The 72,089-nt window shown below is 41.0% G+C and overlaps 2 protein-coding genes across 4 annotated transcripts; both read right to left on the minus strand.

Moving 5' to 3' along the window:
* Positions 1–30,749: 30,749 nt before the first annotated feature.
* Positions 30,750–31,214, minus strand: LOC147453572 (uncharacterized). The gene has a single exon (XM_086517165.1). The coding sequence runs from the start codon at positions 31,212–31,214 to the stop codon at positions 30,981–30,983; it is 234 nt and encodes a 77-aa protein (XP_086373291.1). The 3' UTR covers positions 30,750–30,980.
* A 4,057-nt stretch (positions 31,215–35,271) lies between these two features.
* LOC147453573 (chaperone protein dnaJ GFA2, mitochondrial-like) lies at positions 35,272–42,609 on the minus strand. 3 transcript variants are annotated; one of them, XM_086515732.1, is made up of 18 exons: positions 42,425–42,609; positions 41,344–41,428; positions 41,165–41,263; positions 40,956–41,044; positions 40,788–40,871; positions 40,662–40,700; positions 40,328–40,453; positions 38,169–38,225; positions 38,003–38,090; positions 37,860–37,924; positions 37,498–37,575; positions 37,350–37,422; positions 36,853–36,944; positions 36,701–36,772; positions 36,561–36,617; positions 36,233–36,281; positions 36,082–36,148; positions 35,272–35,989 (listed from the first exon to the last, which is right to left on the minus strand). In XM_086515732.1, the coding sequence occupies exons 1-18, from the start codon at positions 42,482–42,484 to the stop codon at positions 35,887–35,889; spliced, it is 1,383 nt and encodes a 460-aa protein (XP_086371858.1). In that variant the 5' UTR covers positions 42,485–42,609; the 3' UTR covers positions 35,272–35,886. The 3 variants fall into 3 exon arrangements, with proteins under 3 accessions (XP_086371858.1, XP_086371860.1, XP_086371861.1); XM_086515734.1 differs by lacking the exon at positions 42,425–42,609 and having other exon boundaries at positions 40,956–41,079; XM_086515735.1 differs by lacking the exons at positions 41,344–41,428; positions 42,425–42,609 and having other exon boundaries at positions 40,956–41,094.
* Positions 42,610–72,089: the final 29,480 nt, after the last annotated feature.

Consider the following 72,089-nt stretch of genomic DNA (forward strand, 5'->3'; position numbering starts at 1 on the left):
TATGAATGCCAAATGTAGTAGGCCAGAAAGCCCTGGGCTATTGTCAATAGATGCGAGTGAGGGCATCTCTCCAAATGCAATCACCTCTACTTTAGTTTTGAAGGCATGTGGCACTACACAAGATGCTAATAAGGGCAATAAATTTCAAGGGCTAGTGAAAAAAAAATTTGTGATTGGCATTGCCTCAATCGACATGATGTCTAATATGGTGTACTTCAAAAAGCACAAAAACTACTTGAGGAGATTCTTGTATGAAATGTCAACTCTTGGAACGCATTGATTGCAGGATATGCAAAATGGGGAAGGGCCAAGAAACTCTAGGATCTTGTACAAAATGTCGACTCTTGGAACACACTAATTGTAGGATATGAAAAATAGGAGAAGGACCAAGAAGCTATGGGCTATTTTTAGCAAATGCAAAGTGAGGGCGTCTCTCCGGATGAAATCACCTATGCTTTGGTCTTGAAGGCTATGCTTATATCTTGAATGCATGTGGCATTATGCAAGATGCAAAAATGATGATGGAGATCAAGGTAGACATGATTGACATGAGAGAAGCATGAAAGTTGAAGAGATCATGACAAACAAGATGAAATTTGATATACAAGGGATTGTATCCACCACAAGGATGCAGTGGACAAATGATTTGCAGAGAGCATGCTAATTGCAAGGATAGATATAATGGATACAATCATAGTGACAATGATGATGAATGCCGAGATAGAAGTAGAAGGGATTGAGATGATAGAAATCCTAACTCTTCAAAAGGGCATCAACCACACAAGCTAAACTTGGTTTAATGCTTTTCTTTGGGGCTTTTGATGGTGTTGTTGTTAAAGATTTTCCTTGTGGTTGAAAGATGTTCCTTCAGCTTTCTGTAAGAATCAAACTCTCTTTGATATGATGGGAGTAAATTATGCAAAAAGTATCCTTGTAGTCCCAGTACTCAACTTGAGTACAGCTTCTGCCATGCCAAAGCTAGAAATCTACATTTTTGAACTTGTATACACTATCTCCTCTAGCTCGGTGACTAGCAGCTTTCCCATTATTATCCACGTGCCATAAGACATTAGATTCTTTGTCGCTTATGGATCTATCACAGCTAAATATGTGATTTTGAGTCCTATATCTTTGCATATGCTGAATTTGATTGTCGTAGAAGACAATTGATCTTCTTCCTTATCCCTATTCTTCTCTTGATCTTGTGTTTGTTGAACATTTCACGTTGAACTTGGGAACTTTGATTCTTCATATGCTTTCATTTGTGCTTTTTCTGTAGTCGGCTTCTTTGAAACAGATTTTGTCGATTCTTCTGGTATGTCAATGATAACATATTCTCGTGGTTGCTCTGCTTCCTTTGTTTGCATTTTGGTATCATACTCCATGACATAGCTATTTTTTTGACATTTTTTGCTTTCACACTCACAAACCTCGTTAGCTTCCTTCAACACCTTTATCGTAAATAAGGGAGTTAAATCATAGCCATCTTCATCAAAAAATTTGGTGTTGGTTGCCTCATTTACGCATACATCAAGAGTCGTCAGTATCTGCTCCCATCCAAAAGGTTCAAACAAATCCTTTGGAAATGGTTCCTTAATATAAGCTTCATCTTCTACTGAACGCTATAGGAAGCAATCTTCCTTTTTAAGACTCCCGCATTCTAATGCTCCACACATCCAAATATGCACTTTGCTTTGCAACCAAGCATGTACCTCATTTACTTGTTCAATTGTGGAGTGTAATTCTTCTCCCGGGGTTCGCTCTAAATCTCTATAACTATGATCTTTGACACTAATTTTTGCAGTGTCTCTTTGTGTCTAAAGTAGATATAGTCATAGTCCCAGTCTTGTACCATTTTGAGTTGACGCATGAATGGTCTGCCCAATATGATATTAAAGTTACTGCTCTTGTCAAAATTCATTATGACAAAGGTGTGCTCTTACTGAATGCCACACAAGGATACAATGATTTGTTCTAACATTCCTATCGATCTCTCCACGTATCCATCCGCTAATTGCAATTTCATTTGAGTTTTCCTAAGAGTAGGCTTTCTCAATTTTTTCCACATCCCTTTGGTTGCAATGGAAATTCCTACCCCACTATCTAATATCGCACCCTTCTTTACTCCTTTTTACTCAAGTGGTAAGGTGGTGTTTCCTTCATTGCCTTCACAGTAATCACCCACCTTATTTACTGGAACCGACTTTGTCTGTAATTTCTTACGCAAGGTGTCATCCATGTTTTCATATGAAAGTTGGTCATGTGAAGGGATTTTCAACCCCATCGTTTTTAGGTGTTTGTCTATTTGGCCCCATAGATATGGCTTAATTTTTAGAAACTCTAAGAGAGAAAGTGTGCATGGTATAGGAAAAGACATCAATTTGTGCAACCTCTTAGTATCCATCATTTTTGGTGTGGCTTTCCATTGAGAAGGTGCCACTCTAACCTTCGATTTTGTTTTGAGTTCTCTTATGAAATATGGCAAAGTCTGTAGAGAGCGTGGTTTGCTCTCTTCAGATGCTACGGACACAAAATCTATGTATACAGATCTTATATCCCCTGGGAAAAATTTGTGCTCCATGTTTATCTCAGGGATAGATGCTGACTGTAAAGTAGCACTACCATCTTTTTGGTTTCAATCGATTTCCATAAGGATTGTGGTTACTGTTCTTCTACCTTTGGAATTGGCATCACTACTTGTGAGCCCACTCCATCTATGGTATTGGTTACTTCCCTCGTATCTAAAGGTGCCTCAACTCTTGGCTCTTCCTAATCTCTTTTTACAACACCTTGGCTCTCCATTTCCTGGAACCTTTTGCGGATTAGCACCTCCATTTCTGGAGCATCTGGAACATGTGGTTCCATAAGAGCTTGGGCCGCCTAGATGAGCTCCTTGTACATTTTCAACCTCTCTTTTTTATACCCTAGATGAGGATATATCAGCCATGTATGCACTTGGGTTTGATTGGGGTTTAGCCTAGCTTCATAGGCCTTCATAATTGCATCTAAGGGTTCAAAGACTTTGTCGACCAAGATTGAACCTCCCGAGTTAGTCTTTGACTCTTTAGGTCCTTTGCATTTTTCTTGCTTTCTTGCTGTCAACTAAACTATTCCTTTGTTTGATTCAATTCAATTTGCAAATCAGCTTTCTCATGCAGCCTCTTCGCTTTTATTTTGTCTCATTTGGCTTTCCATGATTTTCTTCTTGTTCTCGCGGATATGTTTTTGGTTTTTGTTTGACGTGGCAATGTAGGTTCCCCAACAACTGTGTTTTTGACAGGTTCTTGAGCTTGAGCTCTAGTCATTACCTTTAAAGGATTTTTGGGTTCTACCTTGGATCCGCTTGAAGAGGGCATCACGCCTTTAGCATTCATTGTTGCTTTCCCCTTGTAGTCTGGAATTTTAGGACAATTTTGGAGTAGATGGTCTCTCCCACAACCGTCACAGAATATAAATATTTATATTTTTGGACCCTTGTTTGAATAGCCTCGTGCCCAATGGTCACCTCCACATTCATAGCATGGACCTTCTTGTTTCATAGCTAGTAATCCAGCCAATGGTTGTCCTTGCCTGGTAAGAATGTTCTTCAACCCATACTCCTAATTGGCTATGAACATGAGCGTATTCGCATCCATGGAGTACTAATTTCTTGCGAGTTGTGGTAGTTGTTGCCCTAGAATTTGTTGCCCTAGAAGAAATAGTTATTACCCTAGAATTTGTTGCGTCTTTGGTTGAGTGCTACACCATGGAGTGGGGTGATCCCCTCCACAAGTATTACATCTCCTCAAATGTGGTTGTCATACATTCGGGTTCTGTATGTAGACTTGATTAACTCTTCTAATCACCTCCTCGACTATTTGATCAAAACTCTGCACCATAGGAGGTTGAACATCTTGCTTTGTTGTGGGTTCGCTCTTTGGGAATGAGGTGCTACTAGTCGTGTTGTTTATCCCTTCAATCCCTTTCTTTAAGCCCTCAATGAAGAGAACTAATAATCTCTCATCTTGCGATAGCTCTCTCATAGGACATCTGTCTATGTACTGTTTGAAGCAAACCAGAGTTTTCTTCACTTTTTCGTCCTTTTTCTATTTGAAAGCATAGAATTGTGAAACCGTGTTGTGCTTGATTTCCCTTTTCAAGAACTCCTCTACAAATTCATGTAAGAGTTGTTCTATGTTGGAAAAATCATCTTTGTTCAATGGTTGGAACCACGTCAAAGCCGTTCCTTCTAATGTCAACCCGAATCCCTCATACTGTATATGGAAATTTGCATTCGTTTCAACCCTCAAAACTCGTTTGAAGAGTGAGACAAGAGCATATGGATCCCCTAACCCATTGTACTTTATCTTAGTACATTAAGCCACTTGATACGATCTTAAGTATTGTGGCCCAGTCACCACTCTGACCAATTTGTGGTCTCTTGGAAAGACCTCTCTCGTGCTCTTCTCTTGTCTTGGACAAAATCCATTAGGGAAAATTTGGACTCACAAAGGGGCCTTATAAGGAGTTTGACATCCTCTCTCATGTCCAAAACGGGCGTGCGGTAAAATTTTTGCAAATCAACTCTAAACTTGGCAAAGATTTGGCAGTTAGAATCTCCTATTCAAGCTCTTTCTATTGATATGTAGCATGCCATGAGATTCCTCATATTTTGAAAGATTCTATTTTTTATTCTCTAGATTCTAAACGAAGTTGTCACATCACAAGAGAATCAAAAATAGAATCTTTCAAAATATGAGGAATCTCATGGCGTGCTATACATCAAAAGAAAGAGCTTGAAGAGTAGGTTTTAACTATCAAATCTCCGCCAAGTTTAGAGTTGATTTGCAAAAAATTTACCGCACACCCATTTTGGACACAAGAGAGGAAATCAAACTCCTTATAGGGCCCCTTTGTGAGTCCAAATTTTCCCTAATGCCCAGTGGAATCCTCTCTGATGTGTACTTTGGCATCATTTTTGGCTGAAAGTAAGTAGAGATCGGAGTACCCTTGTATGTGTATCGTTCTAGGTCAATTGGATCGACAAGTTTGTACTCTCTCCCATACTTAGCTACCATCAAAACTTGCACTTCATGGGCATCTATATATGTGAATGCATAGAGGTTCTTATGGGTGGTCAACTCTCTAGCATTGGGTTCTACAAACTTGTAGAAGATATATGGATCTCAATTTGTGAACCTATACAAGCCCTCATGAGAATAATCCGTTAGAACTCTCATGGATTCATTGGTTTTGATGAATCTCACGTTTAATTTTTTTATCAAAGGATGACTCTCTCTCTAGTCACCTGTACGTTAACATTAGCCGATTTGCTCATAATAAGACCAAACATGTGAACTACTGTGGGAAAATGCTTAGAGAAATTTGGCGTAAAAAACCCAATGACTCAAATTGAGGGCGGGATCAAAGAGCTTAAAATGCCTTAGTTAAACATAAGACCAATACCTCTGAACAAAGTAGGGGAGTACTATGAGGGAGAAGATGGGAACACCACTCTTCCTATGGAATTCCAAGGTGTAAAAACCATTGAAATCCTTGACAGTGGAGATGGTGTTTCCATCACAACAAAAGAGATTTGGAATCAATGGGAAAACCAGCACTGAGGACTACCAAGTTGAAACTGCAGCTTGCAGATGGACACATGGAAAAACCCATAGGACTTCTAGAAAAAATAGTTGTTACTTCTTGTGGCATTGAATATGAGCATACCTTTGCTATTGTTGACTTTGAGCTAGTGTAGTGATACTCTATGTAAATCCTAATTCAAGAGTAGCTGTCAATTCCCTAAGCTGTAATTTTGTCATTATATTTGTAAAGCTCCATGTGAACTGGCCACTGGCCATGTAACATTTACTGGCCAAGTAACTTGTGTGTAGCGAAAAATAGCATAAACATAGTGAGCATTTCATTAGAATAGATTCCTAACGAGCATAGCAAGAGTGCTCGGATGGAGAGAGAGAGAGAGAGAGAGAGAGAGAGAGAGAGAGAGAGAGAGAGAGAGAGAGAGAGAGAGAGAGAGAGAAACAAAAATCATAACACCTAGTTAGATAGGCATGAACAATACTTCAAAAGAGAGAGAAATTAAGCTATTGACAACAGTTGAGGACCGGATTTACATGGAGCCCAGTCCCCCTTCCAAAAGGATTTGTATTAGAGTTTTCCCCCATCAAGGGAGACCTTTTACAATACAATACTTTGTGTTCCTTCAATAACTTTCTGGTGCAATGAAGATGGAAGCTTCAACCACCATGTACACACTTATAAAACACAACATCAAGTCCCTTACGGTCTCAGACCCAAGACCTCACACGCCTTCAAAGATGGTGAGAGCTAGCGGGGTATGAGAGTAGATTGAGAGGAAGAAGGAGTATTCTTACGAGAAATAAGTATACCTCCTCACATAATAACTCATAAACGCTTAGCATAGCTTAGTAATTAGCATGGTAGAGGAGATGAGCATGTATTGGAGCTTGGCTCTTGGTTGGATTTACATCACAAAGCCAAGAGTTGTTGGTGTAGACCTCCCTTCTCACAAGCTTGGAGTAGATGATGAGCTTTCCATTAAAGCTTGAGAAGGAGAGAGAGTCTTCTTTGCTTTACACATGAGATTGTGTGAGTGTGTGTGATAATGCCTTGCCAAAATCAACCCCCTCTCTCTCTTGGTCGACCCCTCTTGCATTTTACTCATGTTGGCACCCCATTGGACCCTGCAAAGCTTAGCCAATGATAATTAAGAAGCATAAGTGATAGCCTTGTGACATGTGTCCCCCTTTTCCCTTTTGTGAGAGCTTTAGGTAATTAAATAATGCGATTAAACTCTCATTGGATCCCTTATTCTTCTCGCCAATAGGAATCAGGCAAGCCATTGGGCTGTTGAATGCTCATTGGACCCCTTGATGGGAGACTGTCCAATAGTCTTCTAGAGAGCTTAATTTATATTGGTTCTTTTATCAAGTGTTTTAAAATGAATTAAACTAAATGTACTCTAGTCTAATTCTCATTTGTCCACCTCTATGGCCATCCAATAGGAATTGAATGCATCTTGGGGGCAACTTGCCTAGGGAGCTAACATGTGTCCCCTATTCCCTTTGTGTAAAGGAAGCCTGCTAGGGTGTGTGTGTGTGTTTCTCTCTCATCCCCTACTAAAAGGGCTTTCCCCCTCCAAGATACAGATGTGGGAAGACTTTTGAGTCTTCCCACAAGCATCCAATTTGCCCTAGGTTTTGACTATTGGACCTAACCTTTGAATTTTGGAACCTTAGCATTTTGGAAGTCTTAATGGGCTTAACCTTAGGGTCTTTGAAGTCCATTGTTTGCATATTGCTCTTTTGCATATGGCCTCCCCTTTGGATCCCTATTTTCCTCCTAAAAATCCCTATTGTGACCGGTCTGCCAGCTTAACCAATATTCTAGCTTTTTCTCCCCTGGTACTTCCCCATATTAAATGATCACTTTAACATGAGAAAATCATTTAGGAGAATTAGATATTAGCTATTATGACATTACCTCTCTCTTGAAATCGTAGTCGTCCTCGACTATGGGGTAGATAAGATAAAGCCTATTCATTAGTCCTTTTTCTAGCGGGTAGAGGATCCCTATCTTACCCTACGACATCGTTCCAAAATAGATGACTAATCCATTTGGTGCTTGAGAGCCTAAGTTTCTGCAAGCATGTCTGCACATTAGTCCTATCAATCTTCCATAGTAGAGTGACAAGCTCTACTTGGTGTTTGGGAGGCGTTATCTCCGCAAACTTGATCCTAAGCATGCATACTTCTTAACATTTGTGAACAATAAAGAAAAAAAGAGAGTCTTATAAGACAAAAACTTTGTTCATTTTAAACATTTGTACATTTGCTTACTCTAGGGAAGCATTGTAAGCATTGACAAGGTTTAGGTTATCCTTTAATTGTATGCCTTGCATCCATCTAGCATCTTCAAAAGGATAGTTCTTAAACTTAATAAGGTACCGTCAGATAATCTTACCGCCTCTTAATACCTTTATTCATGTCGGAGAATGGACTCGGGCTGCAGCACCTCTTCTTGGTCCTTGATCTCCGGTGGATCTTCAATAGTTGGTTCTTGAGGTGGCTCTCCTTTGTAAGGCTTTAGTAGGCTCACATGAAAAGCATTGTGTATGAGCCAATGACTGGGCAACTTGAGTTGATAGGCCATATCATTGATTGGTCTAAGAATCTGGAAGGGACCATAGTACCTTTTTGCTAACTTAGCATAGTACTTTTGGTGTCCCGTAGGATTCTTGCCCGTCGTGTGCCTTAATCAAGCCTTGGGAAATTTAAGCAAGACCCAATCGTTTCCTTCAAAGGCGTGGGCTCTTTTGTGCTTATCAACAGCAGTCTTTTGCCTTTGCTGTGAGATAGAGATAACATTCTTAATCTTTTGGAAAGATTATTGTAGGTCTCGGCTATACTCATCTGCAGCGAGGATCTTCCCGTGTCCTTTAAGTAGCAGGGGACTTTTAGATCTTCCCTCAATTACCTCACAAGGTGCTTTTTGCATGGAGGTATGTACAGTATTATTGTAGGCATACTCCACTAAGGGTAAGTACTTCTCCCATTGGGACCTTTGATCTACTTTCATTACGTAGACTTTTAGTAGATCAAGAATTGTTAAGTTATCTATTTCACTTTGGCCATCCGTTTGCGGGTGATAGGTCGAAGAGAAGTTTAGCCTTGTCCCTAAATTCTCAAAGAGACCCTTCCAAAAATTACTGGTCATTCTAAGATATCTATCCGACGCTATGGACATCGGCAAGCCATGGTACTTGAAGATTTGTGATATGAAGAGGTTGCCATTTGATGGGCTTTGATAGTCTTTTTGACAAGTATAAAATGAGCTTGTTTGTTGAACCTGTCTACTATCGTCCATATTCCCGTATTCCCATGGATAGACTTGGGCAATCCAAAGATAAAATCCATGGATATGCTCTCCCATGGTGAATTAGGTATTGGCAAAGGTTGAAGCAATCCAGGTTGCTTCCCTCTATCAAACTTCATCTTTTGGCATACCACACATTTAGAAACATACTCTTGTATGTTTGCTTTCATGGGAGGCTAATAGAAATATGTTTCTATCCCTTTTAGGGTAGACTGAATCCCTCTATGTCCCGCATAAGGAGGAGCATGAGATCCATACATTACTTTCTCACGTAGTGAGTTAGTAACGCATAGTCTATTTCCATAGAGAAGATAACATCTAAAAGGAGTCCCCAATAAATAGTGCTTCCACGAGTCTATGTAGAACTGCAAGGAGTTCCTTTTCATATATACCTAGAGCTTGCTCTACAGAGTCGAGCCTTGGACTTTCGTAGGCTATGGTGTGTCCTTCTTGGAGCAAAATAGCTCCAAGGCAATCACCACAAGCATCACATTGGACATCAAATGGCTTTGAGAGATCCCGGACAGTGTAAGCACAGGTTGAGAGATAATCTTTTCTTTTAACTTTTCAAAAGCATTGTTCTCCTTGGCAAACCATGTATACCTAATGTTTTTCTTTGTTAGGTCATATAATGGTCCCGCGATTTGTGAGAACTTTTCTATGAAGCGTCTATAGTATGCACACATACCTATAAAGCTTCTTAGTTCATGAAGATTCCTTGGATTAGGTCATCCTTTTATTACCTCTAGCTTTGATGGATCCATTTGGATGCCATCTTGAGAGAATATGTGACCTAAATACTGAATCTCTTTGTAAGAAAAACTCACTTTTCTTTCGATTAATATAAAGTTTATTCTCCCGTAAGACTTGAAATATTACCTGGAGGTGTTGCTTGTGTTCGTCTAGTGAATTAGAGTAGATGATGATATCATCAAAGAACACTCCAGTAAAGGTTCGGTGAGGCCTACATAGCTTCTCCATCAAGCGGTTAAATGTGGCTCGTGCATTGATCAAACCAAAAGGCATGACAATGTATTCGTAAAGACCAAACGTAGTGCAGAATGCAGTCTTTACAATGTCTTGACCAACTATCCTTATTTGATGGTAGCCACTTTTTAGGTCAATCTTACTGAAGTAGGTCGATCTTGGAAGCTTATCAAATAGGTCTTCTACCCGAGGAATAGGAGACCTATTTTTTATAGTGATCCTATTTAGTGCTCTATAGCCGACACACATATGATATGTGCCATTTTTCTTTTGCACTAATAACACGGGTGAACAAAATTGAGATAAGCTAGGCCTAACCATGCCCTTCTCAACTAACTCATGCACTTGCTGCATAATCTCCTCTTGTTGAGCTTGAGAAACTCTATAAGGAGGTTTATTAGGCGGTGAACTTCCTAGAAGATTTTCAATTGCATGGTCATCATTGCCTCGCTTAGGAGGTAGTTCACAAGGGATGTCGTCAATAAAAAGATCTTGAAACTCCTTGAGAAAATTGGATAACTATAATTCCTTGTGGTTATGTATATTTTATTTTGCTAATGCATTAGGTTCATTTTAAGAATCAAAAATCATGTACACCAAAATAGAGCTCTTTATTGACTTGTTAAAAGCTTGTGTATGTACAATGGGTATGGTGTTACCCAATTCCTTAGCATCTATATGCATATCTTTTTCCCTGAACCTAAAGTAGAATTTAACATTCGCAGCCATGCAATCAAACCACGGTGCCCCTAGGATTACATCCTTGTGCTTGAGAGGAGAGATAAAGAAGTTCTCTTTGTCCACATAGCTTTGGACATAAAGCCTCAATTTCCCAATTAAGGGAGTGAATGAAGCTTCTTGCCCCTTGAAAGCACCATCGGTGGGTCGGACATCTCCCATCTCATAGGCTTGGATGCCTAGCTTGGTGGCCAACTCTGTGGATATAAAAGCATCATGTTCTCTTACCTTTCCCCAAGCATGGCATAGAGGAGATCCTTTGTGGTGAGCATCCTCTTCTTGGATTTTGACCAAGGTAGCTCTAGGAGGCTCATTTTGTGTATTCTTGTGGGGGCAAGCACGATAAGCATGCCCTTGCTCCCCGCACTTGAAATAGCGGTTATCTTTACGATAACGCTCAAGCTCTTTAGGAGAGAATTTATTTTTGCCTTTATAAACTCCCTTCTTAGCTTTGTTGTTGTTGGCATTGCCTTTAGGAGACTTTTGGACATTGTCCTTCCCCTTAGGCTCATTGTTACGGTCCTTGTTCTACATGGGCTTAAGATTTCTCTTAGTACCCAGTTGGAAATTGATTCGTGAAGCCACCATGGTATGGTATATGACCGCAGATATAGTGTGTGGCCTTTGGGAGTTGACATACTCCGCCATATCTTCAGTTAAGCCCGCACAAAATTCTTGTTTTTGCTCTCCAAAATCCATCTTTTTGAAGACAGTGGCTTTGAGATGTAAGTCTCTGTTGACCGCTGGGGCAACAACACAACATAACTCAAGTTTTGTACCAAGGTCTTATCTTTTGTGAGTTATGAAATGCTGCGGATTATGGCTATAAATGTCATTTGTAATGAGTAGTTATTCTAGTTTCAGAAGCCGAGGTGCAATGGCACTTCCAGATTGTAAATACAAAGCCATTTGACCCTTTCAACCCCATTTTTGGTTAAACCTAAGGTAGCCTTAATATATAAGGTACCTAGGTCATTTTGTAAAAGGACTTTTTATCATAATCAAACTTAGCGCTGCCGTCTACTGTGTGTGAGAGATAAAGAGAGTGAGCGTGAGCTTCATCCTCCCGCTACGCCCGGCTCACTCAACACATTGGATATCCGACTGCACCATTGTTGTAGGCTCGAGGAGAGCTACGCGACGACGCCAAGCATTCTATGCGAGAAGAAGCGCACACGCCGACGCATCTACGAGCTATTTGTGGCCGTAAGTGTATCAAACGATGTCTGTTTTCTACGTGCTAGTAGTCTATAGAATCGTGGCGACATAAGCTACGCATAGGTACTCATAAATTTTAGTTTCGGGCACTTTCAAAATTCTGTTCTGTCATCCTACGCGTTTTCCGTAGATAGGTTTTGAGTGTAAAATCTTAGGGGTAGGTGTATCCTAGTGAGGGGATGGTGTTCCTTAAGTTTCGTACGAATCTGGCATGATTAGGCGAGTTACCTTTAGTATGTGTGTATGTGGCTAGGTGGTGTAGTTGAGAGCAGTGAGGTTCTTGATTGTGGTTTAGTTGGCCTTCCAGAGTGTTGTATGTGTAGGATGGTCTCAGCCTGACAAGCTTAAGAGATTACCTCTGTGTGCCTATCGTGTCATCTGTGTCCTCGATTGACATTATGTTGATCTAGGTAGTGTTTGCATGCACTTCATGGGTGTGTGAGTCGCTTCCCGTCCAACATTGGCGCCGTTACCGGGGACACAAGGACCTAAGTAGGTTTCCTACTAACACTCGTGTGATGGTTGCTTGATTTAGTTTCGGCTAAAGAAATCCTTTTCTTAAGTGGATCCAGAAGAGGATATTCCGCGATCAAGTGGATAGCCAGGAAGCGTGTGTCTTGTCAAGGGTCTGCGACTAGATAGGTTTAGTTAGGATCTGTGGATTAGAGTAGTTGTTGGTGGTCGAGTGATTTGTGAGGTGATAAAAGCGTTTACTAGTCCGTGTGTGGCAGTGAAGCGTTTTTCTATTCATAGATGCAAAACCCCATATGATTTGTAGGAGTAGCTTTAGGTAAGTGATCCGATTCTGATCTAGAGCTATTCATCACTGAATTATTTGCTAAAGTGCTTCATTGCATTTGAAATCACGAAAAAGTGTGCTTTTGAGGGTAAAAATGCATTAAACAAGCTTTTGTGGATATTTTTGTATGACTGACTGATGTTGTGTATATAAAAGAGCATTTGCAAGGGTTCTGTGAAGAAAACCTGCAATTCTGTAAACATAGACATCCTACGCGTAGGATGTCTCAAGGGGGTTCTGGAGACCAAATTTGAAAATTCTGACTGCACCAGTGGGTTCAGAGGGTAGGTTTTACCCTAGTAACATATTGACTTGGGTGTTTTTCCCTAATTTTGTTGACCAAAAGCCAAAAGGCGGAGTCAGAAAACGTAAAAATTCAAAAAAGGCTTAAATTGAGTGATTTTTGCATGTTTTTGCAATTGTGAAGCATACTTGCACTTGCTGAGAGCATAAGGAAGCATCAGGGACACTTCAGTCTCAAAAAATCAACAGTAGACATCCTACGCGTAGGATGTCTACAGGGTGATCTGGGCATTTTTTTGAAAATCTGAGGTTACCAGTGTGTTCAGAAGGTAGGTTTTACCCTATTTTCACCTGGAAAGTGGAAATTTGACCAAATTTTGACAGATCAAAGCCAAAAGACGAGAATTGCCAGACATCCTATCCAAATTGTGCCCAAGGCACAATTTTAGAGACCAAACCATAGGATGACTTCATGTGCATGTTATACATGATGTTTTGAGTGCATGTGGGAGTTTTCAGCTCATTTGGGTGAGAAAATTGGGTTCAAAGCGGACTTTAGCACTTCTGACTGACAAAAGGCAAGAACAGCTAAAATTTGGGACTTTTGAAATCCAAACCAAAATCTGAGCATACCACTGGGTTGCTGACATCAAGGGGAAGCTGTGGGACAAGTCTGGGGTCAAACAGGCCAAAAAGACATCCTACGCATAGGATGTCTTCTGTGTGATTTAAGACGCTAAACACATTTCTGAGCATACCACAGTGATCAGCACCTTAAGGAGAGTCTGTGGTTCAAATTTGGGTCAATTTTGAGCAGTTAGACATCCTACGCGTGGGATGTCTAAGGCATGATTTAGAGGCCAAATTCAAAATGTGGACATAGCAGGGTGTTGTATAGCCTTAGGCAAGCCTCCTAGTCAAATTTGGTCCAATTTGGAGTTGATTTGACTTGGGAATTCATCAGAACAGACATCAGGCTTCTAGAACAGATTCTTGATCATTTGACCAGCCTATAGGTGTCAGAATCAAAAAGTAAAAATAGCTGTGAGTTTAGCACATCAAGGGGAAGCTACAGTGCAAGTTTGAGCTGAAACAGAGCAAAAAGACATCCTACGCGTAGGATGTCTCCAGCTTGATTTAGGACTCCAAACCAACCTATGAGCACACCATTGTGATCAGCACATCAAGGAGAAGCTGGGGTGAACATTTCAAGTCATTCTGAGCAAAAATACATCCTACGCGTAGTATGTCTCAAGGCCATTTTTAGGTCCAAATGAAATTCTGAGCATACCATTGTGTTGCTGGACTTAAGGGGAGTCTATGGACCAAATTTTGTTCAATTCTGAGCATATAGACATCCTATGCGTAGCATGTCTCCAGGCCAGTTTTAGGGTCCAACTGTGCTTTTGACCACACAGAAGTGTTCACAATGTCACAGAGATCCCAAATCTTTTTTCAAAATTGAATTTGGACTCATTTTGACCAGTCTAAATTACATTTCACTGTTTTGGCCATAAATTTCACAAATGGTATCGGATCGGAAAAGTTTTTATATCAAAACGTAGCCTGAGAGCGGCTCTACAGATCTTAAAGCAAAACTTGAACTAAATGTATGCCTATGGAAACCATTTAGTTCAACTTTGAAAAAAACATCGTTTGAGGCCTCAAAATTCATCCAGAAGTTAGGGGTGTCTAAAAGCGACAATTTGCGAGAATTGTGATGAAACGGTTGCGGTTTTGGACATAGTTTCGACTTTTCCCTAACCAAAGCACTTGAACACAGTGGACTAAGTCTACTTGAACCAAGAAAAAGCTCTTAAGCCCAGAAATCATGTCTACCTTAGATTCAAACGCAGCTTACACAAGCTTGGAGATCCCGACGATAGAGGAATATCCTCCACAATGGATCTTCCAAACTTGCAATTGATAAAGACCCATCTTTTTGAGAGAGTTTGGATGATTGTTCATGAGAGTGAAGGACTATATAGATACATTGACGACAATGAGGTCAATCTTTATAGGTGCTCAGATCCATACCTAGAAGAGATAACGGATTACAAGCTCTTATATGTCTACACATACGGAGTCGACTGTCAATGGAGATCTATAGTTGTCGACAAGTATGGACGAGAATACAGAGTTGTAGAAAGCACAAATCCACATACTGTACTAGAAAGAGGTGGATATTTGGTCAATGAAGGACCACAAATGCCTCCACCAAACACGAGAATTCCTATAGGAGTTCCAAGAAGAGAGCCACCAGGATTCCCTTCAAGAGCGATAACGAGAGAAGGATTGGGAGAGTCTCTGGTTAGACTTGTAGACAATAGACGAGTTAGACCATCCCAAGTCCAGAAATGGGTAAACAGAAAATACTCCGGAGATGAAGATCCGAGAGATCACGTAGCGGCTTTTAGAAGAGTGATTAGAGCAGATGAAGTTTCAGATTTTGCGACACAGTTTGCAGGATTTGGATTGACTCTAGAAGATGATGCAGCTACTTGGTTCGACTCGGTGGAAATATGTGATTTTGAGACCCTAGATGAGCTGTTTGAGGAGTTTATTGAAGAATTCTCGCCAAAAGGCATTGCTCACAACACGGTCTCGCAAATCCATAGATTCAAACAGAAAGAGGATGAATCAGTACGCAAAGCATCATTACGGCTCAAGAGATATGTTAAGCTCTGTCCGAGAGCGGAATTACCTACGCAAGCTCGACTGATGCTGATCTTTATCCAGGGAATGAGACATGCGGGCCTTCAGAAGGATCTGCATATGATAAGGAGGATGACTCTAAACGAGTTGATCAAATAGCTCTTTATCCGGTGGATAACTGTGAGGCATACAAAGAAAAGGACTTAAAGAGTGAAGGAGATGACACATCCTCTCAGCACAGTGTTTCACAGATAAGTGAGTCCATTGCCAAGCCAACGGCACCTATTGATCAAGAAAAGCTTATCGACGACTTGGTCAAGAGGTTGATTCCTCTTGTAAGGTCTGATTCGGGAGAGCCGAAGTGGTGTGAAATTGAGAGAAAATGGACGAACCTTATGGAGGAAGAGTGCTATTATAGCATGGAAAATGCTAGGGAGAGGTATGTACAACCTGTTCCAGAAGCACCTACTCCACCTAGATACATTACGGGGAATGCGCCAGGACCAATAGGAGTTTTAAGGCTACAGCTTATCTTAGGACAACAACCTCCGCTGCCAGGTGCTAGAATGCAGGTAGACATGAGATACATGCCAATGATGGAAGCATCAAATAAACCAACGCCAGTACCAGCTACAATGTGGTATAGCAACCAACGTAAGTACTACCCTTCGGAGAAACAAAATGTGAAAGAAACACATGGAGTGGTGAGGCCGGTATAACCTCCACCTCCTGGGTTTCAGGAGAAAGAAAGAAGGTATGAAATGGATGAAAGGACATTGCGATTCATTGCAAATAGCGGCTTATCTAGGTCAAAGCTTGCTTATAGCCAAGAGGAAATGCTAAAAGAATCTCCTCAACCACAGACAGATTGTCACAAAAGTCGTGACAACCACTTGCATTTACTTCACTGATCTCCTCATACGGAGATCAGTGAAGTAAATGCCTATTGTCTTGAGTGTGGCATCACTCACTTGATCCCCGTTTGCCCAAAAAAACCAAACCAAATAAGGAAAATCACGACAAATGTATTAGGGATTGTTCAGCTCCCTAGTAGCTCAGAAAATGAAAATGTTGTACCAGTTCAAGTGGTTACGAGAGCACAAGCCCAAAAGAAAGCTGATGAGAATCGAGAGACAAAGAACACGGAAGGTGACATGAGTCCAGAGACAAATGATGGACCAAAGACAGACGCACCTAGTCAAAAAACCAAGAGCAAATGAAATAGTTGGAAAGCTAGAAAGACTAGGATGAAAGCACGCAGGGAACGAGAGCAAAAATCCCTAGCTGAGAAGCTTACCGAATCTAAGGAGAAGATAAAACAACACGAGGAAAAGGAGGCACCTTCTCTTACACAGATGGTTAAACCTCTAGAAGAACCATCCACGGATGAGAAACCGAGAAGTGCTAGTTTAGGAGGATCTGTGTTGGCAGAGAAGGTTAATGAGACATTAGATGCCCTCTTGAAAGCCTATGATGCGAGGCTCAAAAACAACCAAACCCAAGAACAGAGGTGGATGACATATCCCTATGCGGAACTAGAAAAGCAAAGGTTTGAAATGTGCCAGAAAATGATTCAAACAGCCCAAGCTTTACTAGAACCACCAGTTGCAAAACCTGAGGATATGATCCGTGTCATGCCTACACAAGCAATGCCACCAAACCGAGAACTAAAAGAGCTAGATTCTAGTCATGAGCACAGACCAAAACTCAAAGACCCAGCATTAGAACCAAGGATAGTACTGAATACCACAAATAACTCTTCCGAGGGATTTCACCAAGCTATACCTGAGAATTGTAAAGAGATAGATGGTCTTGAGGAATTGTGGAAACAAGTCAGAGAGGCCAATGAAGCCAATGACCTAAGAAGACGAGTAGACAAGATTGGTGATGAACGAGGAGTGTTTCTACCACCAATAGAGGAATTTGAGACTGGATCTCAAATGAATCTAGACGTGCAATCGTGTTGGGGCGACAAAGGATCTGTACAATCTACAGATAGTCAACCCCATTCGCTAAGAACACTACCGTCCTACATGGGAGAGTACGAGACCAAGTCAGATGTGGTTGCAGTCCCATCACAGAGACTGTCTCCCAACAAGGCCATCGATTCAAAGGGGCTAGTAGATATTCTATCTACCCCAGTCACCTGTACAATAATGTTAGCCGAGTTGCTCAGAATAAGACCAAACATGTGGGCTAATGTGGGTAAATGTCTAGAGAAATTTGGTGTAAAAACCCCAATGACTCGAATTGAGGAAGGCATCAAAGAGCTTGAAATGCCTCAACTAAATACTAGGCCAGTGCCATTAAACAAGGTAGGCGAGTATTACGAGGGAGAAGATGGAAACACCACCCTTCCTGTGGAATTCAATGGTGTACAAACCATGGCAATCCTTGACAGTGGAGCTGGTGTGGCCATTGCAACCAAAGAGGTTTGGAAAAAATGGGGAAAACCTGCCTTGAGATCCATACGAATGACCCTGCAGCTTGCAGACGGACACAAGGAAAAGCCCCTAGGACTACTAGAAAAAGTAATTGTTACTTCTTGTGGCATTGAATATGAACACACTTTTGTTGTTGTTGACTTTGGCAAGAAGAACAACTATGAAATCATTCTGGGAAGACCATTCATGCGACAATTGAAAATGGTCCAAGATTGGGGTTATGACCATATATACCTGAGACATATGGAAACCATAACAAAAATAAACTTGAGGGACCATAGCTACAAGGATGTGACGAGAACACCGGTTGAGGATTTTGATTCCGCCACCGTAGCAGGATCAGAACTTCTAGCTTGGTTAGGTAAGCCTAAAGAACTGTGGATGTGTGGAGCTTCACAATGTGGTAGCTTGAAACGTGAGGAATGTATCCTAGAGCGTGTTATAGAGGATATGGACTATAGACTCTGTGGTCTAAGCGTCTTAGCTATTCTAGGTACTGCTCAAGCTGGAAGAGTTGAGCATATTTACGTTGTGTCGCTCATGCTTGTATAGGTGAGCAAAAGAGTCGAAGTCTACTATACTTAAGTCTGGTGAAGTGAAGGAGAAGGTCCAAAAGACACTCACGTACTGAGCACAGTGAGATACGAGTGGAGAAACGTCTACATCGAAAACCCTTCTTGGAAAGGTGGAAGCTATTGAGACATCTTTTGATGTCACATGTGCTACATTTATTCCTCGAAGCACCCATCATCTCCTTCTTTCACATTGCATGCTTTTGTTGACAAATTTCTCGTATGCATATAGAGTGTCCCATAATTGGCACTTGCATCAGGCACTCTTTCCGTGTTTCACCCAAGCACTCACCTTTCATGAACATGTACTTCACGTTCAACTGCTCAACTCCAATAAGAGCGTATACCAAAGGCATTTTTTTCCCACCGGATTTTTCCCTTTGGTCATCCACGTTTTAGACCCTAATCTAAAGACACATATCACCATCCTCTTGTACATATTCCTTCTACATCAACAATAAGGAAATGGTACTCAAATCAATTGGCAAATGAATTGGAGCACCAATTTCAGATCATAGCATACTTCTCCTCAATGGCGAGTCGAAGAATGGCCTACAATGACAAAGCTGCAGACAACACTAACAACATGATTGCACAGGAACAAAGAAGTCCCCAATGAAGAAGAGCAGACATAAAAGTAATCAGAGGATCTCAAAAGATGAATGGTTATGATGATAGCAGTCCGCTCTAATGGATCATAGTTCTTGTTGTGGTTCGACAAAGTTACAAGCAGTGCAACAGATGAAGCCAAAACAACAGCAAAGACCACATCGCCATCGACAATCAGGTCATGTCGGGGACGACATGAACGAGGAAGGGGGGAATGTTGACCGTTGGGTCAACAACACAACATAACTCAAGTTTCGTACCAAAGTCTTATCTTTTGCGAGTTATGAAATGCTGCGGATTATGGCTATAAATGTCATTTGTAATGAGTAGTTATTCTAGTTTCAGAAGCCAGGGTGCAATGGCACTTCCAGATTGTAAATACAAAGCCATTTGACCCTTTCAACCCCATTTTTGGTTAAACCTAAGGTAGCCTTAGTATATAAGGTACCTAGGTCATTTTGTAAAAGGACTTTTTATCATAATCAAACTTAGCGCTGCCGTCTACTGTGTGTGAGAGAGAAAGAGAGTGAGCATGAGCTTCATCCTCCCGCTACGCCCGGCTCGCTCAACACATTGGAAATCCGACTGCACCATTGTTGTAGGCTCAAGGAGAGCTACGCGACGACGCCAAGCATTCCACGCGAGAAGAAGCGCACATGCCGACGCATCTACGAGCTATTTGTGGCCGTAAGTGTATCAAACGATGTCTGTTTTCTGCGTGCTAGTAGTCTATAGAATCATGGCGACATAAGCTACGCATAGGTACTCATAAATTTCAGTTTCGAGCACTTTCAAAATTCTGTTCTGTCATCCTATGCGTTTTCTGTAGATGGGTTTAGAGTGAGGGTTTTGAGTGTAGAAGCTTAGGGACATGTGTATCCTAGTGAGGGGATGGTGTTCCTTAAGTTTCTTACGAATCTGGCATGATTAGGCGGGTTACCTTTAGTATGTGTGTATGTGGCTAGGTGGTGTAGTTGAGAGCAGTGAGGTTCTTGATTGTGGTTTAGTTGGCCTTCCAGAGTGTTGTATGTGTAGGACGGTCTCAGCCTGACAAGCTTGAGAGATTTCCTCCGTGTGCCTATCGCGTCATATGTGTCCTCGATTGACATTATGTTGATCTAGGTAGTGTTTGCATGCACTTCATGGGTGTGTGAGTCGCTTCCCGTCCAACAGTCTCAAAACTTGTCTACATATTTGTGAATAGATTTGTAGGGAGAGAGCTGAATTCAAGCTTCGCCATTTGCTGAGTACTTTGTCTTTGGCATCGGTAGCCAAAAACTGCTTCATGATGGAAGCTCTTAAAGCTTTCCATGTTCGTGGGGCTTCACTGTTTTCCCGTAAGCTAGACCGCCATTGTCTGGCGGACTTTTGAAAATGCATAGCTACATGGTGTAGCTTAGAGGACTCCATGAATCCCTCATCTCCAAACGCCGCATCGAATTGTTGGATGAAGGCCAAGACTTTGTCCGTAGCACCAAAGGTGCCATCATAGGTAAGGAAAGAGATGTTCTTTCCTCCCTCTTTGAACTTCTTGAGCGTGGACGACCTCTTCCATGTGGCATAGGATTTCCTAGGGCCTCTTTTTTTTTGTGGTTCAAAAGTTGCACCATCACTTTCTTCAGAGGAGGAATAATTTGAGAAGGATGGATAAGGGGGTGACCTCTTTCTCGCCTTTTTCTTCCCTTGGTCTTCCTTGTCTGCACCATCACTTTCTTCATAAGAGGAAGAGGATGAAGAAGATGGAGAAGAGGGTGACCTCTTTCTTGTCTTTGTCTTCTCTTGTTTTTTGTCAACCCTCTTTGAATTATTTTGTCGAGAAGTGTGCGATGTTCTTCTCCATTTAGGAGGTGTTGGAGAGCGTTTTGCCCGTCGTCTTCGTGGAGCCATCTCTGCCGAGGTGGCAAGAGACTCACTTCTTTCTTGCTCTTTTGGTGGGGGCTCTTGAGTCTTCCTTTGGGAAGGAGATGCGTCATCAAGTAGTAGATTTTTGAGCCCTTCGTACGGATCCTCTTCTTCTTCCTGGATCGGACAGAGGCCTCTTTTGGAAGTCTCACAAGGAGGCTTCCTAGGTACTCTCTCTTCTTGGTGGGGAGTTTGGAGAATCCCATCAGCACGTAGATGCCGTTGCACTTCACTTTGGAGGGATGGATTTCCCATGGCTTGTTGAAGCCTAGAAACAAGGTAGTTAACAAGCATAGGGGCATCATCAGTAACCTACTCATTAGCAAAACCAAATCTATCAACATTAATTTCACTCTCTTTACATTGTCAGCCATTCTAACAAATTTTAGGTGTAAACTTTTTCAGGTGTACTTTGGCACTTCAAGCCTTAGTTGCTACTCCTCTTTACCCCTTTAGAAAAGCACTCAAGCTCCTGTACCTGTGGCTTGAATATCATTAATTTGCAAGGACTAGAAGAGAGGGTCTTTCAACACCAAAACAGTGCCAGCTCCTGTCAAGCTTCTAATAGCTCAATAGTGGTAAGCCGTAGGCAAGCCCCATAGGACTCCACTATTAAGACCATAGCTCTCGATGGTGATGCCCCGTTATCTGCACGAAGCAGACGCACTGCAAGGCTGATAAATCCCTATTCTACCCACTCAATTGCAATTGGTAATACCAACCGTCTATAATTAGCTTGAGGACCTCCCTTCTTGAGCAAGAAAAGAGAAACCTTGTGCTCTGATACCAATGTAACATTTAATGGCCTAGTAACTTGTGTGTAGCGGAAAATAGCATAAACATAGTGAGCATTTTATTAGAATAGATTCCTAATGAGCATAGCAAGAGTGCTTGGATGGAGAGAGAGCAACAAAAAGCATAACACCTAGTTAGATAGGCAATTACAATACTTCAAAAGAGAGAGAAATTAAACTATTGACAACAGTTGAGGACCGGATTTACATGGAGCCGATCCTTCCTCCAAAAGGCTTTGTATTAGAGTTTTCCCCCATCAAGGGAGACATTTCACAATACAATACTTTGTGTTCCTTCAATAACTTGCTGGTGCAATGAAGATGGAAGCGTCAAGCACCATGCACACACTTATAAAACACAACATCAATTTCCTCACGGTTTCAGACCCAAGACCTCACACACCTTCAAAGATAGTGAGAGCTAGCGGGGTATGAGAGTAGATTGAGAGGAAGAAGGAGTATTCTTACGAGAAAGAAGTATATCTCCTCACATAATCACTCATAAAATAGTATCATAGCTTAGTAATTAGCATGGTAGAGGAAATGAGCATGCATTGGAGCTTGGCTCTTGGTTGGATTTGCATCACAAAGCCAAGAGTTTTTGGTGTAGGCCTCCCTTCTCACAAATCTTGGAGTGGATGATGAGATTTTCATTAAAGCTTGAGAAGGAGAGAGAGTCTTATTTGCTTTACACATGAGATTGTGTGAGTGTGTGTGTGATAATGCCTTGCCAAAATCAGCCTCCTCTGTCTCTTGGTCGACCCCTCTTGCATTTCTCATGCTAGCACCCCATTGGATCCTACAAAGCTTAGCCAATGATAATTAAGAAGCATAAGTGATAGCCTTGTGACATGTGTCCGGCTTTTCTCTTTTGTGAGAGATTTAGGTAATTAAATAATGCAGTTAAACTCTCATTGGACCCCTTAGTCTTTTGGCCAATAGGAATCATGCAAGCCATTGGGCTGTTGAATGCTCATTGGACCCCTTGGGAGACTGTCCAATAATCTTCTAGAGAGCTTAATTTCTATTGGTTATTTTATCAAGTGTTTTAACATGAATTAAATTAAATGTACTCTAGCCTAATTCTCATTGGTCCACCTCTATGGCCATCCAATAGGAATTGAATGCATCTTGGGGGCAGCTGGCCTAGGGAGCTGACATGTGTCCCCAAGATAGGGATGTGGGAAGACTTCTAAGTCTTCCCACAAGCATCCAATTTGCCCTAGGTTTTGACCATTGGACCTAACCTTTGAATTTTGGAACCTTAGCATTTTGGAAGTCTTGATGGGTTGAACCTTAGGGTCTTTGAATCCCATTGTTTGCACATTGCTCTTTTGCAAATGGTCCCCCCTTTGGATCCCTACTGTGACCGGTCTGCCAGCTTAACCAATATTCTAGCTTTTTCTCCCCTGGTACTTCCCCATATTAAATGATCAGTTTAATATGAAAAAATCATTTAGGAGAATTAGATATTAGTTATAATGACAGGACATTTAGAAAGCCCTAGGTATAAAGGTCAATAACTTTAATGTGAAACCAGGGCTTATCTTTAGAAGAAAAAAGGAGCTCTAAAAACGTACGCTCAAGCTACGAAGCTGCTCCAACTTGTAATCAACGTTTCTAACAATTGGGTAATCCGTTTTCAATTCCAAAACTTGCATTGTGTTCCTCTTTCCATGCTTTTTCAATGAAGTGTAAGCATTGTCAATTTTGCTGTGGTTTGCAACTATGCGTTTGTGAGCCTTAATTACATATTTGAGTGCTTAAATCACTAATTTTAGACATTTTTACCATAGGAGAGTGTTCCTAGACCATACGGTGACCTTTTTGGACTGATCTATTACAGTATTCAGGACCATTTTCATGATGGATTGTGATTTTGGTACCTTGTTGGACTTGGTAGGATAGTTCCCCTAGGTGTCCTAGATCTCCTCCTAAAGTTTCATTGCATTCTGAGTCCGTTCGAGTTCCGAAATGGCGTGATGACCTAGAGCAGTGAGAAAGGACATAGGCAGATTTTCCTGATCACTGAGTGATTGATTTTCTTGTTGAGTTGTTGTGTTTGCTTGTTAAGGTTCACTTCTTGAGATTGACAACATCAAAGAGTCTATGTGCCCCATCCGAGTCACTTCCGTGAGTATTGACATTATGTTAGTGCGAGATAGCTATGCTACAGACGTCCGTCATGGCGACAATGTTTGCGGGTCGCATGACAGACGTCTGTAGCATAGCTATCAAGCACTAACATAATGTCCATACTCACGGAAGTGACTCGGATGGGGCACGGAGACTCTTTGAGGTTGTAAATCTCAAGAAGTGAACATTAACAAACTAACACACACAACTCAACAAGCAAACCAACACTCAATCATCAAGAAAATCTCTTATGTCATTTCTCGCTGCTCTAGGTCATCACGTCATTTCAGCACTTGAACGGACTTGAAATGGAACGAAACTTTAGGAGGAGGTCTAGGACACCTAGGGGCACTATCCTACCAAGTCTGGTCATAATCCGACAAGGTATCAAAATCACAATCCATCATAGTTAAGGTCCTCAAAACTGCAATAAATCAGTCCAGAAAGGTCGCAAAGGTCGCCCGATGGTCTAGGAACACTCTCCTATTGTAAAAAAGCAACTAAAAAATGTGATTTAAGCACTCAAATTTTCAATTAAGGCTCACAGACGCATAGTCGCAAACCACGGCAAAATTGACAATGCTTACACTTAATTGAAAGAGCATGGAAAGAGAAACACAATGCAAGTTTTGGAATTGAAAACGGATTATCCAATCGTTAGAAAAGTTGATTACAAGTTGGAGCAGCTTCGTAGCTTGAGCGTACGTTTTCAAAGCTCCTTTATTCTTCTAAAGATAAGCCATGCTTTCACATTAAAGTTATTGACCTTTATACCTAGTGCTTTCCAAATGGCCAGTGCTAGTTCACATGGACCTTTACAAATATCATGACAGCATTACAACTTAGGGAATCGAATGCTACTTTGGAATTAGGATTTACACAGAGTATCACTACATTAGCCCAGAAAATCAATAGAGTACAAATGTGGTGTCCAGCTAGGTGGGCGCTCGTTTGATCAGTCCTCGTCTAACACTTCTCTATCTAAAGTGGCTAACTTAATAGCCCCACATTCAACCACAAATGGACAATGTCCTCTTTCCTCGCATTTGGAAATGTATTGTTTCAAGGAATATATCAATACAAGGTCTCTTTGCTTGAAGATTTTGGTCAATCATGAGAGTTAGAAGATTATTTTTGTTTCCTTCTTTGAGCACACATGTGTGCAATGGTTGCAAGCCTTTGCTCATCTAATTTTCAAGGTTTCTAAATGTTCAGACAGTTCATGACCCATCCACTCTAGTTCATTTGCAACTCAAGAGTGTTGGAAGTAGAAATTCCATGGGTAATATTGCATGGAGTCTATGTACTAGCTTAAAAGGTGTAGCATTCATAGATTATTTTTTTTTGAAACTCTATAAGCCCAAAGAGATGAATGAAGATTCATCTCTCAATAAGTGTGTCCACGGCTCACAATCTTTGTAAGCATTGAGCTAAGGATTTTGTTTGTATGCTTTGCTTGGTCATTAGCTTGAGGATGATATGGAGCGAATTTGTTATTGATAACCATAAACTCATTTAGAAAAAATTTATCACCTCACCGATGAGATGATTTTTCCCTTGAAGGTGGGTTCTCTTTTCTCTCATGGCGCAAGATGGAGCAGTCTTACCACTTGAAGAGGGATAGGACAAGGTCCACTGCACGGGCAAGCCATGGGACCAACAAGGCCACCCAGTTGGTGTGCTATCAAGGGAAAATGGACAAACCATGAGACAAATGATTGTTATTACCAAGCAAAGTATGACAAGAACATTCAATACATGCCAATGAGGTTGCAAGGACAACCTACGTATAGGTATCCACCTAGCATAGACCAAAAGCAAAAGCCACCCGTGTCAATGAAGAGACCACGACCTATCCTAGGTCATCAACCACCACGACCAGGAATAATGAAATACAAGTCAATTATATGCATCCTTAAGAACAAGTGCAAGATCAAGCCATAGTACCATTTATGCTAGTTCATCTACCATGTTAGTAGAGGGGGATTGGTATAACTTCCATGGTTGAACCAGTTTATCAAGCACCTCTAGAAGTAGCACCTATATACTTCATTTCCAATCAAGAGACTAGGCCACCCATGCTAAAACCAATGCCTAAATTGAGAATGGGATATTGTCATAATTGTGGATCAGTGAAAAAATGATTGCCCATAACGTGATAAAAATTCCAATCCAATTGAGGCTTATTGCATGCAATGTGGCAGTCCAAAAGGGAGAATTGTCCTATAAACCTAGTAAACAAAGAAAAATGGTTATAAAATAGTCAATGTCTTGCCAGTTACCTCCTCTAATAGTGAACCAACATATCCAATTAAAGTTTTTACGAGGTCACAAGCCAAAAAGCATAAACAAAGTAGTGTGAATGAGACGGAGAGTAGTAAAAGATTCTCTGAGGATTTCAAGATAAGGAGATGTCAACACTATGAACTTAGGAAAGAGAAACAAAGAAGGTAAATTGAGAAAAAAATCTCAAAGGTTGTTTCAAGAAAGAGCAAAGTCAATTTTGATAGAGTTCAAAGAACCCAAAACCAAAACTAGGTGGTTCAATACTTGTGGATAAAACTATAAACCCATCAACATAGTCTTGGAAGCCTTTTACAAAGAATTAAAAGTGGGTCAAATCATAGAAACCGAATGGAATAATTATCCAACCCCTGATAGCAGCAAAATGGGAAGCTTATCAGAATCTAATGAGAATAACACAAAGGATGCTTGAGGCACAAAAATTAAAAGTTGAAATCATTGGAAATCCTACAAAGGATGAAACAAAATCACGACCAACTAAGATGAAAGATACTAAAGAATTGAGGAAGGATTTAGTTGGAAAAGGAGAACATGAAATCATAGTACCCAACACTGAAGATGCGCTAGAGGGAATCCCCTTAGTGGAGGAAGATTGCCATGAAACACGTATGGAAGAAAGTGAGAGAGTTTGACGATGGAAACCTGACCTTGAAATTAGCCCGAATTGAAGAAGTGTGTCTAGACCATCCACTTATGGAGCTGGACGAGACTGAACACTCAAAAATCTATTGTCATACCTAAGTGAAAACAAAGAACAATCTTTGGTGTGCAAGTCACAAAATTAAGTGAAACAAACCGTAGAAGTGGAAAACCATTAGTCAATAATGTCAACACACATCCAGTGTACCATTACAGAGGGAGAACTATTGAAGATCAGACCATGTCTATGGGAAGATCCGCATGACACATTGAAAAAAGTAGGAATCATTGGGTTAACAAAACAAAAGTCAAAGCATGCAACAAGAAGAATCTTGAGATAAACTTCTCAAACATGTTCCAATGAACAGGGTAAGAGATTATTATTGTGAAGGAAATGAACGGAATACAAACACTTTCTGTGGAGTATAACAGAGTCAAAACCTTGGCAGTACTTGACAGTGGGGCTGGCATTGCCATAGTCACCAAAGGAGAATGGGAAGCCTGGCTAGGGGTAGACTAGCAATAAGGCAATCAAGAATGAAACTATAATTGGCAGATGGTCACATTGACCAACCAATGGGAGTATTGAAAAATGTGATAGTCTGCTATTATGGAATGGACTACCAATATACTTTTTCCATTGTAGGTTTTGATATAAAGCAGATTCAATTACTAGGATTGGAGAAATGAATACCTTAATCTCAAACAAGTAGGGCCAATTACAAGGGTGAACTTGAAAGATCATTCTTAGAAGGATATCCTAAAAACACCCATCCAAGAATTTAATTCTAAAACCTCAACTGAAACTAAACTATTATCATGGTTAAACAAAGACGCTCTTATTTGGATGTGTGGAGCTTTAGAAAATGGTATTTTAAAGCGAGAGGATTGTATCTTGGATCGAGATATGAATGATGTAAACTTGCACCTTTCCTTGAACATCTTTTTGATCCATTTGAGTGTATTCAAATATTGGCAACCATGAATGTTTGTGTCAATGAGTCCACACCCGCCTTAATTTGTGATGAAGAGGGCTACAACATTATTCCTATCCAAATGGTAACCATGGTTGATCTTGACGATGAGCAAGTTTTCTTTGACTATTACTATGAGGTTATGAATGAATTGGAAGAGAAAACTCTTACAACAAAAATCCAACGTAAAAAAAGAGCACATAAGAGTGATGCTACTGCTACAAGGAGGATAGAAAAAATACCTTGATTTTTTCAATCAATGTTGTAGACCAAAAGAGAGGTATAGAAAGAAACGCGATACCAAATTGCTTAGAAAAAATTTAGTATTAGAGATCAAAGGAAAAACATATTTTTTGATGATGGTTAATGCTGATGGTTGTATTAAGAACAAGATGACAAGCAGATACCCATCTTATAGAAAGAGAGACTTGAGACAACAGATTGAAACAAAACAAAAAACCCAAAAGACAGACAAACTAGAGAAGAGGGAATCCACCTGACCGAAACGGATAAAAAATTTAAATATCAAGAATTGAAATAGAAAAGGTAAATATCAAGAATTGAAATAGAGCTTGAAAGAGGTATGGACCACCGAAATGGTGTTCAAAAGCGACAAAGGTAGTGAGGCTATGCATGTTCCATCACACTATAGTATAGAAGAATCATAGTATAACAACCCATGAGACATCCTAACGAGCCAAAAAAAAAATATGAAGGACCAAAGAATGCCAAGAAGATTGAAAATTAGCAGAATTTGGGGAGAGGAACCAAAACCTACATATATTGCTACTAACTTGTCTCAAGAAGAAGAAGAATTTCCCATACTTTAAAGAAACATAGGGATGTCTTTGCATGGTCATACAAAGATCTCAAGGGGGTGGATCATGACATTTTTCAGCATACAATACCCATGAGAGATGATGCCAAGCCAAGTAGACAAAGACTCTACACATATAATGAGACCTTTACTAAAAATGTTCAAGAGGAGATTGAAACGCTCAAGGAAGCAGAATTCATCCATGCGATTGAACACACAAATTTGAAATCTTCAATTGTGGTAGTATCTAAGAAAAATAAAAATCTAAGGGTATGTGTCAACCTCAAAAAGGTGATGCATCAACCATTAAAGGCTACTATCCTCTTTGTATCACCGATCACGTCCTAAAAAGAGTGATTGGAAAGGAATCCTACAGGCTTTTAGATGGATTCTTAGGCTATAACCAACTAGCCTTGATATAAAAAATTAGCATAAAGCAGCTTCTGCCACGGAGTGGAAAATATTCACATATGGAATCATGCCTTAAATTGTGTTAGCAAATTCTCCAACAATATTTCAAAGGCTCATGAGCCATGATTTCAAGGAGTATCTACCGGACTTCTTAGAAGTTTACATGGACAACCTATGCATACACTCATCCACCAAACAAGCGGACCACTTTGTGATGGGAATGGGATCGTGCTAGCTAGGGTGGATGTAAGAGAAAAATTGTGCACACAAGTGAGAGTATGTTGACTAGATTATCACTCAAGCGAATTAGGTTCCAAGCTCAATTAACTTGGACTCATAAAAGCGATCTTGAGTATTTTCTAAGCCATCACAAGCTCACCATAAACAAGGGAGATGTAATGCAAAATGGAATTGGTTTATTCATCCCTGAAATGAACTTTAAGTAGCTCTACAGCCTTGCACCACTGCATGTGGGATAGTTCCACATTTTCTCTCCTTGACTCATACTCTAGTACTCTAGTACAAAGCTCACACTTTACAATCCTCCCCTTGAGGTGTGGACTAGGAAGAATACATGAAAGATTCTTTATCCACTAAGGACGACACATGGTATCAACTAAGGATGTCAATACAAGAGGAATCCTCCTCTTAAAATTTGGGCTACAACTTGACGAAGAAAGACAACACTCCAATCCAGGAGCATAGGCAACATAACACTCCAATCCAGGAGCAAAAACAGTGCTCTAATCCAAGAGCAAAATCCTGACCAATGTCCGCTTCACCCTAATCCAAGAGTACCTTGTCTTCTTCAAAGATTTGTCTTCAACTGCTTCATGATCTTTGTCTTTGCATCCTCCCCTCGAACAAGTGTTTCTTTTTCCCTTTTGTTGTGCAGTCAGACTTTATTAAAAAAACAAGTGCAATGCAAAATACTGATGTAAAAGAACTGCTAATGCGGATGCTAATGATGATTTTGTCAGTTTTCCTTCCCCTCCAAGTGAATTTTGAAATTTCCACATGGTGCCTTGGAGCAGTCTTTGTACTTGGAGACTCTCCAAGGCTAGTGTCTGGACTCCGTACACTAGCACAATGACATTATCCTCCTTAACAATAGATGTAGTGACATACATTGCAAAAATTGTGCTTGGCTGCAAAATTTTTAATTTTAATGTGTTCTTTAAAATTTCCCTTCAATGTGAAGTACCTCTTCATGTAAGTGAAGTCACCCTTCACACAGATGATGGAAAAACTTGGTCTTTCTTTGAATTTTTTCTCGATGATTTGGCTTGGGGTTCTGCTTTGAATGGCATTGATGAATCTTGAATGTTGCTCTCTTGTAGCTTGGTGGGAGCATTCCTTAGAGAAGGGCTCAAATCCTAGGGCCCAATCACCCCGTGGGAAGGGAGGCTAATGGCAAGAGGAATGGCCTTTTGATGCTTAGGTGTGCTCCCTCTTTGAAGCCTTGTTGGCTTTGGTCTGCTTATAGTTCAAAATTGAAGCCTTAATGTTGAAGTTCTTCTTTGAAGGTGATCTCTTTGCTTGAAGTTCTTTTGAATGCTCGTAAGAAAGCCCTTCTCTTTAGTGCCTTTGCATGGTATGACACTCCCCCTATGGAGGGCTTGATGATATGCCTTGGTAGCCTCGGGCTCTCTGCAGGCGGGAAAACCCCCTGTAGAGGGTGGCTCCGGGCCGTGTGATCGAGGGCTATGCAAGTCGGGCAAAGCGCGGGAGTACTCCCCTTGGTAAGGGGTTGGGAGCTTGGGCTTTCAGCAGAATGCGGGAAGAGGGGCCCTGTATGGGCAGACCCAAAATTGATTAAAAAGCAATTGAGCGTGGGGTTTTACCTCCGCCACCAGTCGAGGTCGATCACGACAGGGGGGTCGATCGGAGGAGGAGCAGGTTTGTAAGGCAGGACGTCAGGCCGCCGATGGAGTTCGTCAGTCGGCGAGGTTTTACCTCCCTCACCAGTCAGGGCCGGTCCACGGACAGGGAGCGGGTCAATCAGAGGAGGAGCAGGTTCGTAAGGCAGGACGTCAGGCAGCCGATGGAGTTCGTCAGGTGTAATCTGTTGCATCTGTTCGCGAACCCGCCTAGGCAGATTTCAATTTAGTCTAGAGGGATTGCCTATGTCCTCCCAATGGGCGTCCAATTTGGGTTGCTTTTTTTTTTGTGGCCCCTCAAAAGGGGTTGCCTCTCATTAATAGGGAATTCTTCACGCGGTTTTGACAAGCTGAGAATACATGCACCCCTTCACATATAAGTGCAACACACACCTAATAATAGCAACAAGATTAGAGACCACTAATGTAGCTCTAAGCAAAGAGTTTAGAGGCTCGATATGAGGCTGCAAGCACAAAGATTTTGAGAGCTTATTGGAGGGGTCAAATGAAATGCAATTGAAGCATGCAAGAGCTCTATGGAAAGTTTGTGTGAATTACTTTGCGCACACACAAATTGCACAGGGCAATGATGCTTGCAATGAGAGAAATTATGGAAAGAGCTCTATGGAAAGTTTGTGTGAATTACTTTGCGCACACACAAATTGCACACGGCAATGATGCTTGCAATGAGAGAAATTATGTCGTAAAGAAAGCTAAAAAATGAACACAAAAGGATGTATACTAATTGAAAAATTGCACACATGACCAATGTTAAATGCAAGTTCCCCTCACCTAATCGCCAAAGGGTAGTGGAGCATGCTCTTGCACAAGTGGTGATTAGGGATTGGGATTATTAAGCTAATGCAAATAGAGATTAGAGAATGTTAATCAAAAAATGCTAATCACTAACACGCAAAAGCATAACAACAATCCTAGCTAGCACACCGTAGCTCTGATACCACGTGATGGGAATGGGATCGTGCTAGCTAGGGTGGATGAAAGAGAAACATCATGCACACAAGTGAGAGTGTGTTGGCTAGATTATCACTCAAGCAAATTAGGTTTCAAGATCAATCAACTTGGACTCATAAACACGATCTTGAGTATTTGCTAAGCCATCACAAGCTCACCATAAACAAGGGAGATGTAATGCAAAATGGAATTGGTTTATTCATTCATGAAATGAGCTTTAAGTAGTTGTACAACCTTGCACCACTGCATGTGGGATAATTCCACCTTTTCTTTCCTTGACTCATACTCTAGTACAAAGCTCACACCTTACACTCTGAGCATCTCAAGAAAGTCTTTGAGAAATGCCACCTATATAGGGTTTGTTTAAATCCCAAAAAATGTGTATTCATGGTTAAGTATGGAGAAAGTGGAGGTCATTGCAGAAATGCCTAGACCTACCAGTGTTAAAGAAGTTCGAAATTTCATGGAACATTGTGGATAACATCGGAGATTTATATGAATATATGTTGTAATTGCCAAACCCATGTATGGTTTGATCACTCAATTTATCTGGATGGAAAAATGCAGATCTGTGTGATATATTCTCACATGTACCTAAAGATCTAGCAAAAAGCTAAACCCCAAATCACAGAAAGATCTAGCCACTAAGGACATGGAACTTATCCAAATAGACATGAAGACGGAATTTCTTCACAAGGAACTGGAAGAGGATGTTTATAGGAAGCAACCAGAGGGTTTTGAAGTTAAACCTACCAAACCTAGTAGGACAGGAGTGGTGTGTAGACTATCAAAGGCATTGTATAGCCTTAAGCAAGTATGAAGGCAATGGTACCAAAAATTCCACAAGTACATGCAATCCCAAGGTTATGTAAGGAGCCAAGAAGACCATTGTGTGTATACCCAGAAGCTAAGCGGTGGTTCTCTAATCATCTTAAAACTTTATGTCGATGATATGCTCATTGGCGAAAAGTCTTAAGGACAAGATGGCCATCTTTAAGAAATCACTTAGCATGCAATTTGCTATAAAGGATTTGGGAGACGCAAATCACTTTCTTGGTATGTGTATCAAGAGAGACAGAAAGCATAGAATACTAAAGTTATCTCATGCGACGTATATCCACAATATCTTGCAAAGTTTTAGTATGGAGGGGAGGAAGCCTTCATTGAGTACCCCAATGGAGGCATATGCAAACCTTAGCAAGGATGATACTCCCAAATCTTGTTGAGAAAGCATAAATGGCAAAGGTGCCAGTACACTATGGTAGCCACTACACCAAACATTGTGTTTGCAGTGGAAGTGGTTAGCACATTTATGGTAAATCCCTAGTAGAAAGTAAAAATCAGTGAAGCACATTTTGAGGTACCTGAACGATACAGCAAGCAAGTGCTTATGCCTTGCGAATAGCAATGCATCCATAGTTGGTTACACCAATGCAGATTATGTAGGATTGTGTAGATAGTCAAAAATCCACATCTGGCTATGTCACTGGAGTAGTAGCTTCATGTAGGTCGTCTCTGGGATTTCGCTTCATCTTCCACCACAAACGCAGAGTATGTTGCAGTTTCTAGTGCTAGCACAGAAGTTGTATGGTTAGCTCGTCTAGCAGGGTATCTTTGCATTCATAAGACTCCAATATATCATTGTGATAGTTAGAGTGCTATAGCATTAGCTAAGAACCCCGTGTTTCACTCAAATTCAAAATACATAGAGGCAACGTATATGTGATACAAGATAAAATGGATTGAGCTAATCAAGGTTCATATGCATAATAACCCTGTTGATGCTCTGACGAAGAGCTTAGCCTCAAAGCAAGTTGCACATTGCATTGAAATTATTAGTGTAGGGTGATGCCATAGGCATGCTTTACAAAGGTTTGTACATATATAGGCCACTTTGGCCACGTTGGCCTCCAAGTGGGAACTAGCCCTAACATCCACTAACCCATCATTAACATAATTCAATTATTGATTTAATAGAATAATGAGTGGATGAGTTATTTTTATCATCATGTGCTCCACCACATATTGTGTATCTTCTCCTTCCCGCACTCACAAATAGGTCAATGGGAACCACAACCTTTAGGTACCACTAAAGTTCTAAGAAAAATTGGATTCTTGCAAAATAGTTGTTAAGAGAAAACTTTGCCTTCAATCCCTACTAACTCATATTTTGAAGGGAATGGTGGTCATCAACCCCACCCCATGAACTAAATTGGGAAATGTACGCATGGATATTTGGTGAGAGCAAATTTGCTTATCCAAGCTAGCATGTGCAACAAATTTGATGGTATAGGTGATACATTCGATCATGTTGCCTATTTCCAACAACTAGTCTATGTTGAAAGAGTGAATGACACACATAATGATGCAATGTTTTGGCCTCATTGTAGAAGGATGAGCATTGGCTTGAGCCTAATTTGATGTATGACTTTGGAAACTTAATCAAATGCTTTATAGAATCCCACACCAAGACAGGGTTAACAATAACATCGTTACACAAATCTTGCACTTCAAGAAGAGAAAGGGTTGAGGGCTAGTTTTGCACACTAAAAGCAATACATAACTATATGTATGACCAATGACATGCCACCCCACCAGCACAAGAGATAGTAAGATACCCACGAGCTACAGTTATCATGTGTTCAAATGTCTTTGCCCACAATGGCTAAAAGATTTCCCAGTAGACTATGACCAAGGGTGGGAGAGGAAGAAAGCTAAAATTGGAAAGAAGCACAAAGACTTGCCAACAACGGATGTGTTCACAAGGAGCAGTGTTGTCTTCAGATAGTGGATGAGTATATTCTAGCACTAAATGAAGAATTTGCTGCTTAATCAAGTTGAATTTTCATGGTAAAGCCATGACAAACCGCTTTTTCAACAAATTACATATTCAAGTAAAATTAAATCTCACTTTCTCCTGCTAACCTGATACTATGTAACTTAAGGATTCACTTACATTTCAGAAGGACATGTTTCTCCTCAACAGCCAACGCCCTATGAGTTTGTACTATATGTTCACTTGCAGGTTTCCTGAGGTGGCATATTTTCGTTCAATAAATTTACAGATTTTAAGAGGCCGAAGAAATACATTCAGGGGACAGGTCTTTTTTACCTTGAAACCTCACCTCATTTAGGTTTTCTGATTTTGAGTACATTTTGTTCCAAAATATAATCTTCGGTAGTAAAAGCATGCTTTTTGATTGTGGCTCCTGTTCTCAAAGGTCGACGGTCAAATTGAAACATGTAAAAGAAATAGCACCCGTCATGTGAAGCAATCAATACCAAAACAGACAAATAAAGTGAAGCACCAATAAAATGTACCATGATACATAATAGTGCACTTAATGTATATCATTTCCAATGTATGTTTCATCCGAAATCATTACTGTGTAGTGAAGCTTGTATGCTTTTGACACACTACTATCACCTTGACTACAAACACTAGCCCCTCCACATCTGTGACGGGTGCAAAAACTATAGGCATTAGGTACTCATTACAATCAGCATTGTACAAAATAAATAAACCTCTCGGGTATAAAGAATTAATGTTATGTGCCTGGAGTACACTGCACCTGGTATTACTGAAGGTAAAAGTTACTTGACCCTCACAAATAACTCTCCTAGGAAGTTAGCTGAAAAGCAATGAGTGGCTAATTTTACTCCACTCTGCTCGCAAGCAGCCTACTTTACCTCATTGCCTCTGAAGCATGCAAAGCCATCCTGAATTTTGTAGCCCCTTGTCTAAACAACTGCCAATCTGCCCATTCACGCCTCTGTTAATGCCAATATAGAATTGCCTATACAGAACTCTCAACTCTTACTTTCCAGTCCATCCTTTTGCAAGCGTTGCAGCTCGTACTGGCCTTTGATCTGCCATTAGCATGATAGAGCTCCTCACATCCTCCCGCCTGCAGCTGCAGCCCCTTCCTCGTTGGTTTCCCTAGCCTCGTCCTTCACATACTCCTCAATCAAGGTCTGCTGTCGCTGACTCAGACTCCTAATAGAAGCATGAGTCCACACAAAAAAACCATAAGTGAACAACACCCCTATCAACAATTAAATTTGAAACCGGGTATTAGAAGCCCATACGTTGGGATGGTGACTTGGAAATGGATAAATTGATCACCCGCAAATGCAGAATTTACAGCTCGGATACCTGCATCAACAATTGTGTGACAGACAAAAGTATTAAATGTGACAACAAAATGACAAAGCATTCATGTGGGTTCATGAGCTTTACCTCTATTCCTCAAAACTTCCTTATGACCATGCTGTGTTCCTGGCCGTACCTGAAAAAAAAGGAGAAGCAAGCTTTTACTAAGATGACAAGCTGACTATCGAACAAATAGAATGTTGTTTGATACTCGCAATTTGCAACTAAAATATTAACTGCTGCTTGTTTGGTTTGCTAAAGCAAGAATAGGACTGTGAGGACAAATGCTCCCTCGCTCAGTTACATACACACAATATCTACATATTGACATGAAGGCATACAAAGGAAACTTGCGAGACAGTAAATTTGTGCTTGAGCATTTTGCAGGCTACATCAAAATTTGCTGTACCATTACCTTAAGTATCACGTCACCACTGAGGGTGGGCACTTGTGCTTTACCTCCAAGAATAGCCTGAATGCAGAGGCATGGTTAGTCTAGACCCTACACTTTGAAGAGTGTAAGCAATAGAGCAAAGAAACCAGTTCCCACAATACCGTAGCAAAAGAGATGGGTATGTCAACATGGACATTGCTTCCTTCTCGCCTAAATACAGGGTCTGGTAGAACCTGTATCATCCAAAATACGTTACAATTCTGCTCTACGAGGGATTTAAGGCAGAAGTACGCCAGATATTTGGGACACCTACCTTAATTATAACAAAAACATCTCCTGGAACACGGGACTGTGCTGAGTAGCCGCCACCTCCAGGCACACGTACGGTGTTATCATTATCAACGCCTAACAAACAAACAAGAAAAGCCATCCGCATTACATAAACGGGCACACTCTACCCTTTTCAACACATGAGCTTTTCAGTTTCATTTTAGTTAGCTTCAATGGGCGTTTGAATGTGAGGGACAAGCCCCTGAAATGTGCCCCTGTACTCTCTAAAGAGAATTTTGATGAGCATATTTAGCATAACACTATCTGCAATGAGAAGTATGTGCGATAAATTGACAACGGATTCAAGAATTTGTAAGAGCAGGGTGTAACATTCTTCAGAAAGGCGAAAGCTGATAAAAAAGGTCTTCAGATAAAAAACACTATTCTCAGAGTGTCCCAATTGACACACAGATGTAAAACACTTCATGCAGAAGTATAAAGGTCGCTTGCACTTCTCAAGAGTTCCAAGGTACCACTTACCAGCTGGAATACTGGCTGACACAGACTTCCTGGCTTTAACAGTACCCTTTCCACTGCATTTCCCACACTTTTCCTGCCAACTAAAAACTTTAAGTAACGAACACGTAAAGGCACATTCCTGGAGTCGCTCATGAATTGTGACACGTACCGAAACAGATTCTCCTGAACCTCCACATTGTGCACATGTTGATTGGAATAAGAACCCCAAAGAAGGTCTCTGCACGCTCTGCACCAGATTGATATATGTGTCAATTTCCAACAAATTATTTTACGACAACTGTCTATGTATTCTAGGAATCACAAAATGAGTATGGACATGCAGTCAGTTAAAGAGTGCAACCTAAAATCCAAATGACCCCAGAAATAAACCCAATCAATAGGAACCTTGGGAAGCCACAATACTTAAACTAAAACTAAAAAAATAGTTATAGATCTATCTAAACTGAGAAGTTAAATTATTATAAACATAGTCTTGTCTATTCAAGATGTGTAAAATATGCAACTACCCACCATTCCCGTCCCATTACAACCCCTACAAATTTCAGGTCTAACTCCTGGAGGCACACCAGTTCCACCTACAAAAGACAAGGGATGAGTTACAAACGCTTAGTAACTATCTGAAATTAAGGAATTAACAATATTCATAAGCTTACTGCAAGCATCACAAGGAGCAGCCGCAGAGAAACTAACAGATTTTGTGCAACCAGAAATAGCTTCTCTAAAAGTGATGTCCAAGGAAACCTGCATGTACGAAACACTTCATCAGTTTTCCCATCTACAATGGAAAGTAAGCTCTGATCCATGGCTGAAGGAGCTTACCTTCACATCATCCCCACCCCCACCCATTCCTCCACCACCCTTCATTGTCTTAAAGAGCTGCAATAATCCACTAGAATGTAAGGTGAGAATACCAACAATAAGGAGCAACATACCACATTGAATAATCCCAGGCATGCTTGTGCATGTGACTTATTTACGAGCTCTTTTACATCACGCCAGCATGATAAAGATACAAACAACAAAACCCCTATTTTTCCAATTTCAATAACATGATCATTCTGGCAAAAACTGAAGTGATAAACAAAAAAGAAAATGTCACCCATCAATGAAGACTGTAAAAGGGCACAGTTGCAATATATAACAAGACAAATTCAGAATAAGCACAAATCCACCTTCAAAAGAAAAGTGCAAGTTATTAACTCATGATAGTCACACATGGTAGACGTCGAAAAAACATGCAAAACATTTGCTACATACCACAACCCTTTACCGATGCATCAATGCTCAATAATAAAAAACCGGTACTAAGAACCGATACATACTCCCACATGCACTTACCTAGACTAATCAGGGAGAAGCCCAAAATAAAGGCAGTTGCCAGCTAAATACTCTTGGTGGACATCCAAGACATGACAACCTATCTGTTCTATCACACATCCCCATTGACATCACAAGCGCCTACTGGTGGGTGTAGAATTCGATATGGACGTGTGCACTTGCACGCATGCGTGCGCACAAACACACACACTGATAGTACATCAACATAAGCGATACTTGAATACAAACGTACACATACTCAGTTTCAATCATAAGGACATAATTTAGTGCAATGGGCCACACAAACACACACATAAGGGAAACCAAGGTTCTTTCATGGCTCTGAGATGCATGGTAGACTCGGCCATAATGACGCTCGCCACTAAAAGAAGCATGAGAAGAAAGAGACACTATAAAAACAAGATGAGGAGGCACGAAGGCCTGCTAAGTTAAGGAGTGATGAGGGAGAATTAGTTTAAATACGTGCCCATAATCACATATAATGTGAAAGGTGCACATTACATATCAACATTTTGAAACAAAATAAAATGAGAAAGAAGTAAAATAAAAACCATAAAATTTAAATTTAAAACACAAAAAATATTTTAGTGCTTTTTTCATAAGAAAATATAAACTTAATAAACATAGAAAATAATAAAACAAGATAGCATTTAGAAGACTATGATGTCTTTCTATTCACAAGACTTTCAAGGCCCCTTGGGACACTTGTCAAGCAATGAACATTGAACGACCTTCACCCATAGTGCACTAAGGCCAAAAAGCTACTTGTGACAAGACAGAGAATTCACACAAAAAGCTTGTAAATTTAAAACTTCACAAAAAAATCCATGTACTTGTATTGCCTTGAACAAGAGATACAGAACTTTATCATCAAATAGTGAAAATAGTGATTTGAGATGTGAATTTCGTAATTAGAACTCCAATAAGTGAACCTATCATATCCAATTAACAGATTTTGACACTACAGAAGGCAACTCCCAACCTGTCTGTCTTCCTCAGAGTAAAGAAAGAGGCATCTTCACATTTTCAAGTAAGGTCAATCCAAAGTGTTCAAAGTCCCCATTAAATCAAAGAAACAGAACCCTCTTCCATTACAGCTGCAAAGAACAGCCCAGTACTCAAGTACCAAGAGAAACAAGTTGTCCTTGGGGTACGCCCTTGGGGGAAACGGAGGCACGTCACGTTCCACCAGGGGGGCTGGGGGGGATGCTCAGCCTTCTTTGTAAGAATTATGATACCTGAGGTGTTAGGTTTTCGCAAAACAACTTAGTTGCTTAATAAGTGCCTGTCACCAATCTATTACTGACAGCATAGTGACCCTTGAGCAGCGAAGAGAAATTACAATTTGACTATAACAAAACAAGATAAAAACCTATAAAAAGGCAACGAGAGGGGTATGCATGTGTATGAGTGAAGATATGCTATGGCAAGGGATCAAGAATGAAGGACATTAAAAATTCAACCCAATCGAAGACACTCCCACAGTTTTCATATTTCTTTTGCTCACACAAAAGCTGCACAAATTAAAAAGCAACCTTTGCTTAAATTCTTTGAGCGCATGCAGCAAAACTACAGAAGGCAGTTACAAAACCGAAACTTTTATTATGTTTTTTTGTATCGAGACAACACAAAAGCATTACCTCCTCAAAACCTCCAAAACCACCAAACCCACCGAAACCTCCGAACCCACCACCAAAACCCCCAAATCCACCGAACCCCGGCCCAGCACCACCAGATCCAACTTTTTCATAAGCTTCATGTCCTAGCTGTAATCACACAAGAATCAGGCTACTGAAATCAGTGCAAGCCATTGATTGGGTCCGTGTGCTTGTATGCCACTAAACAATATCTAGTAATCGTTTCAATGGTGCTTAGAGGATAGTGCCTCTTAGACAGAGCAATTATATAAGTACAAGTGGCCACACCCTGCATATGGGAAGATGATGTGAAGAATAATTTAAAAAAATCAGAAACCTTATCGTATGAAGAACGCTTTTCCTCATCCTTCAAGGTCTGTATTTTGAGAAAAAAATATCAGTATTTGCGCCAGGCAACTAAACTCAATGTTCTGACATAAAATCTATCAAAATTTATCACAACCTCATAAGCACGGTGAATTTCTTGGAACTTCTTTTCTGCATCCGGATCCCCCTTGTTAGTATCAGGGTGATGCTTTTTGGCAAGCTGCCAGAAAATACTTTACATCATATACAAGCTTTCAACTTATTTGCTCATAATTGTATACCAGTTAGACAGTGTAGAATGTACCCCATAGTAGGCCTTCTTGATTTCTGATTGGCTGGAACCCTTGCTTACACCAAGGACATCATAATAGTTCCTACCTGCCATGGCTTGGCCTTCAAGAACACGGTACCAGAAAACAAACAGCGATCTTTATTTTGGTATCCTGAGACAAGTTAAGCAACCAATTTAAACTTCACAAGCATGAACGATTCAACTCGCATGTCACTGAGTACCTGAGGAATGAAAGCATCGCTTTTCGTTCAGACAACAATGCCTTATTTGCTGATTTGACTTGCGAACTTTACATTTTGTTTCAGTACAAGACCCATGAACTGTGATAGAACACAAAGTAAGTGCTTAGCAAACTGAATAAACATCACTATACATGAAAAACTAGGGGAAGCTTAGAAACCTGAGAAGCAGGCCCACGAAGATTCAAGACTATGAAAACATGCCCTTTGGGCATTAAGATCAAACCCGGGTTGGTTTGCCTGATCCTGCACATTTACATAGTATTAGTTCCACAAAAATACAAGGCTAGGGCAATCATAGATCAATGAAGAGCTTCTTTTTTATGGTGATCAAAATAAGCATTATGAACAATTTAAATTACAGGATTGACCTAAAAAAAGTTCAAATGTGCTTGGTAGCTGGCTGCCAAAAAAGTGCATCCTCTTATTATACAGTGCCAAACCACTCAAACTACAAATAGAGGATAGAAAGGTCTTAGCTGCCGCAAAAAAAGTGTATCCTGTTACACTGCTTTGCAGTGACGAACTGCTCAAACTAAAAATTGACAATAAAAAGGTCTTCACTGAACTTGGGCTGTTCACAAAATATGAAGAGAGTCAAAGCACACTTTGATAAGAAATGGCCACCCCAACAAGAATGTTGTCAAATCGTGACAGCTTTCCTTCTCAAAGTACTTCCAACAAGTAGCCTGAATAAGCAATTTGGGATCCTTTGCAATAAAGCACCCTTCAAAAATCTTTCACGTCTATACAATGCACTGATGTTGACACGAGCACCTTCATGAAACTTCCTTCAACCAAAACTTGGTCTAAGCATAATGCTTGCAAAAATCTCCCTTGCCAACTTTCCCTTTGTTTTCTCATTCACGCAGCAAAAAAAATTCTGCTAGGTCAATTAATGTTCGGTTTAGTTCAAGGTGCAAAACTGTCAGGTTTCGATAGATGCCAGAACATAACAGCTCTCCCTCAAAGAAAAGGTGCATCATGCAAGCACTCTACTAGGTAAGCCTCTAGCAAAGCATTCAACACAGCCTAAATAAATTTTCCAAAAAGCTTCTATGCATGTGAGATAGTCAATGCTGGCACATCGACAGACTTCCATGCAGACGACCACTTGCAACCACGCGCGGCATCCAATATCAAAACTAAACATTGCGAGGTTGTCTACAGATTTCTTTCTCCTTATGACGGGCTCTAAGACGGCCATTGCTCCGCGAAGCAATGTACGCGACGAGGGCGTACCTTTGAGAAGCTCCAGGGTCCCTTCTGCAAGCAGCGCCTGAGAGTAGAAAGTCGCCCCATCGCTTGTACAGACTGCTCTTCTGCTCCCGTGAGCTCCCGCTTAAACCCTAGACCCTTGTCTAACGTAGTCACCAACAAATAGAAACTGAAGCTTACAACGACCCGTCTGCCGGAGCATGTGCCAATGCATTGTTTTAATGTTTTGTGGACAAAATGTGGCAAGAGCTCTCGGAAAGTTCAAAAGAACCGAAATTAGGCACGTGTGAAGTTGGTCTCTACGTGTGTGTGTGTGTGTGTGTGTGTGTGTGTGTGAGAGAGAGAGAGAGTGTGTGTGTGTGTGTGTGTATGTTTTGTTGCACTGCGGGGACATGCGAGGGACAGATGTTGAGTTGTGGATGCGTGCAGATCGAAGTTTATGCTACCTACATCTCAGAGGTATCTGCTGGTGAATGTAAAGTAAACGTCACTTTCCTTTGTTTATCTTCCTATGAACAAAAATGCTTTTGTTATATTGTTGGTTTGAATCCTTTTTTGTAGTGATATTTGATATTTGTGTAGCTAAGAAAGACACCGGTTTGTATGCAAGTGCGATTGCCATTGCATGTGCGCATGTAAGAGTGCATCGTGCGTGTCGATGAGAGTGTGTCTAACGACATAGCCAGCGGGCTGTTACATAATTGTAGAAGGCAACAATGGAGGCTTGCTTGCACGATGTGTGAACACAAACAATGTGCACATACAACTCTAAGAAGCAGCATGTTAGTATGATTGCGCTTCCTAGTTCCCGTTAATAGAGCTCGTAGAACCTCTATTGTATAGAGCATCCAATTCATGGAAATATTGACATGTCGTCGCATCTTCTAGTCTTTTAGCCATGCCATTAGCAATCTCCTTCCACAGAGGACCTTTTGGGCCTATCTTTGCAAACTTTGTGTGGAGGTTACTATGGAGCTCAATTAGATGAAGTTGTTGGAATTAGGGTTGCAGAGAAACGCACACAGCTTGGAGAAGACGAAGGAAGCTCAAGGCACACAATAGAGAGTGTGTTACTTAGTATGCAATGGAAAGATAGATAGCCCTAGAGTGATGGGCGTATATACAATGCTCGGGGGAAAAACCTCCTAAAGAGGGGAAAAATGCCCCGGCGGTCTTAGTGTGTTCACACACATCACTACCGCAAGTATATGGTAACAAATCCCCCCTGGAGTGATGCAGTGAACGAGAGCTGGCACATGAGTAAAGGGAAGTGCCATGCCATGAGAACATGATCAGTCCACAAAGGGGAGTAAGCCCAAAGCTTTGCGAAAAGCTTCAAGCTTCTCACGAGACAATGCTTTTGTGAAAAGATCTGCAAGGTTGTCCTGTGTTGGCACATAAGCCAAGTTGATCTCTCCTGCTAAGAGCCTCTCCCTGACATAATGGTAATGCACCTTAATGTGCTTTGTGCGAGCATGAGAAACTGGGTTCCTTACAACTGCCAATGCGCTCTGACTGTCAGTGTAGATGGTGTTGGCAGTGTCCTGTCCAACACCCAAATCAGCCATAAGGCGTCTGAGCCATACACACTCAACCGTAGCTATGAAGACTGCCCTGTACTCAACCTCACAACTCAAAGTGGCCACAGTAGGTTGCTTCTTGCTCAACCATGATATACATGAACTACCAAGCATGAAACAAAAACCACTTGTGGACACTCGCGTGTCAAAACAACCAGCCCAATCTGAGTTTGAAAAAGCATGTAAGTCAAGCGGCAATGATCCCCCCTTGGGATAAAACAAGCCAAGATGTAAAGTGCCACTAAGGTAGTGGAAAATCCTCTTGACATCCTGCCAATGCTTAGACCCTGGGCTATGCATAAATCTGCTGACCTGTGAGACTGCAAACTGAATATCTGGCCTCGTGTTGCATACATAAATGAGGCAGCCAAAAGCAGTTTGGTAAAGAGTGACATCAGCAAGATCGCCAGCATCATGTAGACTCAACTTCAAACCTGTTTCCATGGGAGTGGCAATAGGTTTGCAATCCTCAAGTCCAAACTTACATAGCAATGTCTTTATGTAACTTTTTTGACACAAGGCAATACCACCATCACATTGCTTAAACTGTATACCCAAGTAATGATGCAATAGCCCGAAATCTTTCATCTTGAAAGTAGCATTCAAATCAGCCTTAAATTCAGAAATATGTCTCTCATTTGGTCCAGTGATCAGCAAATCATCGACATAAAGAACCACAATGAGAAGTACATCACCCTCACTCTTTACATACAATGTGCTTTCTGTTGGACTGTTACAAAAGCCTCATTTGACCAAATGAGTGTCAGCTTTCTCATACCAAGCACGAGGAGATTGCTTTAACCCATACAAAGCCTTCTTACATCTACACACTTTGTCCTCTTGTCCTTTTATGACAAAACCGCGAGGTTGCGTTACATAAACTTCCTCAAATATGTCACCATTCAAGAAAGCAGTAACAATGTCTGATTGATGTACATCCCAACCAAAATGAGCTGCCAATGCACATAGAAAACGCACAGCAGTCATACGACAAGTAGGAGCAAAAGTCTCTTCATAATCTATGCCTTTTTGTTGTGCATAACCCTTTGCAACAAGTCGAGCCTTATGGCGATCGATCTCACCATCCGGCTTGCGTTTCAGCTTGTAAACCCACTTCATACCAATGGCCTTTTTGCCAAGAGGCAAATCACATAAATTCCATGTGTCATTTTCTATAAGTGCATCATATTCTGATTGCATGGTAGCCATCCAATTTTCTGAATTCTGTGCTTCATCAAAAGACAGAGGCTCCTCAACATCATGTAAGCTAGACACAGCCAAAGCATAACAATGTGATGCATAAGATGCATGGCGAGAGCCTAAACAAGTACGACTAGACAAAGGTGCATCCAATTTACTGTCACGCAAAGTGTGCACCAGCCATTTTGGCATACCTCTAGCTTGCTCATTTTTAGCCCTTTCCAGTACATCTGCATCAGTAATACGTTGATCTGTAGCATTTTTAGAAACCCCCATAGGCTGTACATTTGCCTCATTGGAACTTACATTCATATTTCCACCACTGAAAAGAGGCAACAAAGTGTCATAAATGTCATGTGAGCTTCCATTACTGTCTCTAGTACATGACAGCAAGGGCTGAACAGAATCTTCCACAAACACTACATCCCATGAAACTAGAATACGCTTTGTTTGTGGATGATATAACCTGTAACCTTTGCTTTCAGTACTATAACCAACAACAATACATTTGACAGCCTTCTCATCCATTTTTCTGCGTTGTGTTTGTGGCACCAAAGCATATGCCAAACAGCCAAAAACACGCATGTGCTCAATAGAAGGCTTTCTATCGTGCCATACTTCATATGGAGTAATAGACTGCAAGGCTTTTGCAGGACACCTCTTTAGTACATAAGTGGCACACATGATGGCCTCAATCCAAAAGAATGCGGCAAAGCTTGACCTTTGACCATACATCGTGCCATTTCCGTCAGTGACCTGTTTTTCCTCTCAGCAACACCATTTTGCTGAGGTGTATAAGGCACTGTACATTGGTGTTTTATCCCACGACTAGCCAGAAATGCATTAAATTCATGAGACATATACTCCCCCCCTCGATCGGAACGGAGGGTGCCCATAGTACATTTCTATACATTTTCAACCATAGCCAAAAATTGTTTGAAGCACATAAAAACTTCGGACTTCGCTTTAAGCGGAAGTACCCATCCATGCCTGGAGTAATCATCAATGAAAGTCACGAAGTACAGGTAATTGCCCAAGGACGGAGTTTGCATGGGCCCACAAACATCACTATGCACAAGCTGCAACCTGCATGTGGCCCGAATTGAACCATCCTTTGGAAACTTAGAACGTTGCATCTTACCCAAAATACAGCCTTCACAAACATGTTTGACAGGTGCTTCAAGAGGCGGCAAAGAAGCAACCATATCAGACTTCTGCAAACGCAGCAAACTGACAAAATTCAGATGACCAAAACGTGCATGCCAAAGATTTGCATATGAAATAGCCCTTGAATCTGCAACAGCATTTGCAAAATTTTGTCCACACTTGTCATACAAAGTGAGCTTATACAACCCACGGCACAAAAGGCCAGATGCAACAATTTCATCACCAAAATTGAGATCATGAAATGTACATCTGTCATCCACAAATTTGATTACAAGTCCAAGTCTAGCAAGTGCGGATACAGACAAGAGATTCTTCTTGATCCCAGGTACATAAAGTGTATCAACAAATGTGAAAGAACTGCCATTTGCAGTCGTAAGCACAACCTTTCCAACTCCCTGAACCGGATAAGAGGCATTGTTGGCACAAGTGACTGAATTACCACGAGGGACAGACTCGAGAGAGGTAAACAATTCACGATGTGAGGTAATGTGCTTTGTAGCACCACTGTTGAAATACCACACATGTGAATCTGCACCTGACAAGCATGCATCATGGACAACAGGATTGTAAGTGCACTCTGCGCTAAAAGCCCATTCTGCATCAACATCAGCAACACAGTCTCCTTTCACAGAAGAATCAACAACGGCTGCATTTGTAGTGGAACCAGCATTTGCAGTGGAACCACCCTCTTTCTTCTTAGCCTCTTTGGCCTTCAATTTAGGACACGACTTGATCAAGTGATCATTAGCTTTACAATAATGGCAACGCATCTTCTTTTTGCCCTTATCACCAAAATTTCCAGACGAATTGCTGCTAGCAAAAGCATTAGGAACAAACGTTTTGCCACTCGCAACAGAACCATAGGAAGTGGCTGCATTGCTATTACCACCCTTTCTTTGAGAACCAATAAAAGCCTGTTCAACTGCACGCTGCCTAGTTCTTTTTTTTTTGGAAAGTGACTCTTGCAACAACAATGTGCATAATGCATCAAACTTGACAACTTCTGGATTTCCTTCGGTCATCAGTCTCCAAGTGCTAGCAAAAGTCTGGTAGGAATCTGGTAAGGCATCAAGAACAGTCTGCACAAGGGAACTGTCTGAAATGACTTCACCTGCAGAAATAAGTTGCTCATTGATATCCTTGACACCAGCAAGGAAAGTGTCCATATCATCTTCCTCATGCATAATCTTCGACTCCAGCTCTTTACGCAGCAAAGCAATTTTAGCCTCATTGCGACTTGCATAAAGACCAGCCAATATATCCCAAGCTTGTTTTGCAGTTTTTGTTGAACGAATGTGAGGAACAATGGTGCGCTTCACAGACAACACAATCAATGCATGAGCCTGTGCATCCTTTATATCCCAACAAGCTTGTTCTACCGTAGGCAAAACAACTCTAACAGCAGCAATCCTTGCAGCAAGACCTACAACATCCTCAACATCGCCTACATCCTCAGAACCAGGACGTACATCAATGCCTTGCACAATGTTCCAGATGCCCTTTTGACACAAGAACATGTTGCATCATATAAGCCCACATAGGGTAGTTGTCCCCATCCAACATGTCCTCGACAGCAAACATCTTGAACACATCCGTGTTGTTGTCAACCATGGTAAATGCTGCACCTGAAGTGAAAACTGGCCGAAAATAGGAGAAATGGAGCGGGAACAACGTGTGCTATATAGCACAAACCATAGAAGAGTGTAAGGCACCTGTTATGCACAAATCGGCACTGACTGAGATTCTGCACAAAATGACGTAATAGCATGTGCAGTACTGCCTGTAGTGGAAACGGAATCCGAAATGAGCTCGAATCAGAAATCTGAGCAGACTAAGCTCTTTGAGCTTACCCGAAATATTTATCGACCTGCGAACCCTTGCCAAACCTCACTGTAATCGGAGAAAGTGAGCAGGTGTGTGCTGGAGCAGCTGGCGACTAAGCCCGGGAGGACGTAACCTGCTCTAATACCAATTGTTGGAATTAGGGTTACAGAGAAACGCACTCTGCTTGGAGAAGACGAAGGAAGCTCAAGGCACACAATAGAGAGTGTGTTACTTAGTATGCAATGGAAAGATAGATAGCCCTAGAATGATGGGCGTATATACAATGCTCGGGGGGAAAAACCTCCTAAAGAGGGAAAAAATGCCCCAGCGGTCCTAGTGTGTTCACACACATCACTACCACAAGTATATGGTAACAGAAGTGCCTTAGGTTTCAGCCATCTTTTGTTGCTTAACATTTGAATTTCTTGGATACTAGGACAAGGTTTAACATCATAGTGGGTGTGACAGCAGGTCTGGAGTATCTGCACAGTGGGTTGGATGAATTCTACTACATAGAGATGTAAAGGTAGCCAATGTGATGCTAACATACATGATGGAGGCAAAGCTCGGTGATTTCAGGCTTGCTCGCTTGATTTGACCATGCCTTCTTTAGCAAAAGTAGGGAATGTTAGTGAGAATGAGGAGATGCAAAAATGGAGAAGTGTACCACACTTGGCCTTCCTTACTGTCGAGTTGGTCCAAACACAAGACCATTTATGAGAGAAGTCCATCAAGCCTTGAAGGGTTGTGTTGTCTTGCCACCACTACATTCATGGACTTTATTGTTAAGTATGGAGCCTGATTTACCCTTGTAATTTTCTGTGGTAAAAGCGCACATTTGTAAGGCCCCCATTATGAGGAGAAGCCATCGTGCGTGAAGGAAAATCACTCACCGGAAACCAAAATTTTCACGGACAAGAATCAGGGGCAACTTTAAAGGCCTCGGGGGCGGAGGCCCCCGAGACTTTTTTTTCGCCGGAATATTATGGCCGGACGGCGTCCGGAAAGTGGTCGGAAAACAACCGGTCGGTTGGCCGGTGGCCGGTAGTCAATGGCCGGTGGTCGGAAGTCAATGGTCGGTGGCCGGTGGTCGGAAGTCAATGGCCGGTGGCCGGAGGCCGAATTGTGTGGGCGGATTGGAGGGTCCGATTTGGACTTATTCGCACAAGGGCGGCTACACATGGCTGTCTCTCATAAGAGAGGGCAGCCCTTTTGGCCTATAAAAGGAGGCCATTTCTACACACATTTCATAGTGTGAAGTTGATGCAACAAGGTGAGTGTGAGGTGGTGAGAGTGAAGCAAGGCGGGAGCTCCATTAAGGGTATAATCCCTTTGTAAACTACTTCTTGTTTTGAAGTACTAAAGCCATTGAGTGGCTGCTTTCCCGTGGACGTAGCCCACAATGGGTGAACCGTGTATATCGTGTGTACTCTCTCTCTCTCTCTCTCTACTCTATAATCTCGTGTATATAAATCTGTCTCTCTCCATTAAGTAATCTACTCAATTATCTATTTAGCTACGTCTTATTTCCTAACATTTATATCCATCATCAATGCTTGAACCTTCGGGGGTTTTCGACATGCCTCACTCGTCTTAGTTCCAACTAGCCTTAACATCCCTTCAACTAAGTAATGTAGCTGTAAAGACTTCCCTATACTCACCTTCACAACTAGAAGAGGCCACAGTAGGTTTCTTCTTGCTCAACCATGATATGCGTGAATTGTTGAGCATGAAACAAACAACGCTTGTGGACACTCGCGTGTCATAGCAACCAGCCCAATCTGAGTCCCAAAAAAGCATGTAAAATTTGCAACAATGATCCCCCCTCGGGATTAAACAAGCCAAGATGTAAAGTGTCAATCAAGTCGCAAAAAATCCTCTTGATAGCCTGCCAATGCTTAGACCATGGCTATGCAGAAATCTGCTAGCTTGTGAGATTGTAAACAGAATATCTCCTATTGTATACATAAATAAGGCATCCAACAACAATATAATAAAGAGTGACACTGGCAAGATCACCAGCACCATGAAGACTCAATTTCAAACATGTTTCCATTGGAGTAGCGATAGGGTTGTAGTCCTCAAGTCCAAACTTACATAGTAATGTCTCTATGTAGCTTGTTTGACACAAGGTAATACCTCCATCACACTACTTAAACTGTACGCCCAAATAATGATGCAAAATCCCCAATCTTTCATCATGAAAGTAGCATTCAAATTAGCCTTGAATTCAGCAATGTGCATCTCATTCGGACTAGTAACCAACAAATCAGCTACATATAGAACAATTACAAGAAATACATCACCCTTACGCTTGACATACAAAGTTCTTTCAGTTGGAATGTTATGAAATCCTCGTTTAACCAAATGAGGAATAGTTCCTTATGAATTACCAGCGGTAACTTCCAGAAGTATCTAACGGGTAGTAACTACAGTAGTTACTGTAGTAACTCTACACAATCCTATAAATAAGACCCATTAACATTCTACGGGGTTGGTTGGTTGGTTGCGGGTTGGTTGTCATGTACTGTTGTTAGCCTTTGTACTTACCTATGAAGTTCTTATATTAATCCTGGGAACCTTTTGGGCTTGGAGCCATTTGTACTTTAATGTCTAGCTTGTACTTTCTGTATTATGAATACTGTTCTAAATATACATTATCAGTTCCAGTCTTCAGTATTTCCAATTCAGTACTCTTTCCAGTTCAATACTCTATCTTAGTTCACTTCTCTTTTCTAGTTCAGTACTTTGATTCCAGTTGTCTGATTTGATATGCACCGTCTAAATTCTCTAAACTCACAACTAGCTCTGAACTCCAACACTGGAATAGCTACCTAAAGAGACCATCTCATTCCATTTTGGCGATCATGGTGGCTAGAGCTGAAGTGCTCTTTGACCAGCAAACTCTCTCCATGTTGGTGTTCTAAGTTGTAGTCATGCAGCCCAGAGTTACGTGTGGCCGAAAGCCAACGACCAGGTGGCAAAGCAGAGCAGGTCAATACCGTTCCCGAAGAATCGGAGCAAGGCTTTGACACAGAACAAGAGCCTGGGAAAGAAATTGACGCTCAGCATGGTACTATTGAAGAGGCAAGGAATTCTCGACACTCTAGTCATTTCAGGCGACGATTGGCTGAACTGAGCAACGTCGAACCAGGTATCAGGGGTCTAGGTCCGCAAATAAGCACACCGAAAGTAAGGGCACCAAGGGAACTCACCGCAGAATAGAGAAGAAGCAGTAACAGATATTGGTACTAGTACTCAGTCTGAGACTCATAAAGATAGTCATTGGGAAGGTGATACTAATCATTTCATAAACCACAATCCAAACACCATCATCATACTTAAAAAGCCAAAAGCACTAGAGAAGCTACTGTCAATACCTCATTGAAAATCTCATTTCTAATCTTAAAAGGAGGTAAGAAAGATGATCCAGATGTTCAGATCCAAGATTTTGAACACTGTGCTGAGCTGAAGCACATTGACGAGGATGAGTGGGGGGGATATTTTTCTCAAACGCTGAAAGCGACATCCAAAAAATGGTATTACCATTACTCAGCTTGCCAGCTCTAGTCATACAACAAATTACTAAAAGATTTTAGACTGGAGTATTTAGACAATAGAGGGGATGAGGATATACTCTATGAGTTGAATCATATTAAACAAGGGAAATTGCATGTCAAAAGCTATGTGGAGAAAAACAAGGAGTTGACCAGACAATTGCAAGAACCTCCTTTTGAAAAGAGAATAAGAGCATGGTTCTTGAATGGCTTCCGTAGTAAGAAACTCAAAGAACAAGAAGTGTCTGCACCAACAAAGAAATTCAGTGCAGAGGGTCCTCAAATTAGAGCAACAAGAAAAGAAAGAAAAAGAACACAAGAAGAGAAGATACAATAGCAATGGTTCATCCACTGAGAATTCAGATTCCAATAACAGCTCCAATACATTTGACAATGATACAAATGAGAAAAGCAAGGGTAAAGGAAAGAAAGGATCTTGGTCACGCAAAATTGAAGAAATGTCCAGAAAGATTGCTGAGATTGCCCAGATCAGACCTTCCGTTAGAAAGATGGAAACCTGATACTCCAAATGCAAATCTAGACATCACGTCTTGGATGAATGTCCACAATGCACTTATTGTAAGGCTTATGGCCATCTCTGGAATAATTGTGCCATTCGGATTCATAACTTCAAGAAAGGTAAAGATTTATCCTTGATAACATTAACCAACACAAAACCAATAAAAACGGAAGGAGCCAATGAGTCCAAAGCAAAAAATCTAGGCACCAATGGGACTGGTAATTGCCGAGGCAGATACCCAGGGGGTACTGGCCGATGTAGAGGGTATGGGAATTTTCAGCGCACAAGTTTTGATTGCTACAATTGTGGAAAGTATGGGCATTTTGCAGCTCAATGCTCGGATGCAGTCAAAACTGAAGTACTTGATGTGAAGGCACCAGAACCAGTGCCGATTTGGGTACTTGTTATAAGCAAAGGTGTAATCTTCGAAGAAATTCCAGAGGAGCTCCAATAGCCCGTAACTGTTGAGGCCAAGAAGTGGGAACAACATAGAGAGGTTTGGAAGGCCAAGTTAGTGGATAAGTGGTAGAAGCAGCGAGAGCCGGCAGCCAAGAATACAGAGAATCTAGCTAAAAAGCTACCAAAACAACCAGAGGTTCTGAGGCTCGCACCATCCAGAAGATCCCAACCCAGTCTTCTAAGAAGGGACAGACAAAGCACTCAGCATCTGGAGTTGAAGAATCTGTGATTGCTACAATACAAGGTATGGTGGAAGAAGTCAGGCAAGTTAGATTAGACTTGGCCGAGACTGACACAAGTGAATTGGTGAAGGATCAATGTCTATCCCAGTGTTAGCAAGTGGAAGACGTCAAGCAAGTCATACCAGACTTGACCGAGACTGAAGCAACTGAGTTGGTGAAGGATCATTGTCTATCCCAGTGTCAGCAAGTGACTAGCTCAAAGAAAGGAGCTGAATGGAACTATGAGAATAGTCACAAATCCTCTAGTTCTGAGAACAATTATGGGTAGGAGAGAGATGAGATCTATGTCAAGCTATGTGAACACATCCAAAAGTTGACAGTGGAGCTGGATGATATCATACAAACTTTACCAGAACCTACAAAGTTCATCAGACCGAAAAGGAAAGTTGAAGTTGAGGCAAGGGCAATAGACCTCTCAGCGGTAAGAGATGATGAAGTACCAATCATTCAGGTTGATTATAAGTTGAGAAAACAATGGAAAGCTTTATCTGGTGTTATTCTGGATGGAGGTGCCAGAGTCAACATATTGGGGGAACATCTCCAACAAAAACTGAGCATCATTGATTTAAAGCCAGCACCATTCAACGTGAGATTGACAGACCATAGGGTAGTACATGCTACTGGTCTGATCGAAAACATGCAAATACGGGTGGGTAAGGAAAAACTTTAAAACAGCTTTCTTGTGTTAGATGTCCAAGGAGCATATGGAATGCTACCAGGATGACCCTGGCTTAGAACTACATGAGCCATTTATGATTATGCAAATCAAGCGGTCACTATTTAGGGAGCTAGTAGGTGGATTTAGATCCGAACTGTTAATACCAAAAGCTAGAAAAAGCCTTAAGACCTGAAGAATTATGCAAGAAGTATAGTGCTAGGAAGATAGAGAGAATGCTTGCAGCAATGAGTATATTTCCATTAGCAGAGATGATTTGAATGCAGTATTAATGGATAAGGTACTGACAAACAGAAGAGATGGTTCTCAGACCAGTTCTTGAACTGCATGTTGGAGAAAGGACAGTCCAGTTAGATGGTCGACCAATGAACCAGTTTGAATCTGAATCGGACAAATTTGATTTCAGATCAACAACAGGCACTAGTCAAGAAGGCACTGAGATGGCAACTGAAGGTACTGAAGTCCAATGTGCAACTCTGGAAGTAGGAAATCCATTCAAAGATTATGCAGTTGGAATTCGTATTGAAAAGGAAGCAGTCATTAGCCAAATAGAAGGGAGGTGGCCCAAACTGGTTACTTCCAGATGATCAGGGGGTAGAAGAATGGAACCTTGGTTCAAAAGACAAACCCTGAATGATCTAAATCAACAAACACATGAACTCAGAGGTAAAGGAGAAAGCAAAGGCTCTTTTCTAGAAGTATAAAGATATGTTCTCTTGGGAACACATTGATCCAAAAGGTGTAGATCCAGAGGTTTGTCAGCATTGAATACCATTGAAACCAGATGCCATACCAGTACGGCTGCAACGGTAGAGAATGAATCCTAATCATAACAAGAAATTCAAGGAGGAGATAGACAATTTGCTTAAAGCAAGATTCATTACTAAGGTGGACAATAGTGAATGGTTATTTCCGATTGTGGGGGTTTCGAAGAAGAATGGGAAGTTGAGGGTTTGTGTGGACTATAGAAAACTGAATGCCCAGACTATTAAAGATCCATTCCCATTACCATTCACAGATATGCTTTTTGATGAAATCGCAGGCCATGAAATATACAACTTTATGGATGGATATAATGGCTATAACCAGTTGAAGATAGCACATGAAGATAGAGCCAAGACTACATTTATCACTAAATGGGGAGCATTTATGTATCTAGTAATGCCATTTGGTCCGTGCAATGCTCCTACAACATTTCATCGCTGTATGATGGAAATATTCAGTGAATTCCTACACAAGTTTCTAGCCATCTTCATGGATGATTTTACAGTCTTTTCTAAGGAAGAGATGCATTTATTATTCCTAGGAATGGTCTTTGAAAGGTGCAAGGAAAAAGAATCTACCTGAATCCATTCAAGTCAATCTTCATGGTCTGGAAAGGTCAGCTTCTAGGACATATTTTGTCCTAGAATGGTATTGAGATGGTCAATGATAAGGTGAAATGTGTCCAACAAGCTTAGGCACCAAAAATTGTGTTTGAATTAAGTTCATTCTTGGGCTATATCAACTTCTACAAAAGGTTCGTTCATATGTTTGCAACCAAAGCCCTATCTTTATATGAGCTCACTAAGAAAAGCAATAAGTTTATTTGGACCACTGAGTGTGAGGAAGGTTTCCCGTGTTTGAAAAATGCGATTATCAACAAACCAATCCTTCGACACCCAAATTGGGATGTTATTTTTCATGTTCTCATGGATGCTTCAGGACTCGCAAGCTATACTGGCCCAACCTGATGGAAAGACTGACTACCCAGTTTACTTTGCCATTCGCAGGTTCAGTATTGTTGAACAAGGATACACCACTACAGAAAGAGAAGCATTGGGAATGGTGTTCAATGCAAATAAGTTTAGGTGCTATCTATTGGGAAAACTAATTTATTTTTATGTGGATCATCAGGCATCATTGTTTTTTATCAACAAAGTCATTATTCAAGGCAAATTGATTCGCTGGATGATGTTATTGATAAAATTCAAATTTTGCATTTTCCACAAAACCGATAAGGCACATTATGGCGCTGACTTTTTGTCTAGAAGCACGGAAGGTTATTTTGAGATATCCCTGAGAGATGAGCCAGTGGATGCTGAGTTATTCCAAGCTTCAGCTGAAGAAAATCCAGATCCAGAATGGCAAGAAATATACAATTTTCTTCAGAAAGGGGGATTCCTAGATACTTGGTCTCAGAATCAAAAGAGACATTGATTGTTAAAAGTTTGAAGTTTGCTCTTATTGGGGGTTCATTGTATAGGTTGGGTGTGGATGGTGTTCTCCAAAGATGTGTACCTATGCATGGCAGAATGCAGGTAATTATTGAAGCCCATAGTGGTGATTCAGGAGGTCATTTTTCTATCGACATCACTAATAAGAAGATATTGCAAGCAGGACTATGGTGGCAAACTATGATAGCTGATGTCAGGGCATTTTGCAAAACTTGTGATGCATGCTAGAGGATGGGCAGACCTATAGCAGCACATATGACTCCTCTCACTCCAGTACAACCGTTGGGGGTATTTATGAAATGGGGTCTAGATTTTATGGGGCTATTTAAGAAAGTCACTCTCAAAAAGAATCGATACATTTTAATGGCTACCTTCTATGTTAGCAAATGGGTGGAGACCAAGGCTCTTCCGGATAATACTACTAAATCTATTGTTGTTTTCATTTTTGAAAATATAATCTGTCGATATGGCTGCCCAATCAAAATTGTATCTGACCATGGTACACATTTCATTAATGATACTATGGAAATATTGATGGAAATGCTTTCAGTCAAACATAGAAAATCCACTCCATATTATCCCCGATGCAATGGTCAAGCAGAGAGTAGTAATAAAACCATTAAGAATGCTCTGACAAAGATAGTTCAAAAGGAGCCACACCAGTGGGATGCTAAACTTCAAACTAATTTATGGGCATATCGAACAGCTTATAAGGATACCACTGGAATGACACCATTTCGAATTTTATATGGAATAGAAGCAGTCGTGCCAATGGAGTTTATTATTCCCATTCTCCAACTGGTAGTGGAGCATGGCATGGACTTCAATCACAATCTTCAGTTGGAAGAATTGCTACGACTGGACGTGTCAAGGCAACGAGCAATGCTGGAACAAGAGGTGGTTTAGCAGCGAAGGAAGCACTGGAATGACAATAGAATCAAAGTCACAGAATTTCAGAGAGGAGATCTATTTCTACTTTACCAATCTAAATTGGGACCAAAAATTTTGAAACTCAAGATAGTCTGGTCTGGGCCATTTGAAGTAGACTAGGCGTTCTCCAACGGTACAGTCAAACTGCAAGATCTGTCTAGATTAATGTTGCCTCAAGTGTATAATGGGGCCAGAATTAAGCTTTACTATTCCAGTAGTGAAGGGGTCCCATAAAATGCTGATACTGGTCCTTCCGAGATATCGGTACCAATAGACCATTATGAACGAGAAGCAGAGTCTCTGAGTCTTTTTTATATCAGGCCAGTAATAGCATCACTTTCGGAGCCATTAGATATTCAGGACCAGACACAGCCCAAGTCAGTCTTTATGTAACGGTCCAAGGGGAATCAGTGATCAAATCATTAAGAGGATTATGTCAAAAACATTTGGCAAAAGTGACCAATGCATGCGTGCCACGTCAAATCCGGTGCACATAAACCCAGAAACAAAAAGTAGTGGAGCTTTTATGGCGTGGACTCGTATAACAATGAGACATGTAATCATTTTCATTCACAAATCTTGTGCACGATGACTTTCTGTTGTTGCCCATTCGCCATCGCCAAGCTCTGAGATTCCCACAGTACTACCTACAACCTCGCCATCGTCTTCTGCAACACCTCATCCTGCTTTACCTGACACACCACGCTACGACTTTTAGAATACAAGTGAGTCTTCTTCCTCTCCACCACGTTTTGTGCAGACACAGTGTATGGGAAGACGAAAGATGTCAAAAAGGATGCAAGAGCAAATGGATGAAGCTACAACAGTGATCAATATTATCACAGAAGATCTACCTTTCATTCAGTACAACAGGATTCACAAATATGTATTCATAGACCAAGCAGTAAAGCTCCTAGTGGTTAGGGATTTGCAGGTAGTGGTTGAGGCCACAAAACTCACTTTTGATGCAGAAATCATTAAGCAGGTGTTGGATACATTTGATGCTGACCATGGTACTGCTACAGTCAATGGAGTCCAATTGCAAGTCACAACTGGTGAAATCTCTTATGCTTTCCCACTACCTCATGAGAAGAAACCTTATCTAGCTACACCGGAGCAGGTCAGTACCGTACTGAAGGAAGATGAGCATGCTAGAAAGAAGAGGAAAGCTGGTGGCCAAGGGGTTCCAATAGCATGCCCTTCAGTATATCGGTTTATTGCTAAAGCCATCAGTCTGAAGAAAAATCCCACCTATGTCTCTGAAAAGCTCTTTGCCATGCTACTAGCAAAGATACTGAACCCTCATGCTCCTATCAAACGTAGTCAATTTTTGGCTACCAATGTATTTCGGAAAACTACCAAGCTGAAATCACAAAAACTGTTCAAAGCTTGGTATGTTTGGCAATTTCTCTAATGAGCTCAAGGTCCAAATCCTCATCACAAAGTCAAACAAGCTTGGGCAACATCACCTGGTGCACCACATGAAAAGGTTATAGTATCTTCTGATGAGGAAGAACCAGACCAAGATACACATCCAGGCTAGCAATTGGTTGTTGTGGGCAACATCCTATCAAACGTAGTCAATTTTTGGCTACCAATGTATTTCGGAAAACTACCAAGCTGAAATCACAAAATCTGTTCAAAGCTTGGTATGTTTGGCAATTTCTCTAATGAGCTCAAGGTCCAAATCCTCATCACAAAGTCAAACAAGCTTGGGCAACATCACCTGGTGCACCACATGAAAAGGTTATAGTATCTTCTGATGAGGAAGAACCAGACCAAGATACACATCCAAGCTATGAGGTACTACAGGATTTGCACAAAAGATTTGGCAAATCATTATCTTCCACTGCGCCTCCAGAAACCCGGCCTACTGAGCAATCAGTGCCAATAGAGAAGACTGACAAAGGAAAGGATAAAGTATATACCATTCCTCTAAGTCAACAAAGCAGTGATTCAGCTTTACTAGTAGTAAAGTGTGATTGGCTCCAATGTCTGCAGAAAAATCTTCTGAAGGGTAGGATGGTACTACGGAAACCAAATATAGCAACTCTTCCATACCCGGCTTATGTGCTGATTTATGAGCCAGACAATTCTGATATAGCCACTATTACGGATGGACGCTTCGCTGCTATTCACACATCCTGGAATACTATTGTACACTCCGTCTGACAAATGATGGAAGCATCAGTGTCCAACACTGAATTAGAAAACCTCAAAGCAGAACTGGCCACACCTAAAGCTGTTAAAGCTGAGACTCGACAAGCTTAGAGGGAACTTGCTGACCAAGCTCTTTGCCATCGGATTGAAGAAGCCCAAACAGCTCGGACCATCAATGCTCTAAAGACTAAGCTTCTTAAGTTGGAATCTAAAAAACAGATGATTTTTGAAGCAAAGAAAAAAAGCCCAGATTGATGCTGACAGATTTCAGAACCTGTTAAGCATGAAGCGATCCGATTATAAAGAGCAATCAGTGCCAATAGAGAAGACTAACAAAGGAAAGGATAAATTATATACCATTCCTCCAAGTCACCAAAGCAGTGAGTCAGCTTTACTAGTAGTAAAGTGTGATCGGCTCTAACGTCTGCTGAAAAATCTTCTGAAGGGTAGGATGGTACTGCGGAAACCAAATAGAGCAACTCTTCCATACCCGGCTCATGTGTTGATTTATGAGCCAGACAATTCTGATATAGCTACTGTTACGGATGGATGCTCCGCTGCTATTCAGACATCGTGGAATACTATTGTATACTCCCTCGGACAAATGATGGAAGCATCAATGTCCAGCACTGAATTAGAAAACCTAGCAAAACTGGCCACAGCTAAAGCTGAGACTTGGCAAGCTCAGAGGGAACTTGCTGACCAAGCTCTTTGCCATCGGATTAAAGAAGCCCAGACAGCTCAGACCATCAGTGCTCTAAAGACTAAGCTTCTTAGGTTGGAATCTAAAAAACAACTGATTTTTGAAGCAAAGAAAATAGCCTAGATTGATGCTGACAGATTTCAAAACCTACTAAGCATGAAGCGATCCGATTATAAAGAGCTACTCAAAACGCACAACTTGTTAAAGTAATCTGTATCGGAGAAGTATATTTACAAAAATATTGCTGATATAATGAATCATGAGGGTCATGTTACACTGAATCTCGATTCACAATGATTGATTCCATTCAGAGCAATTTACAGGACAAAGTAAATGATTACAACACATCACTGGTGAATCAAGCCATAACTGATTATTTCAATACTGAAAATAATCATGAAGAAGATTCTGACGAAGAGGAGGAGGAGGAAGATAAAGGGGACAATTCAGATAAACTTGATGACCATGATGATGATACTCCCCCTTCCCCACCATCAGGCTCGGGAGCTGGAGGGTCGGCTCTGACTGGGGGCAATGTCACTGATAAAGGCAATGCTGGTGCTGCTAAAGACTATAATTAGATTGTTGTCTAGCAGTATACTAATGGAACCCAGTAAAACACTACACCTGGGGACCAACATGAACTACAACATCAAACAACACTAACCATTAAAGATAAAGGTAAAGTTATAGTCTACCCTTCTGAGCCTGAAACCATAGATCAACATTCTCTACAGCTGATTACACTCAATAAAAGATTAAGGCATCAAGCAGCGACCATCGCAAGGAGGTTTTTGGAAGATGAAACTATTTTCTTTGATTTATAATGCTTCCAGATGCTCTATGTTGGGGCTAGGCAGATGGTATGGAACTGAAAATTAGCCAGTTTCCATGATCAAGAAGTTTGTCAGTTACCCCCTCATCCCAGCAGTATTCAATTGCTAAACAGAGTCCCTGAATGGACACTGACAATACATGATAAGGCTATTAATCCATTTTTGCAAAGGAATTCAACAATTGTTTGAAATCGTTGGGTCTAGAACTTGATCTACTGGTAGGCAACCAGCCTACATACAAATGTGTGAAAGAGATCATGACTCAGCTCAAACAACTTTTGATTCAAATGTAGAGTGCAAGGGGAATCTTATACCAAAGAGTGCAAGCTATGATTGAGGATTAGGCTACCACTAGCAAAGGATCCCACACTCAGATGCCGGTAGGAGCTCAGGCAACTGTTCTAAGAAATGTCTTCTAACTTGTAACGATTATTAGGAAGATGATGCAGCAAGAGAATCAACTCATTCTCAATTTCCTTGAGTTTGTACCTGACTCTCCAGTCCTTTTATATGATTTACCTGCTAAGGAATCAGAGTTGCCAAAAAATTTCCCAACAATGTATCCTCAATATCCAAAACCAATTGATCAGTTCACATATCTCAAAATTACAGATGAGATCTGTTATTGGTATGACACAGCCACTGTTGATTGGAGAGCTTGGCAATCAGTAGTAGAGACGACACTTCAGAAAGACATTGTTCTTAATTTACAAGCTGCCATCCAACACTTTAAGCTTTGCATGGTCAATGGCAAGTCTAGCTCCGAGGATTGACAAAGATTACAAATCAGCTCCTTCAGTTAATAGTGGAATCTTCCAAAATTCTGAAAAAAGAGATCACTGCTAAGGAAGCCTTAGGCCCACAGTACAGAGAGATGGCTTAAATCCTTTTTGAAGTCAGAGTCAAGACTAATCAATCACTCTCACAAGGATGGATACACATTGCCTTGCATTGTCATAAGCTGGCCAAAGCCCGTCTTACTAAAGGCAAGCGAACCTTGTATGACCCTGACACCAAAACATACAACCCTCTCATGATCTATGAACGTGAGATGATTACAGCAAGGAAGGATCAGCTTGAACAAGAGGCCATTTACAGACTCATCTAGAAGAAAAATGATGGTACTAGTCCTTCTGAGGCACCAAAGAGGAAAGGCAAGAGGAAGCGGGTTCAGTGGAAGGATATTGGGTAGTCCACTTCTTGATATCAAAATCCGGAGGTAGATTTTCTAGATACACACATCAAGAATGACCCTATATCCTTTTGAAGGCATAAGATTCCTTTTGGCTAACGATGATAAATTTTGGATCAAACCAAAATTCAAGAAAGAAGGGAAGGATGTAGATGTAGTAAGTGGGAACAATTCCTTAGGAATTACCAGCGATAACTTCCAGAAGCCTGACGGGAAGTAGCTACAATAGTTATTATAGTAACTCTACACAATCCTATAAATAGGACCCATTACACATTCTACGGGGTTGGTTGGTTGATTGCGGGTTGGTTGTCATGTACTGTTGTTAGCCTCTGTACTTACCTATGAAGTTCTTGTATTAATCTTGGGAACCTTTTGGGCTTGGAGCCATTTGTACTTTAATGCTTAGCTTGTACTTTTTGTATTATGCATACTGATCTGATTATACATTATTAGTTCCAGTGTTCCAGTCTTCAATCTTTCCAGTTCAATATTCTATCTTAGTTCAGTCCTCTGTTCTAGTTCAGTACTTCGATTCCAATTGTCTGATATGATATGCACCTTCTGAACTCTTTGAACTCACAACTAGCTCTGAACTCCAACATTGGAATAGCTACCTAAAGAGTCCAACTCATTCCAATAAGTTTTATGTACGCCATGGTAGCCACTACACTAGACATTCTGTTTGCAGTGGGAGTGGTTAGCACATTTATGGTAAATCCTAGTCGAAGGTAGGAATCAATGAAACACATTTTGAGAAACATGAACGATACAACAAGCAAGTGCTTATGCTTTGCGAATAGCAATGCATCTATAGTGGGTTACACTAATGTAGTTTATGTACGTTGTGTAGATAGTTGAAAATCCACATTTGGCTATGTATTCTTGTTCACTAGAGTAGTCGTTTCATGTAGGTGTTGTCTCCAAGATTTCACTTCATCTTCCACCACAAAGGCAGAGTATGTTGCAGTTTCTAGTGTTAGCAAGGAAGTTGTATGGTTAGCTCATCTAGTAGGATATCTTGGCATTCGTCAGACTCCAATACAGCATTGTGATAGTTAGCGTGCTATAGCATTAGCTAAGAACCTCGTGTTTCACTCGAATTACCAACACATAGAGGCCAAGTATCATGTGATACTACGAGATAAAACAAATTGAGCTAATCAAGGTCCATATGCATGATAACCCTGCAAATGCTCTAATGAAGAGCGTAGCCTCAAAGCGGTTTGCACACTGCATTGAGATGATGAGTGTAGGGTGATGTCATAGGCATGATTTACGAAGGTTTGTACATATATATGCCACTTTGGCCACGTTGGCCTTCAAGTGGGAACAAGCCCAAACACCCACTAACCCATCATTAACATAATTCAATTATTGATTTAATAGAATAATAGGGAGTGGATGAGTTATTCTTATCATCATGTGCTCTACCACATATTGTGTATCTTCATCTTCCCGCACTCACAAATGGGTTAATGGGAACCACAACCTTTGGGTACCACTAAAGTTTTAAGAAAAAATGGATTCTTGCAAAATAGTTGTTAGAGAAAAAACTTTCTCTTCAATCCCTACCAACTCATATTTTGAAGGGAATGGTGGTCATCAACCATCCCATGAACTAAATTGGGAAATGTATAAAACAAAAACATGGATACTTTGTGAGAGAAAAATTTCTTATCCAAGCTAGCATGTGCAACAAATTTGATGGTACAGGTGATACACACGATCATGTTGCCTATTTACAGCAACTAGTCTATGTTGAAAGAGTGAACGATACACACATAATGATGCAATTTTTTGGCCTCATTGTAGAAGAATGTGCATTGTCTTGAGCTGTATCTGCTGCATGACTTTGAGATCCTAATCAAATGCTTTATATAATTCCACACCAAGATAGGGGGTTAACAATAACATTGTTACACAAATCTTGCACTTCAAGAAGAGAAAGGGTTGAGGGATAGTTTTGCACACTAAAAGCAATACATAACTATATGTATGACATGCCAACCCAATAGAGCCTAGTGTCATGCTTCATTGAGGGCTTGAAAAATCGAGTTTTGTGTCCATTTACCTGGCAAGAGGTATAAAAATTCGGACGATTGTTGTCAAAAGGCCTTCGTCCTTAGTGACCATTGGCAGAAGGATACTCCTGATCTTCTAAAAAGAACATCAAGGGAAATTATTGAGTCTCAAAATGAGATGGATGCAAAGGAAATAATCATTCTTCTAATATCCATCCTAGGAATAGATTATAGAAGCTTATCTTGCCATGCCCAAAGCCTAGAGAATTGAGTCCAAAAACCGTCTACGTTTTGCTAAAGACCTTATAAGACCTTTTTAGAGACTAAGTCATCCACTCTAAGATATACTAACTTTTCCATGCAAAGGCCAAAGGTGGATCCCAATGCTTATTGATGCCTAATTTTTGGAGGCTATGATCATCCAATGGAAGAGTTCAAAGTCTTAAAGTGAGATTTTTGTTTGCTTTCACACACTCACACACACTCTCATTGTGGGAACTGCAAAGTGCAAGAGCTCCCTCTCCTTATCCAAGCAAGTAGAGAGGTTGAGAGCCTACACCAACACTCTTGGCTATGGAATGCAAATCCAACCAAGAACCATGCTTCAATGCTTAAGCGTGCTATCTTCTCCATCTTCATTATTATGCTTGACAGCAAGAAGAGTGATGATAAGTGAGGAACTAATTCTTTCTCCTATGAAATGTTTCTTCTTCCTCTTCCCTACCCTCATTCCCTGCTAGCTCTCTCCGCCTTCGAAGGTGTTTGAGGTCTTGGGATAGTTAATGCTTTCCTCAAAGTTTATGTTATGCTCGTGATGCATGAAGCTTTCCATCTTCATTGCAATCATTACCTAGGTCACAAGGAACACAAAGATTGTATTGTAACAAGTCTCTCTTGATGGGAGAATTCATAATACAAATGCCTATTGGAGGGGGGACCGGCTCCACATAAATCCGGTCCTCAACTGTTGTCATGTTCTCTAAATTCTCTGTCTTGCAAAAGTATTGTTCATGCTAAGTTAATTAAATGCTATGTTTATGTTGCTACCATCAATTATGTTCACCCTCTATGCTCGCAAAGTAATTTCACAAAAGAACTCTCTATAATTTTCGCTACTTTCAAGTTAATAGGCCAATTCCATTACATCGATATCTGAGCATTTGGTTTCTCTTTTCTTGCTTAAGAAGAGAGGTCTTTAAGTAGCCTATAAATGGTTGATTTTGTTAATTATATTAGGGTAAGTGGAACTGGGATCTATTATCGGTTTTGTTGAGCCCACTATGTGAGATATGGTGCACACCTCGGGAGATTTGGACTTAATAATGGAGTCTTTTTAGACTTGCCTACGGCTGCAACTCTGCTATGTTAGATCTACTCCACTACTCTCTATAATTAACCACTTCGAGCCGTTTGTGTAGATGCTTAAGAGCCGATTTTCAAAGGCTAAGAGAAGTGGCAACTAAGGTTTTGAATTGCCAAAGCATACACTAAGTACGTACACAAATTTTGTTAAAATGGATGACAATAATCAAGAGAATAGATTGAGCATTGATAGCTTTGATTTTGCACATGAAGGTGCTAATGATGATGCCCCCATGTTGTCAATTATCTCGTTACTAGGTTGCAGCAAGCTATGGGCAACCCTGCTTTGCAAGCCAAAGTTACACAACAACTTCGCGCTTGTGGGATTTCCCTTCCTCTCCAAGAGGAGAGAGAGCTTAGGAGGCCTCTTGAAGAGACCCCCAAAAGAAGACTCTCTCCCATATGAGAGGAGGAATCCAAAGAGCAAGAAGCAATGAAACTTTGAGTTCCTCTAAAGATGTGGCTCCACAAAGACGGCGGTCTAGACGACCAGCCACTCCTCCCAAGAGGAAAAGATCAACACATAGTCCTTCTCCTCGCCGTTCTGAAAGGGAAAAGAGGAAACAAAGAAAGAAAAGGGATAGAAAGAGGTCACCCTCTTATCCTTCTTCTTCACCTTCCTCCTCTTCCAAAGAAAGCTATGGCTATTCTCCTAGAGAATACAGGAGGGAGGACATCGCAAATCATGCCCTGCAAAAGCTAAAGAAGTTCAAGGAGGGAGGAAAGAGTATCTCTTTTCTCACCTATGATGGCACCTTTGTTGCTACCGACAAAGTGTTGGCCTTCATTGAGCAATTTGATGCGGCCTTTGGAGACGAGGGCTTCACAAAGTCCTCCAAGCTACGCCATGTATCTATGCACTTCCAAAAATCAGCTCGTCAATGGTGGGCTAGCCTTCGTGGCAATGGTGAAGCCCCAAAGACATGGAAAAATCTACGAGTTTCCATATGATGAAGCTGTTCCTTGCAATCAATGCAAATGACAAAGTGCTTATCGAATGGCGCAGCTTGAAGCTTCTCTCTCACGAGTCTATCCACGAGTATGTAGACAGGTTTTGGGATTACGGGATTACCTCAAGAGATGGCCGAATACATCAACTCTCAACGGCATGGTTCTATCACCGAAGTAATCCATCACACCATGGTTTCTTCATGCATCAATTTCCATCAAGGGGCCAGACAAAATGTCAAGCCCATGGAAAACAAAGACAAAAATGATGCAAAGGGAAAAACCATTGCTCAAAATTCTTCCCAAGGCACTTCCAACAATAACAACAACAATCGGTCCAAGGAGAAGGGAGTTTACAAAGGCAAAAACAAACTCTCTCTTGAAGAGCTAGAAGCTTTTCGCAAGGACCATAACCGTTTCAAGTGTGGGGAGCAAGGACATGGCTATCGTTCTTGCCCTAAGAAGAATGCTCGCAATGAGACTTTTATGGCTTCCACCATCGAAGCTCCAAAAGAGGATGCTCATTGCAAAGGATCATCACTTTCCTATGCTTGGGAAAAGGTAAGAGAGCATGATGGCTTCATCTTGTTTGACCCTGGCTCTACTCACAACTTCATATTAACAGAGTTGGCCACCAAGTTAAGCATTCAAGCTTTCCAGATGGGAGATATTGTAACGGCTGACACAGCTTTCAAGGGACAGCAATCCTCTGTTACTCCCTTTATTGGGAACTTGAGGCTTCATGTCCAAAGCTATGTCGACAAAGAATACTTTTTCATCTCTCCTCTCCAACATGAGGATGCTATCTTAGGGGCGCCATGGTTTGATTGCATGGCTGCCAATATGAAGTTCCGTGAAAGGAGAACCTACTTCATCTACAGGGAAAAGAATATGTATATAGATGCTAGTGAGCGTGGTTGCACTGATCCACTTGTAAATCCTCTTGCTTTTGATATATCAATGAAGAGCTCAGTTGCTGCGTACATGTGTCAAAGAGTCTCTAAAAGATCCTAATGTTTCATCAAAGTAAATGATATGAATCAAGAAGAGTTAGACTTGTCTAATTTTTAAAAAGGATTCCAAGATGTGTTCATCGATGATATCTCTATGGACTTACCTCCAAAACAAGGGGATGATGATCATCGCATTGAGCTCCTTCCAGGAAGCTCACCACCTAACAAGCCTCCTTATCGAGTCTCTCAAGCTCAACAAGAGGAGATCATGAGGCAAGTACATGAATTGGTAGATAAAGGGATGGTGAGGCCTAATTCCTCTCCCTTTTGTTCTCCAGTCCTTTTAGTGCAAAAGAAAGATGGTACATATTATATGTGGGTGGACTATCTAGCACTAAACCATATCACTATCAAAAACAGATTTCCCGTGCCTCAAGTAGAAGATTTGTTTGATAAGCTATAAGGCTCTACCTACTTCAATAGGATTGAACTTAAAAGTGGCTATCATCGAATAAGGATAGTGGATGAAGATATCCTAAAGACCGTGTTTCGCACAACGTTTGGTCTTTATGAATATCTAGTCATGCCTTTTGGCTTGACTAATGCATCAGCTACGTTCAATCGTCTCATGGAGAAAACTTTTTAGACCTTCTCTTTGCAAATTCACTGGAGTGTTCTTTGATGATAGCATCATCTACTCCAAATCTTTGGAGGAACATAAGCAACATCTCCAAGTGCTTTTTCAAGCATTGAGGGAGAACAAGCTTTTTCTCAACCAAAAGAAAAGTAATTTTTTTCCTTTAAAAAATCCAATACCTAGGCCATATTATCTCTCAAGATGGTATCTGTATGGATCCATCGAATTTAGAGGTAATAAAAGCATGGCCTAATCCAAGAAATTTACATGAGCTAAGAAGCATTATAGGTACGTGCACATACTATAGACGCTTCATAGCAAAATTCTCTCAAATAGCAGGACCACTACATGACTTAACTAAGAAGAACGTTAAGTATGTATGGACTGCTAAGGAGCAAAATTCTTTTGATAAGCTCAAAGAAAAGCTTACCTCCCAACTAGTTCTCGTGCTTTCGGATCTCTCAAAGCCATTTGAGGTCCAATGTGATGCTTGTGGTGATTGCCTTGGAGCAGTTTTGCTTCGAGAAGGGCATGCCATAGCATATGAGAGCCGAAGGCTCAATATCGATGAAGGAGTCTTGGGCATTTATGAGAAAGAGCTTTTAGCTGTTCTACATGCCCTAGACACATGGAAGCACTATTTATTGGGGACTCCATTTATTCTACGAACCGACCACCAAAGTCTTAAGTATTTCATGACGCAAACCAAACTTTACGACAAACAAATGAGGTGGGCAAATTTTCTTTTGCAATTTAATTTCCATATTGCTCACATTGCTGGTAAGCACAATCAAGTGGCCGATGCACTTTCACAACGACCAAAAGTTAATGCGTTGTCTATAGCTACTCACAATGATCTATACTTTATGATAGATGAGTATGCCGAGCTGATCCAAACACGAGACCATTTATGAGATAAGTGCATCAAGCCTTGAAGGGTTGTGTTGTCTTGCCACCACTACATTCCTGGACTTTATATCCATCATCAATGCTTGAACCTTTGGAGTTTTTCAACCTGTCTACCTCATCTTAGTTTCAACTAGCCTTGACATCCCTTCAGTTGAGTGTGCATCTGTAATGTAGTTTTGAAGGCTTCCGTATACTCACCTTCACAATTGGAAGTGGCCACAGTAAGTTGATTCTTGCTTAACCATGATATGCGTGAATTGTTGAGCATGACACAAACGACGTTTGTGGGTACTCGTGTGTCATAGCAACCAGCCCAATATGAGTCCAAGAAAAGCATGTAAAAATGGCGACAATGATCTCCCCTTGGGATAAAACAAGCCAAGATGTAAAGTGCCAATCAAGTAGCAAAAAATCCTCTTGACAGCCTGCCAATGCTTTGACCATGGCTATGCATAAATCTGCTAGCGTGTGAGACTGCAAACTAAATATCTAGCCTCCTATTGCATAGATAAATAAGGCATCCAACAACAATTTAATAAAGAGTGACATTGGCAAGATCACGAGCATCATGAAGACTCAATTTCAAACATGTTTCTATTGGAGTAGTAATAGGGTTGTTGTCCTCAAATCCAAACTTACATAGTAATGTCTCTATGTAGCTTGTTTGACACAAGGCAATAGCTCCATCACACTGCTTAAACTGTGTGCCCAAATAACAATGCAAAATTCCCAAGTCTTTCATCTTGAAAATAGCATTCAAATTAGCCTTGAATTTAGCAATGTGCATCTCATTCGGACTAGTAATCGACAAATCAGCTACATATAGAACGACGATGAGAAATACATCACCCTCACGGTTGACATACAAAGTGCTTCCAGTTGGACTATTACAAAGTGCTAGTTTAACCAAATGAGCGTCAACTTTCTCATACCAAGCATAAGGAGAGTGCAAATAACTTTCTTGGTATGTGTATCAAGAGACAAAATGCATAGAATACTTGTCATAAATTCTAATATCTAACCAACCCAACTGATTTTCTCATGTTAAACTGATCATTTAATGTGGGAGAATAAATGGGACCATGGGTTAAGATATAGACATGTTTTGATAGATCTATCTTGACACGGGGCCAATGGTAAAGGGGCCCAAATGAGAGATGGTCTATCAAAGAGCAAGGCTAACCAATGGAGCATAAAGACTTTAGGGTTAGCTTCATTGAAGACCTCCAATAGTTAGTGTAAAAGTCCTTTGACCTTAGGTAAGCTAGGGCTGTGCTTGAGGTGGGAACCTGACCCAAGCTTAAGGTGCTTGACATGCCTAATGACTGAGATGTTTGAGATGCTTGAGGTGCTTGATGATTGAGATGCTTGAGGTGCTTGTCATGCTTGAGATGATAGGGTTGTACTGGAGGTGAGAACCCAACCCAAGGTTGAAGGGCTTAAGGGCCAAGCTTGTGGTGAGAACTAGGCCCAAGGTTGAGGGGCTTGAGGTGGCACAAAAGTCAAAGTGAATCCCTACAAGGAGGGGGCGAGCCATGCAAGAAGGGGGGGTAGTTTCTTGACCACTCTCTCTCCCAAAGGGCACCCCTTGCCCAAGGGGCAAGTAGGACACATGTCAAGCCCCTGGCTAGGTTCCCTTCATGGTGTGCCTGAAGCCTATTGTTTGGCCACCCAAGGGCTCCAATGATAATTTAGAAGAGTTAATTAATTGTTTTTACATTTATCAATCCCTCTCTCTCAAAGGGGAAAGGGATACACTTGTCCCAAGGCTACCCTTGTTGCTTGGTATGACTCTTGCTGGTGATTGGCTAGGCCTGGAGGGGTCCAATGAGCTTGAAGCATGAGCTACAAGGGGGGGTCGACCAAAACAAGTAGGGGGCCTGCTTAGGGGGTATACTCTCCCACACACACGCTCACACGCACTCTCATTGTGGGAAGTGCAAAGTGCAAGAGCTCCCTCTCCTTCTCCAAGCAAGTAGAGAGGTTGAGAGCCTACACCAACACTCTTGGCTATGGAATTCAAATCCAACCAAGAGCCATGCTTCAATGCTTAAGCTTGCCATCTTCTCCATCTTCATTACTATGCTATTATGTATGTTAGCAAGAAGAGTGATGATAAGTGAGGAACTAATTATTTCTCCTATGAAATGTTTCTTCTTCCTCTTCCCTACCCTCATTCCCTGCTAGCTCTCTCCACCTTCGAAGGTGTTTGAGGTATTGGGACTGAGGATTGGGATAGTTAATGCTTTCCTCAAAGTTTATGTTATGCTCGTGATGCATGAAGCTTTCCATCTTCATTGCAATCATCACCTAGGTCACAAGGAACACAAAGATTGTATTGTAACAAGTCTTGCTTGATGGGAGAAATCATAATACAAATGCCTATTGGAGGAGGGACTGACTCCACATAAATCCGGTCCTCAACTGTTGTCATGTTCTCTAAATTCTCTGTCTTGTAAAAGTAATGTTCATGCCAAGTTAACTAAATGCTATGTTTATGCTGCTACCATCAATTATGTTCACCCGATATGCTCACAAAGTAAGTACTCTCTATAATTTCCCTATTAATAGGCCAATTCCATTACAGTACTAAAGTCACTCATGCGACCTATATCCACAATATCTTGCAAAGTTTTAGCATGGAGGGAAGAAAGGCTTCATTGGGTAACCCAACGGAGGCATATGAAACACTTAGCAAGGATGATACTTCCAAATCTGATGTTGAGAAAGAAGAAATGGCTAAGGTGCCATACTCTTCCGCATTGGATAGTTTTATGTATGCCATGATAGCCAGTACACCAGACCTTGTGTTTGCAGTGGGATTGGTTAGCACATGTATGGTAAATCCTAGTAGAAAGTAGGAATCAGTGAAGCACATTTTGAGATACCTAAATGATACAACAAGCAAGTGCTTATGCTTTGCGAATAGCGATGCATCCATAGTGGGTTACACTAATGCATATTTAATTCAATTATTTATTTAATAGAATAATAAGCAGTGGATGAGTTATTCTTATCATCATGTCCTCCACCACATATTGTGTATCTTCTCCTTCTTGCACTCACAAATGGGTTAATGGGAACCACAACCTTTAGGTACCACTAAAGTTTTAAGAAAAAATGGATTCTTGCAAAAGAGTTGTTAGAGAAAAAACCATAAAGGGACAAGCTTAGCACTAGTGCTAGCACAAGAGCTAGTAAGATACCCACAGTCTACACTTATCATATGCTCGAATGTCTTTGCCCATAATGGCTAAACTATTTCCCATTAGACTATGACCGAGAGCTGAAGAGGAATAAAGCTAGAATTGGAAAGAAGCACAAAGACTTGCCAAAAGGGATGTGTCCACAAGGAGGGGTATTGTATATCATCTCTTCTAACATATATAGTGGTATTGGCCCTGTTTTTCTGACAAAGTGCTTTCAGTTGGACTGTTATGAAATCCTCGTCTAACCAAATGAGTGTCAGCTTTCTCATACCAAGCATAAGGAGAGTGCTTCAACCCATACAAAGCACTTTCTTGCTTCAACCCATAAAAGGTCGGTGTGTGTGTGTGTGTGTGTGTGTGTGTGTGTGTGTGTGAGAGAGAGAGA

This window comes from Adiantum capillus-veneris, chromosome 7, assembly GCF_014529385.1.
Source record: "Adiantum capillus-veneris isolate H3 chromosome 7, ASM1452938v2, whole genome shotgun sequence".
Lineage (NCBI taxonomy): Eukaryota > Viridiplantae > Streptophyta > Polypodiopsida > Polypodiales > Pteridaceae > Adiantum > Adiantum capillus-veneris.

What these genes read in the sequence shown, in the direction of transcription:
- LOC147453572 (XM_086517165.1), bottom strand. Translation starts at nt 31,214, where the DNA reads ATGCAACAGATTACACCTGACGAACTCCATCGGCTGCCTGACGTCCTG.
- LOC147453573 (XM_086515732.1), bottom strand. Translation starts at nt 42,484, where the DNA reads ATGGGGCGACTTTCTACTCTCAGGCGCTGCTTGCAGAAGGGACCCTGG. An exon ending in GACCCTGGAGCTTCTCAAAG is followed by an intron (nt 41,429 to 42,424) that starts GTACGCCCTCGT and finishes GTAAATGTGCAG; the next exon opens with GATCAGGCAAACCAACCCGG. An exon ending in GTTGTAATGGGACGGGAATG is followed by an intron (nt 37,576 to 37,859) that starts GTGGGTAGTTGC and finishes AATCTGGTGCAG; the next exon opens with AGCGTGCAGAGACCTTCTTT.